Here is a 72,089-nt window from a genome sequence, read left to right as displayed (position 1 = left end):
TTTGAGAAACATTACGTCTTACTACAGAAAGATATAATGAAAGATATGTTTTAGTGAAGGTGTAAGAAAGTGAATGAAGAAATATAATACCATAGAAGGAACAGTTACCAAAATTAAAACCAGTAATTAAGGGAAGAAGGGAACTGAAAGTGATGGTGGCAACAGCTAAAACAGGTCAACACAGAGACTAAAAACTCTGTCTAGATTCAGGTCAACATGGAGACTCAGGGTCACATGCACAGAGCTCATCCTTAGTCAATGACGTGGTATGAATGTAGTGATTTATAGTATGTGGCAGTACTATTGCCACATACACGTATACACCTGTGACACATTTCTTTTCCATATACCTACATACCTACCTACATAAACATGCATGCATACATACATACACACGAACCACCAAGCAGTAATAGTGTCAACTAGAGCTCTCTAGGCTACCGAATAAGATGAAAATTCTCAATAGTGCAGGGAAAGGAGGCCTGGGTTGTACAGAGTCGGAGGGGGAGCACTTGTGGTTGCCCAAAATTATCTAGAAGAGTGTTAGTAGTGTCTATCGAGAGAAAATGCAAGGGAACCAAGGCGGATCAAAAGAAAATGCCAATGAGTTTGAGTCTGCTTTCCTCAGTTCAGTCTGCTTCGTGCCTTCAGCTAGAGAACTCGTTTTCTGCAGAGACACCAGCTAGCAAATACCTGTGAAGTTTATATCTCGGAATAGTGACAAGTGATTGTGTTGTGTTTTAGTAATTGTATATGTATAGCGCTACAGTTACAGGTATAAGATAAAGCGTAGTGTTCTATAAATTTAGAATCAAAACAGTATTATGTTACTGTACTCCAAAGGTAGGAGTAATAGTATAAGGTAAGCAGAGTAAGCTTCGTGTATTTAGTTTATTTAGAGACCGCTTTTGTTTTTGTTGATTTATATTTTCTCTTTGCCATTTGTATTGCTGAAGGAGTGAAATGGCTTGTGAAAATTGTGTGAACCTGGAGGACTGTCTCAGGATGTGTGAGGAGGAAATTCGTCTTCTCAGGAGTGACCTCTGTGAGAAGAGTGAATCCTCCCCACAACCCAAAGAGCATTCCACTTCTCCTTCTGCCACTGCCGTGAGCGAGTGGCACTCTGTGGGTTCCCGTTTGTCGAGCCCATGTTCGGTAAGTGGGTGCCCTGTGGAGCAACCGCTGGCTCTAGCCAATTATTTTGCTCTGCTGAAGGATGAGGTGGCTGAAAATCAGGAGTTCTTGGTGGTGGGGTACTCCATGGTGCGAGGCTATGACAACATCCTGCAGCGGAGGAATAAATGATGCTGCAAGCTTGGATGTCAACAGGGCCGTGGGATCGCTGATTGTACCCAGACCATCAGGGAGCAAAGACGAACGAACACAGTTATGATTGTTCATATGGGAAGTAATGATGTTGGTAGGGTGAGATCAGAGGAACTTGTTCTGAATTACAAGGTCCTCCTTCAGGAGATGAAGGAATGTGGGAGCCGTCACGTAGTCTGTGGGACTCTTCTGAGGATCTACGCAGGCTCTTGTTGGAACAATAGAGCCATAGGGATCAATGAGAGGATATCACGATTATGCATGCAACTGGGATACCACTTTCTTGATCCTTGGTATATCTTTTCCAGGCGTCATGACCTTTACGCTTCTGATGGGATCCACCTTACCTGCAGAGGCAAAGATGTTCTTACAAACCTCATTGTGGAAATTTGTAATTAACTAGTTCCTTTTTTGGGGTAGAAACTCAAAGGGAAGGAGAAATAGAGTGTACTGGGGAAAACAGAGTAGAGTATAGCAATAATGTAGAACAATATGCCAGTGTAGGACAAAATATGATTTTGGGATATAATGTCGGTAGAGGACAAAATATTAAATTAGGATGTAATGTCAAAGGACAAAATATTATGATGGGATGTAATGACAGTGGAGGACAAAAAATCACGATGGGATATAATGATAGTGGACGACAAAAGATCATGATGGGATGTAATGATAGTGGAGGACAAAATATCATGGTAGGATATAATGTGACTGGAGGACAAAATATAATTTTAGGAAGGGATGTCAATGAACGATGGGAGGCCGGTGTGGAATGTGGTGACGTTGGGGAGCAAAGTGACATTAGAGATCGGATGACCGTGAGCGACCATATGTCCGTGATGGGGGGAAATGTTAATGAGGCATTGAATGTTAATGAAGGACCAAATATCAATATAGAGCAAGGTGTCAATAAAGAAGAAAATTATAATGTAAGGCATGATATTGAAACTCAAAACGTGTCAAAAAGAAATAATCAAAAGTTTCTTAAAAGTATGTACTTTAATGCTCGTAGTATTAGGAACAAATTCCAAGAAATCCAGGCATATGTCAAAAGCGAAAATCTCGATATGATAGGAATAACTGAGACATGGTTAAATGGTGGAGAGTTTGAAGCTGAATTTAATATTGCAGGATTTAAACACTTTCATCAGGATAGAAACCACAAGAAAGGTAGGGGTGTTCTGTTGTACGTTAAAAGCAATGTCCATGCCTGTGTTTTTGAGAAAGTGAAACAGGATGCATATGATAGTTTGTGGGTAGAATTAACCCAAACATATGGACAAAAAATGAAAGTAGGTTTAATATATAGGCCAAAGACATTATCATTAGCCGACAACAAACTGTTGTTTCTAGGACTGTCTAGTTTCTGCAACCGCGATTCATTGATGATGGGTGATTTCAATTTTATTGACATTGATTGGATGACCCTACAACCCATATAGGTTGTCGCTTGATAAATTTTCTCTATGACAATTACTTAATTCAGCATGTAAAAGAGCCCACAAGACATGGAAACTTACTCGATCTATTGATCACTAGCCGCAAAAGCATGATAACCGATGTAGAAGTTGGTGAAACTATTGCAAATAGCGATCACAACCTAGTTAGATTTAAACTACTAAAAAAAATACCCAATTTCAGTAAAGCTCACTTCATAGGACTACGTCAGGATCTTCAGCTTACAGATTGGGAGGCAAAACTAAGCGAAAGATCTGTAGATCAGATGTGGGAAATATTTCAAAATACACTTACTAAGATGATTCATACTTACATTCCATTTAAGGACAGACGTCCCCCAAATCAGGTTCGCCCTAAATGGCTTGATAAAGAAACTGGAAAAAGTATTGCTAAAAAGAGACAGGCTTATAAGAAATAAAAGTGCTCAGGTGCATCTAATGACTATCAAAGTTATGTAATACAGAGAGATTTAAAAAAGACAATAAAAAAACGAAAATGACAACATGAAATGAATATTGCTGATAAATCCAAAGAGAATCCCAGAGAATTCTATAGTTACATTAGAGACAAAGAGGTTATTAGGAACCACAATGGTCCACTATTATCTGCTGATTGTCAACTTGAATATTCAAACGAAGGAATGTGTGATATTCTAAACAATTATTTTAGCTCAGTATTCGTAAATGAAACACCTCAAAGTGAACTCCAAACTGAAACCTGAGAAAAGTCTAGGGTGAACTTACTACGGTAAATATAACAAAAGAATAAATTAAAAGGTGTGTAGAAAACTCAAAGTTAATAAAACACCAGGGCCTGATGGTTGGCATCCAAGAATCTTAAAGGAAATGAAAAATGAGATTGTTGTTCCATTAGAAATGATTTTCAAGAAATCCATCATATCCGAAGATGTCCCAAGAGAATGGAAGCTAGCTAACATTACTCCCATAGTAAAAAAAAAGGTGAAAAAAATAATAACTACAGGCCTATAAGTTTGACTTCAACCATAGGAAAAATAATGGAAACTATCATCAAAGATGCTATCGAACAAAATTTAGAAAGTAGCTGTTTAATAAATGATAGCCAGCATGGTTTCAGATGGAAACGTTCTTGCGTGACTTACTCGAATTTTACAACACAGTCATCTCAAATTATGACAAAAGAAACAATATAGATTTAATATATCTAGACTTTGCAAAAGCTTTTGATACCGTCCCCCACGAAAGACTACTTACTAAATTAGCTTCACATGGAAGTGGTAGCCTATTAAGTTGGACTAGTAATTGGTCGAATGATTGAAAACAGAGTTGTTTTAAATGGAAAACTTCTAGGTGGAAGATGTTACGAGTGGAGTTCCTCAAGGTTCCGTTCTTGGGCCACTTCTATTCATAGCATATATGAATGATATAGACTACGGACTAAAATCTATTGTTTCTAAATTTGCTGATGATTTGTGATGGAAAAAAAATATATATATCTTTTACACTGCCAAAGTTGCTCAGATATTAATATTGAGTATACAAAAACAGGTGTAAATACTTGATTCATCCCTCCACATATGTGTAACTATCTTCAGACACTATAAAAATAAGCATAAGTAATTGACTTTTTTGTCAGATGCTGCAACAAGTGTAGATGCTGTATATGGGCCAATATGGCAACCTTACAAAATTTAAATAAGCATGAAGCTATTGGCCAATATATTGTGTTTGCATACACCAGCAATGTCATCATCCTGAAAACAAACAAGCCTTTATACAATATAGCCATGTGCTGTACGTGTGTTTGATGGACTGCTATAAATAGTTTCCTCCATGTATATCCATCATAGTCCTCTAAAATCCACTCTAGTCTTAGCACAATCTTCAGGGATTGAACACGACAAATTTTCCTTACTACATCACTCCATGTCATGTGGCTCCTGCCGCTCCTCCTCATGCTCTTCTATATCAGATGAAATCATGACTCCAGGGCCGGGGCTGGGCAGATCATCAACTGAGTCCTCAGAATCTGCTTCAGAATGGTCCGAGTTATCCGACTCAAGCTGGAAAGTGGGGATGCTGCTTGAAGCAGTAGAATCCCTGCTGGTTGATGGCTGTGGTGGTGGTGGATTACTGGCATGAGCTGCATGGTGAGGATATTCATGGGCATCGTCCATATTGCCCAATAAACACCAACTTGGCAGCTCTGTCGGTGGTCAAATAATTCCTTCTTGCAGAATGTACCAATGCATGTCTGCTAAAGGATCGCTCGACAGATGCACTGGATGGGAGCAATTGCAGGATGTTTGAGGCAACACGGGACAGCTGAGTTGAGCAACAGATCCCATTCCACCAACTAGATGCTGATGTCTTATCAACAGCACTCCAAACAAATGGCTTTGAAAAAAAAGGTTGATTTGGACATGTAATCCGCCAACTCAGCTATTACTTGGGTCTCATCGACATTTGGCCTGCATTATATCCACCTGAAAATCAACAATATTTTTAGTATAAGTATATGATACCACAACTTGTATATTTTTAAAGAGATACTACTAGTAATTTAGGTCAGGTGAATTCAGGTCAAGTAAGACTTGGAGGCATATGTAGTGGCATACAGGCAAGACTGGATTTTGGGGGTAATAAGAACATATTATTACAAAACAAAAATAAAAAACTACTTACCGCTTCTTCACCCGAAAGGTGACATCCACAGTAACAAGGATCCACCAAGTTGGCTGCAAGGTGAATACTTTTCACCAGGAATTTCTTCCTTTCAAAAATTATTCCCTTGAAGGCATCTTATTCACCCTTGAGGATTTGGGATGAGGAGAGATACTCCATCTATGGCAGTGATGGCATCTGCCATTGGCTTCAGGAGCTTGAGAATACCCTCAGTCCAATCCCAAAATACTTCTGAAAGTAGGAGCTTCCTAATGGACAAATCCAAAGATGGCTTGGCATCATCAATGATTGCAAGAGCCTGAAGTGCATGTTTGTTAATGAATATACTCTTCAGACACTGGATAATGGATCCCCATCTGAAACAAAGGAGCACAACAATATTGGTACCAGTATGAATTCTCAATTCAAAACAGCTCAGCCATGAGAAACGTTAGATTAAATGTACATACATATATCAAAGGGTTTTTCCCCCTTACAAGAGAGGTAGCCAAAAAGCAAAAGGCATAAAAACCACTCCCACCCATTCCATCCCTAATACACTCCCTTCCCCTTCCTCTTATCTTGACACCTCCTGGATGACAGGTCATCCCTGTATCGTGTCCACTGCCCTGGGTCAGAGGCAGTGTCGCAAGACACAGCACGTCCACAGCAAGGCCGCTTCATTAAATTGGTGACCCACCCCTCTCCATCCCCTCATGCAGAAAAGGAGAAGACGGGGAGAAATCCCTTCAGGCTGCATCAATTTTTTCTCATCCCCCATCCCTTCACCCATTCCACCTCAAGCACCACAACATCATCATTATACAACCATTCTCCATTCACCCCTGTCTTCTGTCCTCTCCCATCCTTCCTCAACAGACATTCCCCTCTTCCCCAAAGCTCCTTTCACCCCATCCATCCATCTCATCCTAGGTCGCCCCCTCATGTTCACTCCCTCCACATCTGCCTTCCATACCTCTTTTACTAGTCTTTCTTTACTCATTCTTTCCATGTGTCCAAACCATCCTAATACTCTTTCATTAACCCTATCTCCTAACTCCCTTACCACCCCCGTTCTCCTCCTCACCTCCTCATTTCTCACTCTATCCAGCCTAGTAACCCCCATCATACTTCTCAGACACCTCATCTCAAACACACTCAAACTCCTTCTCTCTTTCTCTCTATGTTCCATGTTTCTGCCCCATACAGTGCTGTTGGCACAATCACTCCTTCATACAATCTCCTCTTAGCCTCCATCCTCAAATGTCTATTCCTCATTACACTTTTTAATCCACCAAGGCATTTACTCGCTTCCCTCAATCTACAATCTACCTCCACCTCCACTCCACCCTTTCCTGCCACATTCACACCCACGTATCTAAAACTATCCACTTCCTCCAGTCGTTCTCCCTTAATGCTCACTTCCAGTCTACTGCCACTTTCACCCCTTGTACATCTCATCACCTTACTTTTACCCACATTTACAACTTTCTTCTTTCACACACTCTCCCAAACTCTGTCACCAACTTCCTCAACCCCTCCTCTGATCCAGCTACAAGTGCAGTGTCGTCCGCAAACAGCAGCTGGCTCACCTCCCACTTTTCTCCATTTTCTTTAACCATCTCCAATGCCTGACCCACCACCCTTGAATTTACCTCTCGCACCACCCCATGTATAATTTGAACAGCCAGAGCGACATAACACATCCCTGACGATGTCCCACCTTTACCTCGAACCACTCACTCTCTCCATTTCTAATCCTGACACATGCTCTACTACTCTAATAAAATTCTTGACAGCTCCTAGAAGCTTTCCTCCTATCCTGTATATCTGCAAAACCTCCCACACTGCCTCCCTGTCTACCCTGTCATAAGCCTTTTCTAGATCCATGAAAGCCCAAAAAAATATCCTTACCTCTTACTATAGCTTTCTCACATATCTGTTTTACCACGAAAATCTGATCTACGCAACCTCTACCTGTCCTAAATCCACACTGTTACTCGGCAATTACTCCCTCTGTTCCTCTCCTAATCCTCTCAATCAAGATCCTCCCATAAGCCTTCCCAACTACACTTAACAAGCTAATCCCTCTGAAACTACTACACTGACACTTGTCCCCTTTTCCGTTGTAAAGTGGAACTATACAGGCAGCCCTCTAGCACTCTACCCTCTCTCCAGCAAACATTAAATAACCTCACCAGCCAGTCCACCATCACTCTACCTCCTTCTTTTTTAGACATTCTGCATGGTATCCATCCAAACCAGGTGTCTTACCTGGTCTCATCATCTTAACAACAGTCTTCACTTCATCCTTCCTTATTTCTCCTCCATTTTCCTCACTCATCACGGTCATTTTCTTAGCACTTCCCACTGCAACTATCTTTCCCTCCCTATCCTCCTTCATATTTAGCAACTCCCTAAAATACTCTGTCCATCTTCCCCTTACTGCCTTCTCTTCCATTATCATCTCTCCATCTGCACCTTTTACCTTTTCTTCTCTACTTGATTTGCCTCCTCTTCCTCTCTTAATTTCTATCCTAAACATCTTTTTATTATTTTCAAAATGTTCTGTCATACTCTTACCCCATTTCACATCTGCTTTCCTCTTTGCCTCCTTTACCTTCTGCTTTACTTCCCTTCTCTTTTCTTTGTACCTCTCATTTGACTCCCTTGTCCTCTTTTGTAACCAATCTGTGAAAGTTCGCTTCTTCTCTTCTACAACCTTCTTTGTTTCCTCATTCCACCACTATTTCCTCCCATCCTTCTTGTTCCACACACCATCTTTGCACACTTTGTAACTCCCTCCTTGAACCATCCCCATTCCTCCTCCACTCCTTCACTCCCTCCCACTCCTCTCTCAGCTTCTTGTACTCCTTCTCTTCCTCTTTATTTAAAGAGTTCATTCTAAGCACCTCCCTACCTATTGTCCTTTTCCTCTTTCTCCATCTATCCTCCACTCTCACCTTACAGCAAGTTTACTGGCATAAGAATGAGATTTCAAATGTTATTTTGCAATTTGTGATGTTTAGCAATGAGTAATGTACTAATAATTCTTACCTTGTTTTAACAGGTAGTTTTAGTGTCTGTTGTTGCCTCTGTGGTGACTGCTGTTGATGTTGAGTAGAGCAGTGAGCTTTTGAGACTGTTTGACTGCTTCGCAAATTTTTATGCAGTCAGACTGAATATTTTCTGCAGACTTGATCTTTTTTAGGTCTGTAAATATTAACTGCAGTGTGAGCCATGCAACCATATGGTTTTATGTGGGGATACTCCAACTGAAGCAGTTTCCAAGCCTTTTTCACATTAGAGGCATTATGTGTGCAGACCCCCAACACTTTCAATGGCCCAATGTCATCCACTACTTTCTTCAGGAGATCTGCTATGTACTGCCCTGTGTGGCTTTCTGCACCAAATAATAAAACAGAAGTTATACTCAGATATTGCAGCATATTCCAAAAGTACAAAAATAATGAAAACTGGAATACAGAGAATTGACTATTAATATTAATCTCTTCTTAAGATAGGTTTATGTGAAATACTTATTTTATTGTCTAAGTTAATTTTGTAATTGAGTTGTAATTGACTGCTATTTTAACTGAAACGAACCTGTTGAAATGCTGCTCCAAAATATGGGCCTTGGCACTGTCACAATAAAGTTTATGATCCCCTCATTCCTGTAATTATCCAGTATTTTAGGATTAATTAGGGCAATAATTATTTACAACAATTTATTAGGAATAATAAGTGACATAATGATGTTACATATTCCTACAGTTCTTACCTGACATTAGTCCAACTATCACACATTACTGTAACACTAGCAGATACGTTCCTTAACAGTTACAGAACATTCCTGGTAGACCCTCTCAAGATTGTTTGAGATTGAGTCCCGGCTCGGAATCTTGAAAGATGGCCTCAGAGTCTTGAAGAACTTTGCCCACAACTTATTACCCACCATGCACAGTGGACAGCCACTTGCATAGATAGCCCGGGCTAACTGCAACTGAGCTTTTTCCTGTAATGCATTTGATTTCCATTAATCATGATAATGATAAACAGATTACTAAATGTTGACATTGGAGACACATTTGTATATACAATATATAACTATAACATAGTATATACTTACTGTTTGTGTTTCTGTCATTTTGTCAACGTATGTGTATGAAGCAATCTTCTGCTGTGTTAACGTTTTGGCTTTGGCACGAGTGGAAGTCACTGGAGTGATTCCAGAACTGACAGAGGCAGATGATCCAGGTCTACTTGTTGTACCTGTGGCTGTGTCAGGCCTGGGCAGAGCCATTGGAATCGGACTTGTGAAAAATCAATCATCTAATGTCCTTTGCATTGTATGAGTGCTTGTACTTGTTGCACTTGTATCATGCAAGAGCAACTGTAGTTCCATGTCTGAGTCACTGTCTATGCCTTGTGATCTTCCCTCAGTAGTTTCAGCATCAGTAAGAACTGTTTTTTGGCCTCTACCACATGTCAAATACTTCTTGATTTTTTCACCATATTTCTTGCACTGAACTACATGGTTTCCAACTTCTCTTTTTTGACAGTACTGTCAAGCAAAGTAAGCATTTCACTTTTGCCACTTTCCCATCACTTGGGACATCTTTGAATAATTTGGCAACTGGAGTCTTCTTCCTGCCTGGCATTGTAGGTTTTACTCACACTACCCACACAACAACAGAGTACAGGACTGATAACAAACACGAACAACTTACAATGTTGCCAAATCTCAGTCACAGTGGTGCTATACCTCTTATGAGACAAAATTCCAGAAACACCAAATTGGCAGAAAACACTTATATATCACCACCATCAAAGGCATATTATTAACACACATGTGTTTGAGAGTTAAAGATGCAACAGGTTCATTGTAAAATCAATAAAATACATCAAAATATGACAAAAAGAAAATGGAAAATGACCTAAAATCATAAAAAAAACTGTTTGAGGGGTATACTGTTTTATTTGGTAATCTAGAAACAATTGTCATGTTTTTTTTTTCTTGCAGAGATATTTAAGACAGAATATTAAAAAAAGTCACTTTTTGTATAAAAAAAATCAACAACATTGCTTTTTTGAGTTGCATCTCTACTGATGATACAAAACTGTGCGGGATGGCAAATGATCACTTAAACTAATTAGATATTCAAGAAGATTTAGATCAATTACAGCAATGGTCTGAAAAGTGGCTAATGAAATTTAACACAAGTAAATGCAAGGTAATGCACATAGGTAAAGATAACAGTAAGTACGATTACAAGTTATTAGGAAATTTGTTAACAAAAGTGGATAGTGAAAAGGATTTCGGCGTAATTATCAGTAACAATCTCAAATCATCTAAGCAGTGTATTTCAGCCTCTGAGAAAGCAAGTAACATTCTCAGACTGATTGCGCAAACTTTTGACTTCAAAAGTCCATCAATCAACATGCTATATACAGTACTATCTCTCATTAGCGGACGTTAATTAGCTGTGTTTGCGGTGTTTTCGATGTGCTTTCAGTGTTTTTGGTGGTTGTTTAGTGCTGTGCAATCACTATGCCACCCAAAAACCACTCTAAATCAATTCATTATTCACATCAACGGATACTGTTAGCCCCCTTATAGTCCGTTAATGAGAGGTAGTACTGTAAATCGTTAGTTCGTCCACATTTAGAATATGCAGTTTCCGTATGGTCACTTGGAAAAAGTACTACGGCGAGCTACAAAACTGATTCCAAATATCAAAAATAAAACATACGAAAATCGACTATAACATATGAATCTATTTTCCCTAAAAAACGTAGACTCAGAGGTGACTTGATACAGGTCTTTAAGATTCTAAAGGGAATTGATAACATCAAAAGTGAAAAAAATTTCACACTGAGAATCCGACAATAAACAATGGTCTCAAACTGTCAGGGAATATGTTTAGATTTGGAAATGGGCAGAAACAACTTAGCCAACTGTGTAATTAATGAATTGAATAAACTTCCTTCAGAGGCAGTGCAATGTAGTTCAGTTCAAAACTTTAAGAATCATTTAGATAAGCACCTAAGCAAGATGCTGTAATGACTGTCATTTATTTTATATAATTTATTTTATTATCATTTGTTTGTTTATTATTATTTGCTTGATTCTCATTTATTATCAGTTATATATGAATTTATTATTATTTACTGTTTACCTGTTTGTTTATTATTCAACTATATCTATGCATTTATTTTATTTATTATTATTTACTTTATTATAGTTTTTATTTATTAATTTATCTATTTGTCATTTTTTTCACATCCGACCTTGATATGGATCGAAAGGTCTCCTGTCGGCATGCTCCACCTTGGTAATCATTTGTAAATGAACACAGAGCCCTCTGGAGACGCTATACTGAAACTTAATGTAAACAGAGGCTTCGAAACACCCAGGGGGCTGCTAAGAATAAGTAATTAGGATTTTTTCTGGATTTGGTAGGTACAAAAGAAGAATTTTGAGTCCAATCATAGACATGGAAAGGGAGCTGAGTTTCAATAGAAACTCATGGGAGAAAGAATTCATTAAATTAAAGAGATTATGAATTTAAGGAGAGACTAGTTCGAAGTAAACAAAGAGGTGTGCGTTCTAAAGAAAAAGAATGCTGAAATAAATAATGAACATAGTTGGAAAAAAAAGAACTGAGATTAAATGTGAAAATGAAAAGATGAAAAACAAAGATACCACCAATAGTGAGACTTAAAAAAAGAAAGAAAAAATGTAAATTACAAAATACAGGCAATATTTGAAAGAAAAGAAGAAAATTTAGGTGAGGAAATTTTGCAGATTAAGAAATGGAATGAAAACAGAGAAAACGAAGTGATAGCTTTTAAAGAAATAGTAAAACAAATGCAGAAGTATGCAAAGGACACAATTATTCAAGTAATCAAAGAAAAGGCAAAATTGGTTAGAGATACTGTGGATAGAAAAAAGTGCATTATAGTATATGGACTAAAGGAAAAGCATGGCCTGGTTAGGTACTTGAGAGAAAAAACAGAGAAAGAAATAGAAAAAAAAGTAAGATGGAGGCAAAGAGGTAGAAAAAGAAATAGAAGTATATAGAATGGGACAATATTCAAAAGAAAGAAATCGACCTCTCAAAATAAAACTAAGATTACAAATGGTAGCAGAAGACATAATAGCAAAATCAGGAGAATTAGCAGAGTAAACACTACAACAACATATGGATAAAAATGGAAATTAATCTTGAGGAAAGACAGAGAAGACACTAAGATGTGAAGCCAAAGATAAAAGCGCGAAGAGAATGGAGACCGAAAACAAGGACATTTACTGGAGAGTCTTAGACATGAGGCTGAGAAAATGGTATACCAAGGTAAGCAAAACAAAAGGAACAGAAAATGAGATGAAGGAAAAAAAATTAAAAGTGGCTTATACTAACATAGATTGATCTTATGATTAAGTGAACTAAATGATTACCTGTCAGAAGAAAAACCAGATATAATGGGAATTGTAGACGAAATTAAGGGGTCCACTACCACCAAATAGTATTGGACATGGATTACATAATCATTGGATTAAAAATAAACAAGAAACAGGGCAGAGCAATCATGTTTTTGGCCAAGAAAAACTTAAATGTGATGAAGGTTAGAGGGTAAAAAGTGTGGAAATTATCATTATAAAAGTTGAAGATAGCAATATGAAAAGTAGAAAGTTTATGGTGATTTATGTGCCCCCAAAAATGGGCTCTTAGAAAGAAGGCAAGCATTCAAAAATGTTAGAAGATACAAGGAACATTAAACGAGATGCTAATGGATGGAGGTAACCTGGTACTTATGGGAGATTTTAACTGCAAAGAAATATGTTGGAAAGAGATGACAGTGAAAGGTGGAGAGGATCTATGGGGAAATGTATTACTTAACATGACTATACAATAAACGATAACACAAAGGGTAAAATAAAATACCAGATATAGAAGTAATGAAGAACGGTTGAGACTAGATTTAATATTTACAACAGAACCTGAAATTGTGGATAAAATTGAATACTGTACAAGACACCATTTGTGAAGAGTGATCACATATTAATAGAGTTTGAACTAAAGAAGGAAATATATATAGAAATGAGAAATGCAAATTGGGAAAAAATTCTACAATGAAGAGACACAAGTGGAAGAGAAATGGATATTTTTGATGGAAATTTATAACAAAGGACCACAATGGAAATGAGCTGAGGACCACAATGGAAATAAGCTTACATGCTTTTTTGTGTTATCCTCAGCAATTGTAATGGCTATTTCGAACTGTGTGTTATTTTCATTATCTGCACTTCATGTATACTGATTTATTGCCAAATGAAATTATTATTATTATTACTATTATTATTATTATTATTAATTATTATTATTATTATTATTATTATTATTATTATTATTATTGTTATTGTTGTTGTTGTTGTTGTTGTTGTTGTTATTATTATTATTATTATTATTATTATTATTATTATTATTATTATTATTATTATTATTATTATTATTATTATTATTATTATTATTATTATTATTATTATTATTATTATTATTATTATTATTAAGGAATGGATAAATACATACCAAGACAGAAACAGGAAAATGTGTATATTAAGTGTTGGTTCAACAAAAGATGCAGTAAGGTGAAAGATGGAACAGATAAAGCTTAGAAAAGATGAAAGAAAAGGAGAGGAGAAAAAAAAGTCAAATATATATTAACCAAAGAAATGAACATGTAAAAATGCACAGAGTGGAAAAAAGAAAATACGAAAAAGACATAGTAAAATGTAAAGATCAACCCAAACTATTCTATAGATATGTGAATGGTAAACTTAAAAATAAATAGGAAATGGTGAAACTACATCATGGAAATATATAGTACACAGAAGATTTAGAAATGGCTGAAGTTATGAACAATCACTTCAAGTCGGTTTTCACTAGAGAAAAAGTACAGCATTGGGATGAAGAAAATAAAGTGAAATCCCCCCCCCCCCCGATGAGGGAGATAATAACACAAAAAGAAATAATGAATCAATTAATGAACCTTGATGTCAGGAAATCACATGGCCCAGACGTAATTGCAAATTGGACACTAAAAGAATATAAGGAAGAATTAATGGACAAAATATATGACATAATAAGTTGACCATGGATGAAGTAGTGTTATATGAATTTCTTTGCAGACGAGGCAAAAATACTAAAGAAAGTAAGAACGGAGGAGGATTGCAACTCATTACATGACTTGGACAAGATCTGGAAATAGACTCAAAAGTGGGAAGTAAAATTCAATATCAAGAAATGTAGTATAATGGAATTTGGAAAAAGTAAAAACAGAATATCAAGAGATTATAAAATTGGTGAAGAAGAGGTCAAAAAAGTAAACTTGGAACAAGACCTTGGAGTGATTATTAGCAAAGACATGACACCGGACAAACGTATTCATAAAATTGTCGGAGAAACCTACAATTTATTTAGGTCAATAAAAGTGGCATTTGTCTATTTGGATGAGGAAATTATCAAAAGTTTTGTAACTACACTAATAAGACCAAAACTTGAGTACGCAGCAACACTATGGACACCCAGTACTAAAAAAAAAAAAAAAAAAAAAAAAAAAAATAGAATACAAAGAGCAAAAACAAAACTGGCACCTCTTTCCAAAATTACTGTACATATGAACAAAGACTGTCCAAATTAGAATTACCAACTCTGGAACAAATGGGAAGGAGACCTACTAACTATCTATAGAATTATGAAAGGAATGGAAATATTAGATAAGAATGATTGATTGAAATGGGACAATGGAAAAACAAGAGGACGTGAAAAGAAACTCAAAAAAGATAATTACAAAAGAGATCTGAAAAAGAATAGCTTCCCACACAGAGTGCTAGATACCTGGAACAAATAAGACAAAGAAACAGTGTGTGCAAACACTATTCAAGATTTAAAAAAAAAACTTGATGTTGAAAGATACGAAAACGGGTCACCACGAGCATAGCTCCCATCCCGTATAATACAACTACAGGTAGGTAAATACAACTAGGTAAATACTCAAAAAAAAAAAAGTACCAAAAGACTAGAAAAATGCCAACATTGTACCCATATATAAAAGAAACGAGGGCCAACAAATTACAGACCAATCTCCCTTACAAGCACTGTAGCCATTTTTTTTTTTTTTTTTGAGAAAGATATTAAGAATAGATGGATAAAACACCTGGAAGAAAGCAATATAATAAACCTGAGACAATTTGGATTCAGGCTGGGAAGATCATGTGCCACAAATTTAATCTGTTTCTACTGAAGACTAACAGATATAATACATGAAAGGGATGGATGGCCTGATTGTGCTTTCCTAGATTTACAAAAAGACTTCAACAAAGTACCACATAAAAAAACTGAAAAACATAGGAGGGATACACAGTAAACTATTAAACTGGATGGAGGATTTCTAGTATGGCAGAAAAATGAGGGTAGCACTCAGAGAAAAGAGTTCAGCTTGGGAGGAAGTGATTAGTAGAGTTCTACAGGGATCAGTATTGGCTCCAATAATGGTTGCTATTTATGTGAATGACATAGATGAAGATGTGGAATGTTACATGAGCTTCTTTGCAAATGATGCTAAATTGCTGAGGAAAGTGTATACTGAAACAGATTATGAATCACTGCAGAGAGACCTGAGCAAGGTTTGGAAATGGAGCCAGAAGTGGGAAATGGACTTCAACATAAAGATATGTAGCATAATGGAATTCAGAAAAAGTAAAAAAAGAATACCAGGAGAATATAAAATCGGAACAAAGGAAGTAAAGAAAGTGTGATCTGAGAAAGACCTGGGAGTAAACATTATAAATGACATGTCTCCTGATAAAAAGATAAACAAAATTGTTGGAGATTTCTACAACTTGCTAATTCAATAAAGGTGGCTTTTACCTATTTGAACAAAGAAATGGTAAAAAAAAAAAAAAAAAAAAAAAAAAAAAATACTAGTCACACTAATAAAACCTAAACTGGAGTATGGTGCAACACTATGGTCACCCAGTACCAAAAGAATATAAAGGAAATTGAAAGAATCCAGAGAGCAACCATGAAGATAGCCCCAACACTCTCAAACCTGTCGTATGAGGAGGCTATCAAAATTGAAACTACAAACTCTGGAACAAAGAAGAGAAAAAGGTGACCTGCTGACCATCTACAGAATCATGAAAGGCATGGAAGTCCTTGACAGAGAGGACTTACTAAATTGGAATAAGAGAAATACAAGGGGACATGAAAACAAACTCAAAAAGGGCGGTTATAGAAGAGACCTGAAGAGAGAGAGAAAAAAACAGTTTTCCACACAGAGCAGTTGATGTCTGGAACAAACTGGATGAAACAATAGTGTGTGCAAAAACTATACACAAATTAAACAGCAAACTAGACACTGCAAAATACAAAGATGGGACACCACGAGCATAGCTCCCCTTCCTGTAAGATACTGTACAACTAGGTAAATACTCATACGTATGCACACACACAACTTGAACTACAGACATTAGAGCAAAGAAGAGAGAGAGTAGATTTGATAACTATTTATAGAATCATGAAAGGCATAGAAACTATTAATAGAGAGGATCTAATAAAATGGGATAGTAGAAATACAAGAGGACACGGAAAGAGAATCAAGAAAGACAGTTATAGAAGAGATCTGAAAAAGAACAGCTTTCCCCATAGAGTAATAGACATTTGGAACAAGTCAGATGAGAAAGTGGTGTCGCAAAAACAATACACAAATTTAAAAAAGTCTAGATAAAATGAGATATGAAGACGGGACACTACGAGCATAGCTCCCCTTCCCGTAAAATACAACTAGGTAAATACACGTCGGTCGAAGTGACAGCGAAGTTTGGAACTCCAGGAAAAATTCAAGTTTCATCGATCTCAACAATGAGGGAGTACCTTTGTTGTATTAATAGGGAAGGAGAAAACTTGTGGTGTAGTGGGAAGGTGAAGAAAAAAGGTGAGAGGGATTACTGAGGAAAATGGAAGGAAACGAGGAAGGGGACAAACGGGCCCCGGAAGGGGTGTAAACTAAAGGGGTGCAGAACACACAGATGAGGAAGAACAAGGAAGCAGAGGTGTCAAAAGCAGAAATATAGATAATAGCAGCTCAATGGAAAGAGAAGATAACTGGTTTTATGGATTTAATGAGGGAGGTGACAACCTCTCCCGACTAGTAAATTTAGAGGAGAAACTAAAAAAAATGAACGAAGCATGGGAGTTTAGGTTTAACCAATTAACACTAGTTACCCAAAGAGTTGATAAACTTGAAGAACTAAAGAAGGAGAATCAAAAACTAACTAAAGAAATAGAATTAAAAAAAAAAGTTAAAAGAAGTAAAATATGAGAATGAGGAATTAAAAAAAGAATAATAAGGAGAATAAAGAGTCCATAGCAAAAGAAGCACAGGATTGGAGAAAAGTCCAAGAGAACAACAAAATTTTATTTAGATATAGTGACACAACAGATGAAAGAACAAACTAAGGACACAGTTATCAAAGTGATGAGAGAGGAGAAGAGACTTAGCGGACAAAAAGAAATGTATAATTATATTAGTGATGGAAGAGAAGCATAATCCAAAGATGACCACAAGAGTAAAAGAGAAGGAAAAGGTAAACAAGATATTAGAAGTAGTTCAAGAGGATGGACAAGAAACAGGGAAAGAAATTGAAGAAATATATAGACTAGGGAAATACAATACAGATAAGACCAGACCAATTAAGATCAAATTCAGGTCACAAACGACAGCAGAGAATATCTTAGCAAAAACAGGGAAACTAGCAGACAGTGGTCAATATAAACAGGTACGGATAAAAAGATAAACGAATAAAGCGGAAAGAGAGGATGAGAAAACAAAAAGACTAGAAGCTAAGGAAAAAAGAGATATTCTATTGGAGAGTGGTGAATATGAAAGTGAGGAAATGGTTCATAGCAGAGAAAAATGGAAAGGAAACAGACAGTGATCCATATAAACAGGTATGGATAAAAAGAGAAATGAATAATGAGGAAAGAGAGGATGAGAAAACAAAAAGACTAGAAGCTAAGGAAAAAAGATATATTCTATTGGAGAGTAGTGGATATGAAAATGAGGAAACGGTTCATAGCAGAGATAAACGGCAAGTATGGGAATGGAGTAGGAAGTAGGAGATGGAATTCAATATTAAGAAGTGTAGTATAATGGAATTTGGAAGAAGCAAAAAAAGAATAGTGGGATCATATAAACTGGGAGAGGAAGAAATCAAAAAAGTAGAAAATGAGAAGGACCTGGGAGTCATTATTATGAATAATATGTCCCCTGTGAAACATATAAACAAAATTTTTGGAGAAACTTATAGTTTAATAAGAACAATCAAAATAGCATTTACATACTTGGACGAAGAAATGGTGAAGAAAATACTATTTACTTTGATAACACCAAGATTGGAATATGCAGCGACAATGTGGTCACCAAGTACAAAAAAATGTATAACAAAACTTGAAAGAATACAAAGAGCAATTACAAAATTAGCACCAACACTCTCAGAACTATCATATGAAGAGAGACTAACAAAACTTGAACTACAGACATTAGAGCAAAGAAGAGAGGAGACTTGATAACTATCTATAGAATCATGAAAGGCATAGAAACTATTGATAGAGAGGATCTAATAAAATGGGATAGTAGACATACAAGAGGACACAGAAAGAAAATCAAGAAAGACAATTATAGAAGGGACCTGAAAAAGAACAGCTTTCCCCACAAGCGTAATAGACATCTGGAACAAGTTAGACGAAAAAGTAGTGTGTGCAAAAATGATTCATGAATTTAAAAACAGTCTAGATAAAATGAGATATGAAGACGGGACACCACGAGCATAGCTCCCCTTCCCATAAAATACAACTAGGTACAACTAAGTAAATACACACATACATAGACATATATATTACCTAAATATATGTATGCATACGTACAAGTATATATATATGTGTATGTACATGGATGCATACACATGCACACATCTACAAAAAGCTTTTGATAAAGTCCCTCACAAAAAAAAAATATTAAGAAAACTGGAAACCATAGGAGGGATACAAGGTAAACTATTGAAATGGATGGAGGACTTTTTGCATAGAACAAAAAATAAGGGTAGTGCTCAGAGATGAGCTCTACTTGGGAAGAGGTAGGTAATTAGTGGAGTTCCACAAGGATCAGTATTGGCTCCAATAATGTTTGCTATTTATGTGAATGACATGGATGAGGGTGTGGAATGTTCCATGAGCTTCTTTGCAGATGATGCAAAAACTGTTAAAGAAAGCGAGTACTGAAATGGACTGTGACTCACTACAGAGAGATCTGAACAGGGTTTGGGAATGGAGTCAGAAGTGGGAAGTGGACTTCAGCATTAAGAAATATAGCATAATGGAATTTGGAAAAAGTAAAAAAAAAAAAAAAAAAAAAAAAAAAAAAAAAAAAAAAAAAAAAAAAAAAAAAAAAAAAAAAAAAAAAAAAAGGAAGTAAAGAAAGTGGGATCTGAAAAAGACCTGGGGGTGATTATCAAAGGATATGTCCCCTGACAAACATATAAACAAAACTGTTGGTGAAACCTATAACTTGCTAAGATCAATAAAAGTGGCTTTTACTTACCTGGATGAAGAAATGGTAAAGAAAATACAAGTCACACTGATAAGGCCTAAATTGGGGTATGGAGCAACACTATGGTCACCCAGTACTAAAAAGAATGAGAAAGATTGAGAGAATCCAGAAAGCAATTACAAAGATGGCCCCAACACTATCCCCCTCCGCCCTGTGAGCAGGTTGCTGTCCTGGAGGGGCTTGTGCATAGTGATGAAGATATGGGCTATGGCAGCGGGGAAAGTTTTCCTCCTTGGCAGATTCAATCATGCTGCACAGACCATACTGGAGCTGTCAGACCAAGACTCACAGACTGGAGTGTAAGTAACTGATAAACGACCCCCACCCCTCTTTCATTTGATGGCTCGTTTATCCCTACCCTTCTTAGTTACTGCACTCTTTCTTCTCTTTCTGAACAGGCTATTATCTCGGGGTAGGTTCTCTGGAAAACTCCAGATTGCCTTCCCTGAGAAGCACCCTCGACTTTCTCTTGCACCTTCTTAAGGTAGTTTTAAGTTCCCGGTTACTCTCTGACCTGTGTGCTGGTAGCTGACCGAGTTGGTGGGGGCTCACCTGGCGACAGGTGCCACCGGCGAGGGCTCGCAAGGTTCGGTGGTCAGTGGATGTGCATGGGAAGGAGAACTCCTGAGCTTGATACCGTTCTCCCTTCCAGTACAGGTAAAAGGGTGGCTACGCCGGCCTCATACTGTATGAGACAAAACTACAGAGGACAAACGGGTTTTCAAAGCCAAAAAACTCGACGCCAAGGCCCTTTACCTGTAAATAGCCATTTGTGGACCCTTTTCTGGCTCTGCAGGGACTTTCCTTAAGTGACTGGGGCGCCAGGCACCTGCAGTATCTCTTTCCACGCACTTCAAACCTCATGTTGCTTATGGTGTGGCCCTACAACTTACCGAAAGCGCTCTTTAAGTAGTAGGCTATACCATAAAACTTTGATTCCATCCAATTATGGATGAATCATCCTCCCAGGTCTTGGAGGTCCCTCCTCCTCCAAAACCCATTGACCAGGAGGGAACCGATGCTGACCCTTCCGCCGTTTCAAATCCCGATTTGGATAATTCTCACTCCTTGTGTCCTTCAAAGGAGACTATAACTCCTAATGAAGGACAGCATTATGATTCCACTAGTAAAAATAATGTGGTAAAAGTTACTACTGAGTTGGGTTCTCCCTCCTCCAGAGCTTTGGAAATCAAGAATGTGAAAAAACTTGTCTGTGGTCCATATCCTCCAGCTTCCTAAGTCCTGTAACTATGAGACTCTTACGAAGTACTTTGGTTGCTATGGTCAAATTACAGAAATCCGTATGTGTTATGCTGAACCTGGAAATCCTTGGGAAGCCTGGCTGTCATATACTAGCCACAATGCTGCTCTGAAAGCTAGTAGCAATATTCCAAATTTGAAGGTTTGTGGAGCAGGCGTCACTGGGGCTTTATGTGCCAGTGCCCCTAATGCCCTAGATGTTTATGTACCTTCCTTGTATGCTCCTTCTGAGAAGGAAAACGGCTTAAACACTTCCCACAAGGAGAGACTACCAAGTCCTCCAATGTGGTTGGTGGCCACTAGTGGTGGGCAGCTACCGGTGAAATTACTTGTTTTATCGGCAACAAACTTAATGATAGCTTACCGACAAAAATTCTGCTACCGGTAAAGCTTCGTTAACCGATAACTCGATAAGCTATACCATAACACTCAGAGAGCGGTAAGCACGTCTCGGCTTGGTGGTACTGAGTGACGGTGGTGACAGGCCCAGTCCCCCGCTAATTTTACCGGTTAAACTTTTATCATTAAACATGTACCGCTAAGGTCTCGGTAAGTTTTTACCATTAAAACCGTTTTTTTTCGGCACTCTTTTTAATTTCTCAATAGAATTAGTTATTTCTGTGATCAGCATACGAAACTGTATTAGTTGTGAAAGTTTCATAAAAAAAAAATTCCGCGTGTCGCCAAACGAAGACCCATATATTATAGGGGTCTTCGTTTGGCAACACGCGGATTTTTTTCATGAAACTTTCACAATTAATACAGTTTCGTATGCTGATCACAGAAATAGCATTAATTCTATTGAGAAATTAAAAAGTGCCGAAAAAACGGTTTTAATGGTAAAAAAAATGACCGAGACCTTGGCGGTACATACTTGCTTAATGGTAAACGTTTAACCGGTGAAATTAGCGGGTCACTGGGCCCGTCACTACCGTCACTCAGTACCACCAAGCCGAGACGTGCTTACCGCTCTCTGAATGTTATGGTATAGCTTATCGAGTTATCGGTTAACGAAGCTTTAACGGTAACAGAATGTTTGCCGGTAAGCTATCGTTAAGGTTGTTGGATAAAACCTGTAACTTTACCGGTAGCTGCCTACCACTACCACCTCCAAACATGAACCCATGCATGCAGACACGCGAACGAAAATGTATACACCACACCCACCCTCAGCGGTAGATAGCAGACTATAGTAGCACCAATTAAAGTATGACCTTTTCCCTTTACAATGACATAACAATAAAAACAATATGTAAAATAGAACCAGATATATAGCTTATTAAAGGACAAAAACATTGATTTTTCGAACTCGACTCGAACTTGTGACGTCACTACTACCTCACGAGTCTTTTACCGGTAAACTGTCGGTAATTTCGGTAACTGTATTGTTGTTCACCAATAATTTCGATATTGAAATTAGCGATATTTGCCCAGCACTAGTGGCCACTGCCCGGGAAGAAAACTATGATTACTATAAGTTCTGTAAATATCTGCAGAGGAAAGTTGGTGAAATTTGTAGTGGTGATATCACCAGATTTGGCAAGAACAAAGTTCTAATACATGCAAAGTCCAAAACTCAGTCTTATATGCTGAGTCACTTAAAAGCTGAAAGTGGTGAGATGCTGAAGGAAATCAAGCCACACATAGACTTCAGCTACGGTAGAGGTGTCATATATGACAAAGACCTATATGATTTTGAAGAGGAAGAAATACTGGACATGTGCCCTCATGACATCTTCCATATCCGGAAACTACGGGGCACCAAAATGATTGTACTAACCTTTACTAGCCCTGACCTGCCTACGCATATCATAATTGAAAACGAAAGGATTGCTGTGCGCCCTTTTAAGCGAAAGCCATTACAATGTTTCAAATGTTTTAAATTTGGCCATACGTCGACTGCTTGCAGTGGAGAGCAACTGTGTGCTATATGCTCCTACCCCATTCATGGTGAATGCACAACACCACCCAAGTGTGTGAATTGCGGCCAGGATCACCAGGCCCGTGACAGAACTTGTCAGTCCTATAAGGATGAAGAAGCAGCACTTCAAAAATCCAAAGCAGAGCATATCAGTATCCGATATGCAAAGAAGCTTCTAGGCCAAACTAGAACATATGCCAAGGTTACAAAGAAACGAGCTACTGTCTCTAAGGCGCCTCAGCCTACCGCTTCACACGGTAGAACCCCTGAGGTAACAGATACCCGCCTGAAACAGGCTTCGACCGTTGCTGAGGTAGCACCTCCTATCTCCCCCACCCCTCCTTCTCAGGAGTTAACTCAGGCATCATCTGTGCCCGTTATTGAGGGCTCAGAGGACACTCCCTCACTAGCGAATGTACATTCGCAAGATGATGCGCGGCCAGCAAAGGATGTTACGGCGGAGAGATCCCCAACACGTGGTAAGAAAAGGGGAGGAACATCCCCTGCCCCTCGCTCTCCTACCCTGAGCATCCCTACCTCAAACAAATATAAGGTGCTTTCATCGGATGCTACTGGTCCTCCAAAAGCTAATACATCGACACCAAACGTATCAAAGAAGATCAATATTGAGAGCCACAAACCTGGCCGTATTAACTCCTCTCAGGGCAATTCAAAGGATGAGAGATCTAGAGGTGGAAAGCCTCCAGCCGGAATTGCTGGCAGCCCTACTATCTCTAGACAAAACGCTGATCAGCCAGAAAATAAAAAGTCTCATAGAGTCGGAAGTGGAAAGCTCCCTAAATAAAAATGTCCATCATACAATGGAACTGCCGAGGTCTCAATAGTAGCTCTGAACACATCCGAACACTGTTTAGAGACTACAACACCATGATTTTGTGCCTTCAAGAAACAAAACTAGGAGATACAAGTTATAATCCTGGACTCAATTATAACTTTCATAGATCACCCCCTATTATTGATGAGAGGGCACAGGGTGGCACTGCCTTCATAATTCACAAGTCTATTAGATTTTCTACAATCCAGCTCAATACAGACCTTCAAGCCTGTGCTGTACAGGTTCAGCTCGAGAGAAAGATCACTTTGTGCTCCCTTTATTTAGACCCTAAACTTGAAGACCACCTTTTCGACGGCCTTATGCGAAATAGACAGCTGGATGTCTCAGATATCCAAGACTTAGTGAACCAGCTCCCTCCACCATTTATTTTAATGGGTGACTTCAATGCCAAACACACCTTATGGGGTGACGTACACTGTGATAGATGGGGTTACATCATTGAGCAGCTACTTGATACCAATAATGATTTAGTGCTGCTGAACGATGGCTCTCCCACTCGATATGATATTTTTCATAACACCATCTCAGCCATCGACTTAACTATAAGCACAGCATGCCCTCCGGTTGGAGTACAATTGGGCTGTTGATAGAGATCTGCATGGCAGTGACCACTGGCCAATACTACTTCAATATGTTAAAAGTATCCCATCACCCTGCCTGCCAAAATGGAAGATCAAGGAGGCTGATTGGAAAGAGTTCACTAAATCATCAGCTATCAATGAATCGCACACCAATTTTTTATCCCCTGTTGCTGCTTATGTGCACCTTTCACAGACCATCATAGATTCTGCGCAACAAACCATCCCCAAAACTGCTGGCCTACCCAGGCGTCCTGTAGTCCCTTGGTGGAATAAACAGTGTGAGGTTGCTAGGAAAATAACCAGGACATGCCTTCGTAGATTGCTCAGGTCACCGTGTGAGGCAAACCAACTTGCTTATTCTAGAGCCCGTGCGAGACAGAAGAAAATATTTAAAGAAGTCAAGCGTGAATCCTGGAAGAAATATGTTTCGGAATTAACCATCGCTACCCCTACGAGTCAGATTTGGAATAAAATCCCTAAATTACAAGGTAAATTTGTACCGACTGCCTTGCCCGTTTTAGAATCTAACGGTACTCAAGTTTGTGACCCGAAGAGGGTTGCTGACATCTTGGGTGCCCACTTCGCTAGTGTTTCAAGTGCGGCTAATTATGCTCCTGAATTTCAAATACATCGTGACTCGGCACCAGTTCTCCCTCCGCCTTCAAACAACACAGAGTCCTTTAATCTACCTTTCACCTTCGATGAAATGAAACATGCTTTATCAAGCTCAGCCCTCACTTCCCCTGGCGATGATGACATCAGATATGAGATGATTGCCAACCTTCCCCAGTGTTCACAGCTGTTCCTGCTTACGGTATATAACGGTCTATGGACCACACACTCTTCACCTGATACCTGGGATCTGTCGATACTAATCCCCTGTCATAAGCCAGGGAAAAACCCAGAACTTCCAGGAAGCTATAGACCTATTGCCCTCACTAGCTGTCTTTGTAAACTCTTTGAGAGAATGGTTAATAACAGACTTGTCTGGTATCTAGAATCCAGAGAGTTGCTGTCAAACAGGCAGTTTGGATTCCGGAAGAATCGCAGCACATTTGACCCTTTGCTAATACTCTCAAGAGAAATCCAAAATGCCTTAGCTAGAAGACATCAAACCATTGGTGTGTTCTTTGATTTAGAGAAGGCCTATGATACAACCTGGCGGGGTGGCATCTTGAAACAGCTAGCATCATGGGGCATTGGAGGCCACATGTTTGCATTTGTACAGAACTTCTTATCAAACCGACGACTAAAAGTCCGAGTTGGATCTGTATTTTCATCATCTTATCTGCAGGAAGAGGGGGTCCCCCAGGGTAGCGTGTTAAGTGTTACGCTATTTGCAGTGGCCATTAATAGCCTCATGGACCAAATACCACCGACAGTTCAGAGTACCCTATTTGTTGATAACCATGCTACTGTCGTGCCCCAACAACACTTGAAGCTGGTAGAAAAATACAAGCTGCGATAAATGTAATCACTAAATGGGCTGACAGGAGAGGTTTCAAATTCTCACCTCAAAAAACTAAGGCCATCAGATTTACAAGGTGTAGGAAACGAGAAGAGATACCAACTCTGTTTTTGAAGGGAGTTATCCTCCCATATGAGAGTGAGGTGAAGTTCCTTGGTGTGATTTTTGACAAGGGCCTCACATTCGTTTCCTATGTTAACGACTTATGTGTTAGAGTACGACAGTCCACCAACATTCTGAAAGTTGTCTCACATTATGATTGGGGAGCTGATCGTACTATTTTATTAAGGCTCTATAAAACTCTCTGCCTCAGCAAAATTTATTATGCTTTACCAGATATATGGCTCTGCTGCTATTAACCACCCTTGAAAAATTAGATGTGCACAATCTGGGTTTGAGAATCTGCACGGGTGCCTATCGTGCCTCCCCTGTGGACAGCCTATTTGTGGACTCAGGTGTACCACCTCTTTCCTTACGCAGAAAGGAGCTGGGACTACGATATTTGGCCAAATGTTTGACATGAAAGGATAACTCCAACTTTAAATTTATTATGAACCCTTACGACGTCTCTCCAAATAGGCCCCGTATCCCTAAGTCACTGGAGGTTCGATTGGAGAAAGAATCTAGAGAGATCGGTCTCTATTACTCTACTATAGCCAAATTAGGCCCAACAAAGTATCCTCTGCTACTAGCAACGAGAACAGACCTACTCATATCAGCATACTATTATACTGTACTACCAGCCTATCATCATGGCCCCAAAATGTCCTTCATCGTCTTCTGCAAGCACCAGCGGCCCTGCGGGGAAGAAGGGAAAGCGCACATCACTGACACTGGAGCAGAAAATAGAAATTACAGAGGTGGAAGAAGAGGACGTTGACCAGCTCCTACAGTCACACACGAAAGAACTAACCAACGAAGACCTGCTGAAAATGGAAGCTGAAAGCAAACAGGAAAGAGAAGAGGCGGAAGCGGCAGCAGAAATAGCAGCAGCAGACGACACTCAAGGACGGGGATTGACAGCCAAGGGACTTAGTGAAGCGCTGGCACAACTTCAGGACTCTATTGACAAATTTGAAAATATGGACCAAGATGTGGAACGTAGCAGCACCGTTAGAAGAAAAGTCATGGATGCAGTGTTCTGCTACACACAGATGCACACAGAATTTCAAAAGAAACAATGCCAGACCTCCATGTTGCGATTCTTCAAAAAAGCACTAGTGCAAAAAGACATGACAGAAGAGGATGTGGATGACCCTGCAGCTGTGGAAGTGCAGGTGGATGTGGATGTGCCAGAACAATTGGACAGTGAGGGTAGGGAGTGACTGTTGTGGTGTAAGTGATGAGTGGTAGAACTACGTAAGTAGTACAGTGTACAATTGTTTTTCTCTTTTATAGATACATTAGAAGGTTTAGAATTAGATATTATTAATATCTTACAGTATGTACTGTACGTTTATTAGCCAAATAAAATGTGTTTTTTGTACAAACATTGCAACTTTTATGGACCAAATCCATATGGCAAAAATTAATTTGATTTACGCGATTTTGATATACGCGACGTCTCTAGGAACCTATATCTCGCGTAAATCGAGAGTTACCTGTATTACATAAAGATCATGAAAGGTGCCAAATTGTTGATAGCATACGGACTCATATTTCGAAATGCTCCTGGGTGACCAGGATAGACCATGGGCCCTTCATGTTATATGATATGTGGAAGTTGTCCATCTACTCTAGGAGGGTTAAAAGGTACAGGAGTAATGTCTTTTGCCATTCCCAGAGTATGGAGAGAGCCCAAGAACCATCACAAAGACTTTCACTTTTGCAGGATTGATGCGACAAAGTACAGAAAAGCAAAAGGAAGACAATCTCTTCAGTATCCAGACACACCATCATCTAGAGCACCTGTCCCACATGATGACAGCTTACCAGTACAACAACCACCAGAAAATGTAAATATACTTGTTATCATACTCTCCAAAAGCCTTACTTTTAATTAACTTGAATGTTAAGTATTCACTATGCATTCATTTTCCTAAAGATATATGGAATACTAATGTTATTCAAGTCTTTGTTGAAATTGCTATATGTAGTTATTGCTTTCTTTTCAGACAGAAAATAGAATGGATATTTCATCTGAGGACTCAGCAAGTAGTTGCAGCCAAGAAATGTAGGAAGCTTCCATACCAAGAATGACTTCGAAGTCTCACTTTCCAAATCAGGGTGAGCTAGATGATTTGATTCTGTGCCAGGGCTATTCTGTCTTGGCACTGTCTTAGAGCTAGAAAGGGATTCTTCTGTGGAACTGATATCGAGGCCTTGGTGAAGTACTGAGTTTGGTGGTCTGTCTTGAAGAACCCAAGATGCAACTACCACACAGATGACACACAAGACCTCATTCTACAACGCCCCACGTTAACTATCCCTAGACAACAACAGATTTCTTTCCCGAGTGACTTATGGGCCCATCTGGTGACTGTAGCTGGTTAAGACCTAGCACAAAAGATTGACTGATCTTGAAGAACTTGTTTAGTGATTTGGATATTGTATCAAAACTTTGTCTATAAAAACACTGTATAGTTCCATACCAGTGAAAAATATTTTTACCCTTGTGGTTTTATTGCATTCAACCATGTTTATTTTATACAAAATATTCAAGACAAATACACTAATATTCTCAGTAAAAATTTCATACTATAGCCTTTGACACACAGGACTCTTTATAACACCTGTTGAACTCATCATAAAAACACATAAAACATAAGGTCTAAATATCCATGACATTATTTTCAGAAACTAACTTTTTGCACAGTACAATATAATGCAGACTCTCCTAGATGAGGCATTATATCAATATAATTAAATCTCATTATTTTATTTTTATAGACAAGGCACTGGCTACGCCGTGGGTGCCTTGGCCTGCGGCGCTAGATCCCTGCCCTTCGCTCGCGACCAACCAATCGTCTCCGTTGCTGTGACGTCAGTGTTCTCGTCCAATCAGTCGTCTCCGTTGCCGTGACGTCACCACTCTCGGCCAATCAGTTGTCTCCTCGGCCGATCAGATTCCTTACACAATGGAATATTTTTGCCGGATTTCGGAAGGTGGTCATAAAAACGCAAGGAAATTTTAAAAACTGGAAAACTTTATTTTTTTATATACAAGGTGTGCTTGGCCTACGGCGTAGCTTCGCGCCCTGCCCTACGATTTTGTACATGAAAAATACATTAAACACATAAGTGGAATTTCTAAACAGAAATGTAGTAGCACATTTGTAAATTACACACAGGAACCCACAGTCGGAGAAAGAATAAACTTTTCCTGAAGAGGGCTACAGTTGATAGCCGAAATATAGGATTTTTCTTTATTCGAAGTTTATTCTTTCTCCGACTGTGGGTTCCTGTGTGTAACATAAGTGGAAATTCAAATCTTCCTTCTCTATCTAACGATGTCCCTCAGAATAATCCACTGTGTAAATTTCTTCGGGCATAATCATGGCTACGGCTTCTTCTTCTGTCTTACTGAAAATTGATCTTGGAATGCACACGATGGATTGATCAGGTTCTTCTTCCCCTATTTGCGAAGGAGTCTTCAAAATCTCCCGAAGGAGTCTTCAGTCTCCAAAAGGAGTCGTCAAAGTCTACTGACGTTGGCGTCAAATTCTCCCCTCGTCTCTCTCTCTGTTTCTCTTTCTCGTTAGGTCAATCATAAAGGCAATAAAATTTCGGAAGGTGGTCATAAAAACGCCAGGAAATTTTCAAAACTGACAAACTTTATTTATGTATATAGATTCTCCTGGCAATATTTCGTAAAGATTCTCTTAACAATATTTCGTAAAGATTCTCTTGGTAATATTTCGTAAAGATTCTCTTGTTAACATTTGGTAAAGATTCTCTTGGCAATATTTCGTAAATATTTTCTCATTAATATTTCGTAAAGATTCTTTTGTCAGAATTCCGTAAAGATTCTCTTTTTCTTGTTAGCACCACTTTCTTTTTCCATGGTAATTTTAGTGTTTCCGGTGATGACTCATTTCCGGGTTGGGCCTTGCGTAGGAGGTTGGAAGGTTTAGAGAGAAATATTTTTTTATGTTAGTGGAGTGGAGATTCTCTTGGCAATATTTCGTAAAGATTCTCTTAGCAATAATTCGTAAAGATTCTCTTGGTAATATTTCGTAAAGATTCTCTTGTTAACCATTGGTAAAGATTCTCTTGGCAATATTTCGTAAATATTTTCTCATTAATATTTCGTAAAGATTCTTTTGTCAGAATTCCGTAAAGATTCTCTTTTTCTTGTTAACACCACTTTCTTTTTCCATGGTAATATTATTAACGTATTAGATTAACACACGGAGAGCAGCTTAAAGACACGTCTACCCTCTATGAATGCTTACAGGCGTCTGAGTCAGATGTGTCCCCGGGAGTTAGTGTTTCCGGTGATGACTCATTTCCGGAGTAAGAGGTTGAAAGGTTTAGAGAGAAATATTTTTTTTTATGTATATAGACATAGAGGCACCGGCTACGCCGTGGGTGCCTTGGCCTGCGGCGCTTTCTCGCTTCGCTCTCAGTCGCTCGCTTCGCTCGCTCCAGGACCTCCGGTCTCTTTTATTTATTTTTTTTTTCGATGGTGCATTCTCGATGTACTCATCGGCATCCCGTTTTGAAATATTCCTTATGATCTCGAGGAGTTGAGATATTTCTTGTTTCCGTTCTTCTTTTTCTTAGAAAGTCCTTTCCCAAACCTTAAGGGGGACAGATGTGTCTGATTCTGATTCGTCAACGGCATAGTCTTAATCAGGCAGGATCATTGCCGTTGCGGCTTCTTCACTAATATTATAAGCTGAAGCGGGAATCTCAACGGTTCCCAATTCAGGTTCCTCTTCTGGAATTACCTGTTCGCTGTCGTTACCTTTCACTAAAGACTCTCCCTCCCTAATGGCATGTCCGAAAATTTTTCTTTATATACCACGTTTGCCGGATTTTTCACCACACATTCACCATTAACTTTATGGTAACGTCGGAAGATAATTAATGAGTCCCAGTTTGCAACCCTTGAACATGCCACATAGAGCTGTCCATGGGCAAAACAATCGGACGAATCCAACAATAACCCACATTTGTCAAAAGTTTGCCCTTGCGACTTATTAATTGTCATAGCAAAACTTAATTTGACGGGGAATTGTCTTCGGGAGAAGTTGACGTGTATCGTTGGATGCTAGAGAAATCCTTGGAATAATGACCTGAACACCGTTAATTAAACACCCCACCTAAAATCTTCCCGACAATTATGTTCTTTGCCAGATTCGTAACATAGGACATAGGTTTCGCATTATCATGATAACGCATCCTACCTTTAGTTTCAACTCATGTAACAGAACAGAAGGAGAATTCATTTTGTTATATACCGAAGTTTGAATTTCAATTTCATCGTTTCCCATCGGTTTATCCTCACTCCTGTATATATGTTCATCACCTTTGATTCTTTCATAGATCACCTCATTTATGTAATCCACGTCTTCGTTTCTAGGTCATATTATGGCTCTTTTTTGGAAATATAGATAGCTGTTGGCGTTAGCTTCGAGCTCTTCGTAGACCTTTTCGATTACATCATCCCTTGTTCTGACCAAAATACCAAATTGCTTTGGAAACCTGAATCTACATGTTTCATCCATGCCAATCCATAACAAATTTTCTGCGAATGTCCTGCGAATGTCCTTCAATCTAACATTTAGTCCTAATTTGAACTTACGTAAATCCTCCCAGAAAAACGCGTTCTTGATGTTATATTTCCAACTCTTCATTCTTATCTCCGCCTCTGATGACGGGCAAAATCTGTCGAAAATCACCCGCACACACGAACGGAATGCCACCCATAAAACAATGTTTGTTACCCGTTATGTCTTTAGCAGTGCAATCCAATGCAGTTATTGTATTTTTGTTAGTCATCACCACTTCATCCCAAACTATAAGTGAAGTCATCTTAATCAGCCTTGCAAGCTCCGAATTTAGCTTAATGCTACACGGTTTCACTTCATTGTGTTCCGTTATTGGAATTTTCAACATATCATGGGCCGTTCGGCCTCCGTGTAAAACTGTAGCAGCAATACCCAAGGAAGCAACAGCTAATGCTATTTCACTATTTGCACGCACAGTATCCAATAACAGGTTCAACACAAACGATTTCCCCGTCCCGCCAGGGGCATTCAGGAAAAAAACACCAGAACGCCTGTTTTTACACACTCCATTACGGCATCGTAAATAGCACGCTGTTCCTTGTTAAGTAATACAATCTTTTCTGAAACCTCTTCTTTCAATCTATCGGTATTATAAGCTTTTTCGCGTCTAATTACACTTGAGGTTTTCTCTTTCCCCCTTGAAGGAGGCAATCCATAAGCGCTTATCTCACCACCACCACAGTTCCAAACCTGTTGTTGTATGTCATCGAGCGCATCCAAGTAGATTTCGTCATTGTATTCGTCTAAACCCGAACTTCTTAAGAAATCGCTCGCAAATAAGTCCCTCGTTTCTTTCCAGATATCCGATTGGTCTTCCAAATCAGAGAACACCAACATACTTGCATATGTAGCACGCAATTGCGATCGATCATTGGTGTGGTTTATAATTTCAATTATAGTTTTCTTCCACGTTTCCTCGTCATTCAACAAACCCATCGCTTTTACGGCTTCCCGAAGTGTATCGTAAAGGACCCCGTCTACTGTACGCAGATCTGTGTAACCCGTAGGACCTTTCTTGTGTGTCAGGAGCATTCTGAGGTAGAATAATTCAACCATCTTGGTGTCGACGGCTCGCATACGCCCCAAAGATGAAGTTTTTGTCATCCTCTCATGCCACGTGTGCTTGTCTTTATCGTACACAAAGTGACTTGGAACTTCGGGGTAATACAGGGTTCTAGCAAACTCGTTCGTTTCGCAAAGCTTGAAAAATGCTGTTAATTGGGTATCTTGATTTGCTTGTTCGCTAATCTTGTGCTCCAAATCAGTTTCCCTGTAATAAATTTCATTCTCATTTTCCAAGCGCAAATCGAGCGAAGTAATCGGTGGGAAGCTCCTATGGATTGGGAACTTGAAGATCTTCCAAGTAGCTTCGTTTGCGTTTATGTACTGTACCTTGTCTCGAGGTAGTTAAGCACTTCGTTTACCGGCTCGCCTTCCTTAGGTTTGGTGTATAGAATCTTATCACACCCCTTGTTTACGTACTTTGTGACGTACGCTATGCATCTGATGGAGTTCGAACACTCCACGTTGATGTGAGTGTTGTATTTTAGGCATAAATAAGGATTATAGGGTACGACCCAGGAATTATCCACAGTAATGTTCTTTCTTTTGATCTTACGTTCGAACGTAAAGCCTCCCTCTCCTGGAGCACGACGCCTGTATTGGGGATAACCGTTATTTCCAAATAATATATCATTCCGACATGGTTTTGGAAAGTTTTTACCACAAACACCATTCTTCTTTAACCTTTCCTTACAACAAACGTTAGTTTCATCAAAGCCGATGCAAGGCCCATGAATCATGCAAGTTGTTACGATCTCGTACAATCTGGGTTCCTTTTCTTTATCGGGAATTTGGGCACATGATTTCATCGACAAATTCCGCTGTTACCCTATATTCCATCCATAAAAGAATGTGAACGTGAGGCAGACCTCGTTTTTGCCATTCAATGCTGTATAGAAATGCTTTAACTCTGCCAAAAATGTGATTTTTAGTAAAATCATCTATTAAAGCCTCTACTTTTAACTTAAACACCCGACTAACCAAATCGGGTCTATCGCAGCAGCCGGTATTTGGATTCCCTTTCATTTCTACGACAGCTGCCCGCAGCTCTTCCCATTTTGGGTTCATCGTAAACGTAATAAAGAAATCGGGACTCCCGTAGTGTGTTACAAACGCCAATGCATCCTGCTGGCGCTGTTTCATGTAACGCGGACCGCCCACAAAAGTTGGTGGGATTATAATTCTTTGGCCCCTTTCTTTGGCCGACGCAACGTCCGCCTTTAATATGTCACACCTTTCTCTGCGTATAGATGCCTGGTTGTCAACTATAAAGCATAGTCTGTGTGATTCTACTTTAACGTAATTATCTACGACAAATTGCTGAAAAAGCATGCGTCCTTTAGTCAAATAATTGAAGACATCCTTTCTTTCCATGTAAAGGTTTGCGTAATACATACATGGTGATAATCTTTTACCATCCTTTGGTACATCAATCTTAGCTGAACTCAGTGCGTTTACCTTCTTTTGCCTTTTCAAATTGTGCGTATAACCCTTATCTCCGTGAGGTATTAGTAGTGGATATTGGAATGTATCGTAAAAGTAGTTTGTGCGACTTAGAATGAAGGTATCATATTTCGTATCTACTTTGGGAGAACGTATGGTAACCCGTAGGTTTGCAGGGACAGACGGGTCCAAATCCACTATAGCCCCTACTTGAGCTTTCGCTGTAGGCAAGTTGTAAACACCTTTGTGTTCCTTAGTATTCACCCCCTCAGCTGATTTTAATGTTATTGCGACCTCAGGTATAACTTCCTGTTGTTTCATATAAGTCTCCATTAGTTCCTTAGCACTCTCAAATTCCGCTAAGAGAGCTCCAATTGTCTTATTATTTGCCAAAAGGAATCTTTGTAAAACTTCTACGATATTTTTGTTATCCTCTATTTCCCTTAACTCTCTTTCACGTCTAGCTTGCGTTTTCTTTGACCATTCTACGGTTTTATTTTTATAGTTTATATTCTTTGTAACTTGTTGGGTGCGCAATTTTATTTGTTGTTCTTGATCATAATAGAAATACAAATCCAGGAACTCTTGTTTTTGCCAGTAATTACTTTGGCCAACACGAAAACTTGTCTTCGCTTGCCCACAATCCTTTATTTCCATGTCACCGATACCGTTTTCTGATTTTTTTTAAGTTTTCTATTTTCATCCCTTCCGTCATATAACGCGGCTTTATATAACCCATTCTTTGATAGATATTACCCCTAATTTTATAAACAAACTATTTTTCAGAGGGATCTTGTAATATGGTGGGTGTCACAAAGGAAGTAAAGCAAAAAAGGCGGTTAAACGCAATGATATTTGAAAGAAACTTCCGAAAGGGGAGTCTGGCTACTAAATAAAGTTCTAATAATTCTCCGGTCAAAGGAGCTAACTTCTCGAAAATGGCTTGTCCAAAAGAACAACACAACATCCTGTTTTCCTTCGGCCAAAGCAACGCGTCGCACAGTTTACATCGAAAAGCACCGAATTTACCAACGCTATGACAAATAACTCTATCTTCACGTAACTTACCGGTCAAATCCTTGGTAGTTTGAGCAATTTCACTAATGATATGCTTTTCTTTCCTCTCCTGCATTCTTCTAACGTGGCTTGTTCATCATCGGTTAACTTCACTGTTAATCCCTGTTTTTTTAACTCCCTAATCCGTTTCCGAATTTGCACTTCCTTGGCCCTTTTCAACTTTTTTGCTTTATTTTGCTCCTTTCTTTTTGCTTTTTCATTTTTTACGGGCTCTATCGGCTTCCCTTTGCCTATTTCTGCGTTCCTAGTCTTCTTTTTTACAGGCTCTATCGGCTTCACTTTCCCCTTTCTTGCGTTCCTTGTCTTCTTTATTACGGGCTTCCCGTTCCTTTTCCATATGTTCCTTTTTTCTCCTCTCTTCACATTTTCTCACTTATGTAGCCCTTTTAAAAAACTGTTTTTCCTTGAGTTTGCGGTTTTTTATATAATCATAGTATTTCTGATCGATGTAATACTTTTGGTATTCCTCGTGACAACTTTTGCCACCACTCATAGTAAAATTCTTGTATCCTGCAAAATAATGTTTCATAATTTTTTTTCGATTCTTCCTCTTTAATTTCTCTGTCGAAATCTATTATGAGATCGTACTCTTCATCAGAGTACACGTAATTTTTGTTATTTCGTAACATATTGTTGAGCCCCAATATTTTCCTATAGAATCTCTTAATTGTAGCTGTTACTAAGTTTTTTTGTTTTGTTTTTTAGTGAGGCGTAAAGTTGGGAAAACTCATTCTTGTGCTCCCTGGTCAATTCTTTACGAAGAGCATAGTTTTTCTGCACACTTTCTTTTGGGTACTTCTTCGTCTTCGTAACCCAGGCCCAAAAGTGGTTAAACCTCCTCTTTCTCTGTACTCTACTCTTTGAACCACGTTCATCCATTGCAGCAACGCTTGATATGGTATATGGTAGCTATAAAAATATCCTAACACAATGGGACGTTTATGCCCATTTTAGTATGTGTGAAATGTTTTCACGACCGCGCGACATGACGTCACACGGGAATATGTTAGATAACTAAAAATCATAGCAGACTGACAAAAATCATGCTTAATCTTTTATTCTTCATAATAAATTAGATTTTTATTTATTCATTAAAATAACCCAATGTCATGAGTGAATTATGCCCATTTTAGTGTACATACATACATATACCAAGGCTTTTTCCCCCTTTCAAGGGAGGTAGCCAAAAAGGGAAAGGCATAAAATCACTCCCACCCATTTCATCCCTAAATACATTCCACACCCCTCCCACCCTCCCTCTCATCTGAGCACCTCCTGGATGACGGGTCATCCCTGCAACTTGCCCACCGCCCTGGGTCAGAAGCATTGTCGCAAGACAAAGCACATCCACAGCAAGGCCGCTTCATTTAATCGGCGACCCCCCCTCTCCGTCCCCCCTTGCATATAAGGAGAGGACGGGGAGAAATCCCTTCGGGCTTCGTCAAAATTTGCTCACACATACTACCTCACCCCCACCCCCCCGCCCATTCCTCCTCATGCAATCACAACATCATCCATATACAACCATTCTCCACTCACCTCTGTCTTCCGTCCTCTCCGATCCTTCCTCAACAGACATTCCCCTCTTCCCCAAAGCCCCCTTCACCCCATCCATCCACCTCATCCTAGGACGTCCCCTCATGTTCACTCCCTCCACATCTGCCTTCCATACCTCTTTTACTAGTCTTTCTTCACTCATTCTTTCCATGTGTCCAAACCATCTTAATATTCTTTCATCACCCCTATCTCCCAGCTCCTTTTCCACCCCTGTTCTCCTCCTCACCTCATTTCTCACTCTATCTAGCCTAGTAACCCCCACCATACTTCTCAGACACCTCATCTCAAACACATTCAAACTCCTTCTCTCTTCTTCTCTTATGTTCCACGTTTCTGCCCCATACAGTGCTGTTGGCACAATCACTCCTTCATACAGTCTCCTCTTCGCATCCATTCCTAAATGTCTATTCCTCATTACACTCTTTAATCCACCAAGGCATTTACTCGCTTCTCTCAATCTATATTCTACCTCCACCTTCACTCCACCTTTTCCTGCTACATTTGCACCCAAGTATCTAAAACTATCCACTTCCTCCAGTCGCTCTCCCTTAATGTTCACTTCCAGTCTACTGCCACTTTCACCCCTTGTACATCTCATCACCTTACTTTTACCCACATTTATCTTTAGCTTTCTTCTATCACATACTCTCCCAAACTCTGCCACCAACTTCCTCAATCCCTCCTCCGATCCTGCCACAAGCGCAGTGTCGTCCGCAAACAACAGCTGGCTCACCTCCCACTTTTCTCCATTTTCTTTAACCATCTCCAATCCCTGACCCACTACCCTTGCATTCACCTCTCGCACCACCCCATCCATGTATAAGTTGAACAGCCAGGGTGACATAACGCATCCTTGACGAAGTCCCACCTTTACCTCGAACCACTCACTCTCTACATTTCCAATCCTGACACAAGCTCCACTACTCTCATAAAAACTCTTGACAGCTCCCAAAAGCTTTCCTCCTATCCCATAAATCTGCATAACATCCCACAGTGCCTTTCTGTCTACCCTATCATAAGCCTTTTCCAAATCCATAAAAGCCCAAAAAACATCCTTACCCTTTCCTACAGCTTTCTCACATATCTGTCTTACCACAAAGATCTGATCTACACAACCTCTACCTGTCCTAAATCCACATTGTTCCTCACCAATTACTCCTTCTGTTCCTCTCCTAATCCTCTCAATCAAGATCCTCCCATAAGCCTTCCCAACTACACTTAACAAGCTAATCCCTCTGAAACTACTACATTCATACTTGTCCCCTTTTCCCTTGTAAAGAGGAACTATACAGGCACTCCTCCAGTCCTCCGGTACTCTACCCTCTCTCCAGCAAACATTAAATAACCTCACCAGCCAGTCCACCATCACTTGACCTCCCCTTTTCAGACATTCTGCATGGCATCCATCCAGTCCAGGTGCCTTACCTGCTTTCATCATCTTAACAACTGCCTTCACCTCATCCTTCCTTGTTTCTCCTCCATTCTCCTCACTCATCACTCTCATTTTCTTCGCATTTCCCACTGCAGCTATCTTTCCTTCCCTATCCTCCTTCACATTTAACAACTCCCTAAAATATTCTGCCCATCTTCCCCTTACTGCCTTCTCTTCCATTATCATCTCTCCATCTGCACCTTTTACCTTTCCTTCCCTACTTGATTCGCCTCCTCTTCCTCTCTTAATTTCTTTCCAAAACATCTTTTTATTACTTTCAAAAATTTCTGTCATACTCTTACCCCATTTCACATCTGCTCTCCTTTTTGCAACCTTTACCTTTTGCTTTACTTCTCTTTTCTTTTCTTTGTACCTCTCATATGACTCCCTCGTCCTCTTTTGTAACCAATCTGTGAATGCTCGCTTCTTCTCTTCTACAACCTTCTTTGTTTCCTCATCCCACCATTCACTACCCTTTCTTCTATTTCCCCCTGTCCTTCTTGTTCCACACACCATCCTTGCACACTTTATGACTCCCTCCTTGAACCATCCCCATTCCTCCTCCACACCCATCTCCACTCTATCCATTACTCCCTCCCACTTCTCCTTCAGCTTTTTCCGTACTCCTTCTCCTTTTCCTTTTCATTCAAGGAGTTCACTCTAAGAACCTCCCTACCTTTTGTCCCTTTCCTCTTTCTCCATCTATCCTCCACTCTCAACTTACCTTCCACCAAAAAATGATCTGATATTCCCCCACCCTCTCCTCTTAGCACATGTACATCCTTAACTCTTCCTATCATAATCCTATTTACCACTACATAATCCATTAGCGCTCTATCTACCACCCTTCCATCCACCACCCTCTCCCATGTGTACTTATGCTTGACTTTCTTCCGAAACACTGTATTTGCTATCATCAACTCTCTTTCCAAACACATTTCCACCATCAACTCTCCACTACGATTCTTTCCTGGAACTCCACACTTCCCAACCACTCCATCGATTGGACTATTTCCCACCCTAGCATTAAGGTCTCCCAGTACTATTACATTGACATTTCTTCCTAAACCCTCTATGCACTCATTTAAATCTATCCAAAAGGCCTCCCTTTCTTCTACGCTCTTCTCACTGCCAGGCCCATATGCACTTACAAAGACCCACATCTCCTTTCCCAGTTTCACCTTCATCCACATTATCCTTGAGGAAACCTCCTTCCACTCCACTACCTGTTTACCTATCTCCTCACTTACTAGAATAGCCACCCCTTCCCTCCCTCGCCCTCTCTTCACTCCTGATAACCTCCCACTTACACTCACCCTTCCCTTTCAACTTAGTTTCACTCAAAGCCAACACATCCATCTTTCTTCTCTGACAAAAACCATGCTTAATCTTTTATTCTTCATAATAAATTAGATTTTTATTTATTCATAAAATAACCCAATGTCATGAGTGAATTATGCCCATTTTAGTGTAATTATGTGAAATGTTTTCAGGACCGTGCGACGTGACGTCACGCGGGAATATGCTAGTGAACAACTAAAACTTATGTTATACTGGCAAAACTAACGCTTAATATTTTTCCTCACAATAAATTAGGTTTCTATAACATTTTCCCATTAAAATAGCCAAATTTCATGGGTGAATTAGTGTAACCATGTGAAATGTTTTCACGACTGCGCGACATGTCACACGGGAATATGTTAGACAACTAAAAATTATGATAGACTGACAAAAATCATGCTTAATCTTTCACTTCTTCATAAATTAGGTTTTTATAATATTTTTCATTAAAATAACCCAATGTCATGGGTGAATTATGCCCATTTTAGTATAATTATGTGAAATGTTTTCAGGACCGTGCGACGTGACGTCACGCGGGAATATGCTAGAGAAAAAATAAACATGTGTTATACTGGCAAAAATAACGTTTTTTTTTCCGACTGTATGGGCTTCTCTAACCCTTTTAAAAAACTGTTTTTCCTTGAGTTTGCGGTTTTTTATATAATCATTGTATTACCGATCGATGTAATACTTTTGGTATTCCTCGAGACGGCTTTTACCACCACTCATAGTAAAATTCTTGTATCCTGCAAAATAATGTTTCATAAACTTTTCCGATTCTTCCTCTTTAATTTCTCCGTCGAAATATATTATGAGATCGTACTCTTCATCAGAGTACATGTAATTTTTGCTATTTCGTAACATATTACGAAGGAGTCTTCAAAATCTCCCGAAGGAGTCTCCAGTCTCCAAAAGGAGTCGTCAAATTCTCCCGTCGTCTCTCTCTCTCTTTCTCGTTATGTCAATCATAAAGGCAATACATTTTTTAATCGTTTATGTTATGTCACATAGGACCCGCGGGAATTCAACTTTGAAGTATTACGAAGGAATCTCAGTCTCCAAAAGGAGTCGTCAAAGTCTCCCGACGTTGTCGTCAAATTCTCTCGCTCTTTTTCGTTAGGTCAATCATAAAGGCAATAAAAAAAATTGAATCGTTTGTCATGTCACAATAAACATTTATAGACGTTTGATTATCTCCATGTAACCTATGATTAAACTTGTATAAACGTTTGAATAGTTTTAATTATTTGTGTATTTATTTATTTATCTACTTATTTTCGTGAAGTTTTGTTAGCTCAGAAAGCAACGCGACATGACGTCACACGTTAAGCTTTGAATAAATGGAAATTCCACGGGATTTACGAAGGAGTCTTCAGTCTCCAAAAGGAGTCGTCAAAGTCTACTGACGTTGTCGTCAAATTTTCCCCTCGTCTCTCTCTCTCTTTCTCCTTCTCGTTAGGTCAATCATAAAGGCAATAAAAAAAATTGAATCTTTTGTCATGTCACATAGGACCCGCGGAAATATTACGAAGGATCTTCAAAATCTCCCGAAGGAGTCTTCAGTCTCCAAAAGAAGTCGTCAAAGTCTCCCGACGTTGTCGTCAAATTCTCCCGTCGTCTCTCTCTAGCAGGCCCGTGGAAATTCCGCGGGATTTACGAAGGAGTATTCAAAATCTCCCGAAGGAGTCTTCAGTCTCCAAAAGGTGTCGTCAAAGTCTCCCGACGTTGTCGTCAAATTCTCCCGTCGTCTCTCTCTTTCTCGTTAGGTTAATCATAAAGGCAATAAAAATTACTCATAAATATTGTTGAACCCCAATATTTTCCTATGGAATCTTTTAATTGTGGCTGTTGCAGAGTTTTTTTGAGTGAGGCGTAAAGTTGGGGAAACTTATTCTTGTGTTTCCTGCCCTTCGCTCGCGGCCAATCAATCGTCTCCGTTGCCGTGACGTCAGTGTTCTCGTCCAATCAGTCGTCTCCATTACCGTGACGTCACCACTCTCGACCAATCAGTTGTCTCCGTTGCCGTGACGTCACCACTCTCTCAGCCAATCAGAATCCTTACACAATGGGACATTTTTGCCGGATTTCGGAAGGTGGTCATAAAAACGCCAGGAAATTTTCAAAACTGGAAACCTTTATTTTTATATATATATTCCCCCCCTATTGAACAATACTCCCTGATTTCTTTTCTTTATTCCTGCATCTTACTCTCTCTTCCAACACTGTAACATTGAAAGACCCACATGTCCTACAGCCAAACTTCTCTATCTATTCTTCTTGTACTTTTTTTTCTTTACACTTATGTTGACTTACTAGATTAGTTACCTGCATCAATTGTCACAAAACCTTCAAAGTGGGAGCCTTAGAAAATGAGGCTCAATACATTTATAAGTTTTCTAAATTGTATGAGTTCTCACATGAATTATCAAGCCTGCTGACTGAGAAAATGATTCATCACATAAGCTACAATTGTAAGGTTTCTCAACAGTGTGACTTTTAATATGAGCATTCAGACGTGATAAGTGAGCAAATGAAGTCTCACACATGCTACATCTATATGGCTTCTCAACAGTGTGAACCCTAATATGATTATTCAGAGTACTTGAATGAGCAAAAGAAGCATCACAAAGTCTACAATGATATGGTTTCTCACCTGTATGAGTTCTCATGTGAACTTTCAATTGGGATGGCCTACCAAATGAAGCCTTACATAGACTGCAGTTGTGAGGCTTATCACCAGCATGAATCCTTAAATGATCATTTAGATTGGATGATTTTGTAAATGAAGCTTCACAAAGTCTGCATTTATAAGGTTTCTCACCTGTGTGGGTCCTCATGTGATAATTAAGAGTGGAGGACTCCGCAAATGAAGACTCACAAACTCGACACTTGTATGGTTTTTCACCTGTGTGAATCCTCATATGCTTATTCAAAGATGACGACTGAATAAAGGAAGCCTCGCAAATTCTACAATTATGAGGTTTCTCACCCGTGTGTGTCATTATATGAACTTTTCTATCTGAAGAACGAGAAAACGAAGCACCACACATATTGCACTTGTATGGCCTTTCACCTTTATGAACATGAACGTGAGCATTCCAATCAGATGATGAAAAGGAATCCTCACAAAATCTACACCAATGAAGCTTCTCTTCAGCATTTTCCCCATTGCCAGATTCCCTTGAATGAACACTATCATCACTTTCTGTAAAATATTCATGGCTTTTCATTTCTGGTTTTTCATCAATTTTCTTTTCAGTATTTTCAATCAAGTTTTCTTCTTCCTTGTAATATAAATCTGACATTTTTGTGTCTTGCTGCACCTTTGAAAATAAAAAGTAAGTTTTTACTCAACCAGGTAAATATCTTACACCCTAATAACACTAAAAAGCTGCAAATTTTCTCAATCAAATCAAAGAAATATATTTAGGAAATAACCTTTATGTTATACAATTATGGGCTTACAAATATTACAATTTTTTCTTTATATATCAACTAATTTGTTACCCTAGATCTCTCTTGCCAAAGACCCACAGCTCCCAGGTAACTAGCAACAGCCACTGGATTGGCTCACAAGTCACTCAAGGGAGTATACTGTCTGGGTATGTCAAGGGAGGAGCACTGTAAGATGAAGTGTTTAGTATCTTTTATGTGATGGCTGCTCCTATCGAAACCATCAAACCAGATGTGAATGTTGCAGGGATGTTGCAAATGAAGCACAAATATATCAAGCCAGGCCCAGAGTGAACCTCCAGTGGAATTTCTGTGAGAACCTGAGCATTATTTCCTTCACCCAAGAGTAGTTGTAGGCATATTAGCCCACTAGAACTTACCATTATAGAGGTTACTCTGGTTGATTAACACATGATGTTGGTGAGGTTGAAGCACACCTTGGGCTTCATCTCTCTTAGTATATGTTCCTGCTGAGGTGTATAAACTTGAGAAAGAGATTTTCTATGTCAAGTGGACCACTACCCACCATGACACACTTATTTTGAGCAACTTCAGTGTGGTTACTGGAACTGATAGAGCTGGCTATGAAGCATATATTCACCCCCATGGATCTAGAACCAGGAGCACTAATAGTTCTCTCCTTCTGAATTTTGCTAAATCCACAAAGCTGAGGATTGCAGGTTCCTGGTTCCAGAGATGAAAACCACAGCAATGGACTTGGTATAACAATACATATATGGCAAATGAGATCAATCAGTCCTACCAAACTGCAGGATTTACCAGTGTTGAATTCTTTGGGACTGATCATGGACTTGAAATCACAACACTCAGATTATGTATAAAGTCTAAGAGAATCCCAAGATGTAATCCACCTGGAGAAACTCAAGAGTATGCAGTAGCGATCTTTACTTGGTTCAAAGTGCTTGGCCCCCTTGAGGATCCTGAAGAACTGTGAGACATCTTCAAACATGAAACTGTAAGCTGCCAAGGAGTGCACTGGAGAGCATCCAAGGATGAAAAGTGGTGAGGCATCTTGTGAGACATTGTATAGAGATTGGCCATGTTTCTAGAATGGCTGGAGATCTGGACTGATACAGTATTCAGAAATGGCAGACTAGAATTACATTGTATAGAGATTGGCCATGTTTCTAGAATGGCTGGAGATCTGGACTGATACAGTATTCAGAAATGGCAGACTAGAATTTTCATGAAGATGGATTAAAAGTATGTCAGCCCTCAAGAAACTCAGCTCCAAATGTGTGACCCAGGGGAACAGTTTGAATAATTGATGGGCAGCTAGTGACTGGTAAGGAGGGGTGTAGTCCCTTTATTGAGTACTTTGAACAGTTGTTCATAGATGACTCTCTGAGTGGCTTGCCTCCCCTTGCTGGTGTTCAGGTGGTAGTTGTTGATCCACCACCACCAAATGAAACTCTGCCCTCTTTGACAGAGGTCAAAAAGGCTGTAAGTTGAAGGGTGGAAATATGGCTAGTGCCTGCAACATCAATGTAAAGTTGCTGAAAACCAGAGGTAAAGCCTTAATCCATAAGTTGTATGCAGTGTTGTCTGCTGTTAAGCAGTCCAGTGCTAGCTGGACAAAGGGTATGATCATTCATCCCTGTCTGGAAGAGAAAAGGGGACTGGCAGTAATGGAACAATTACCACAGTATTGTTCTGTATACCAGGTGAGGTGCTCACCCATCTATTGCTGGCACATGTTCACTGCCATCTGTGAAAGTTTCAGAGGCCTGAACTGTCTAAGTTCTGCCCAGTAAGTCAATAGCTAATCGGACCCAAGCACTTTTTGTTCTTCTGGACCACTGATGTGTTTCAACAGGGGTTTCTTGAAACCTTTGTTGATCTCCAAAAAGGCATTTGACTCAGTACATTGCAGGATGTTTTGGGATCTTCTACAAATCTGTGAAATTCCTGTAAAGATTATTGAGTAGTCTGGGTTGTGCTCTGGGACAGTGGTTCCCAAACTGGGGTCCCTGAGAAGGTCCTAGGGGGTCCGCGACGCAATGGAAAAAAATTAATTCCAGAAAAAACTATATAATTATAAAAAATATACAACACTGATTCTCTGTCATTATAGTGTCGGTGATATCAATATTTTGTTGTGCAATCAGCCAGCACTTCTCTATTACTTTTTTATATCTGTCATAATGTTTCATTTGTTTCTTTTTAATTACTATTTATATTCATTCAAGCTTTATTCTATGCTTACAGAAAGTGTGAACTGAAGATGGAAAAGTTTTTCAAACGAAAATCGACAAAATTTTGAAAATATTTTAAGTGCTTATTTTTATACTTTCTTTGTGTAGGAATATGCAAATAGTAAATTTACTGCATTATAATCATGTAATGGGTATCTTGGTATGGTAATAATAACTTTTGATTGGCTGGGGGTCCTCGGATGGGACTTAAATATCTGGGGGGTTCTTGGCATGGTAAAGTTTGGGAACCTATGCTCTGGGATAGACTGCTTTAAAGTATGGAGGAGGTATATCTGGCCTTTCCTGTTAATTCAGAAATGATGCAAGGGTGCATCCTCAGTGAGTGCTATGATTATGGGTAAGCTTCTGAAGGCTGGTATCTGGTGGTTGTGGAGGAAGAGAAGAGAGTATTTGTGTATGGTATAAATATTTGTTACTGGCCATATCACCAGAGTAATTACATGTATTTTATTTCTAGAAGTTTGACACACAACTTCACATTGTTCAACAGCTTGTTATATTAAATATTAAAAATCCCTGACTTGATGGAAATATATACAGTAATCTAAGTAACATACATGTATTGGTAGGCTGAAGTAGGGTTCAAAGAATGTAGTCACCTCTTAACTTCTGAACAATCCATGTCTAATTGAAAAGTCTATGGCAAACACCACTACAATACAATGCCTAAATTCATTCTGCACATACAAAGTTACATGTAATATGTTCACAAAAAGCCTAAGTCATAATTCAGACTAACCAGGAAGTTCTTTGGTCTTCTGTTCAATTTCAGACAGGCTTTTTAAGGTAGCCTTTCTTTCTTCTGCTGTGAACTGCACTGCATTAGACTTTACAATCAATGGATGACTGGTTGCCCCATGGGCTTTCTCTGCCTCATCAGCAAATTTGACAGCAGATCGTTCAAGAGCAGTGATGTCAAGGAGGACAAGGACTTCCTCATGGCACAACGGGGTTCCATGGCGGGGCATGACAAGAAGTTGGAAGCTGGGGTTCGTCGACGAGAGAGAATTGCTGCACGTGGTGGACGCAAATGGTCCCTCCTTGACCTTCTCATCTGGTGACGAATGAGCCTCACCACCCAAGCAAGTGAGAATGTGGGGAACCAAGACGGTCATGTCCCCTGATCTAGTCAGCACGCTGGATTGGACAGGGGTCAGCAGCCGTCAGGCTCTTCGAATCATAGCCACAACGGCAAGTAGCTTGGGCCATGATCCCCAGGAACTCGTCCTCAACCCGGAGTCCAACCGAAAGGCAAGAGCCAAGTACCGGGTGTCGCTGGCAGGAGAAATCAAGGAGGCATTCAGTCCGCAGACGGTAAAATCATCTCTCAGGACGATGGATCTCAGGCCAGCCGACTCACCATTATTGTCACCAGTAAAGGTGTGGAGAAACTATTGGGTGTTCCAAAGCTGAGTGCTGGGACAGGCGAGGCTGCTGCCACAGCTGTCTTTGAGTGTCTGGAAGACTGGGGAATCAGTGATCGCATCATAGGGATGTGCTTCAACACCATCAGTGCAAACACTGACAATGTCAATGGAGCCTGCACCTTACTGCAGGAAAAGATGGAGTGGCTCCTATTCTCGTTTGCCTGCTGTCACCACATGCACAAACTTCTAGTTGAAAAGGCTTTTGCCTCATGCTTGGGACCCTCCTCTGGCCCTGAGATCAACCTCTTTTCGCAATTCAAGGAGTACTGGCAGTTCATCGATTGTTCGGGAATCCAGCCTCTTTCCGACCTCCCCAAGACCTTGGCTGCCGAGAGGGAAGCCATCATCGAATCCCTGAATGCCATCATGATCCAGAAGCAGCCCCAAGATGACTACAGGGAACTGGCAGAGCTCACCATCACCTTCCTTGGAGGTGCTCTTCCTAAGATGACGATCCAGCGCCCTGGTGCTCTCCACCGAGTGCGGTGTATGGCACGCATAATCTACTCCCTGAAGATGTTGCTGTTCAGAGAGCAGATCACCAGCTTGGTCATGCCAGGGGAGATCGCAGGCCTCAAGCACTTCTCCTTCTTCATCTCTGAGGTCTACGTCATCTGCTGGTTCGAGTCCACGCTCCTCACCTACGCCCTGGCCAATGATCTCCAACTCGGAAAAGACCTCCTGGAATACCATGATTCTCCTCTTGGAAAGGCATGCTTCAAGGTACTAAACCATTTCTAGTATCTGAGTGAACACCTGATCAGCCTGTCCCTCTTCGACCCACGGCTCTCTCCCTCTACCAAGCAAGCCATTGCCCAAGCCATCCTGCACCAAGAAGGAGCAGAGAAAGCCCCCAAATGAATCAACATTCCAAAAGAGAGTGTAACAACAGCAACACTGTCTTCGTTTGCCTCTAAGAGGTCTCGATGCCTCCTGGATATTCTCGGTATCTTGCCAGACTTCCTTTCCACAAATCCGTGGAAGTGGGAAGAGGAGAAGATGTTCAATGATGCCTGCCACCTCATACAAGGAATGCGTGTGGCCAACGACACAATGGAGCAAGGGGTGGTGCTGATGCAAGCATTCAATCTTCGCCTGACAAAAGACGAGGAACAGTACCAGTTCCTCCTCCAGCTCATTGAAGACCACCACCACCGCCAGCCCAGCACCTCCTTGGACCTCCCCCGGCCAGCATGGCGACAATGAGTGGGGTGGTCTCCCATGATACCCCCCCCCCCCCACTGAGGGGCTAATACTGCATGTGCACAATTTGGATCTTTAATTGGCCACCAAGTTGTTTGACAAATCCACCTTTAAGAGATCACATGCACTTTTTGCTGCTTGTAACATATCATCTTTAAGGAACCTACCCATAAAGTTTCTCATTAAATGTTCAAGGTTATTGGCAAGTAATAGTATCACAACTGCCCATTTGGTGCTGGGAAAGAAATGGTTCAATTTCTCTGCTAAGGGAATTGAAAAATGAAATTTTTGCAATAATAAATGGGTACTTTGTGACATCTCTCACAACTGTGTATGAATTATTACCAGGATAAAGCCCTTTTTTCAACAGCTGTTACATAGGTTACAATGTTCCACATAGTAACTGCACTACTAGAAATGGGGCCATTCTTTAACCGTCTGTGCCTACAAAACTTTAGAGGGAAATCTGCACTATCTGTTACAGTTATGTAATCCTCCCTACGAGTAGGGAATTTTTTGAACAAGTGGTACAAACTTGACAAAACATCATTAGCCTTCCAACCTGTAGCATTAATGCCCATCTATGAGCCTCCATGTACACCACAACTTCCAATGTTTATTAATTCTTCATCCTGATGTTCTTTCAACTGTTTTGACACTTTATCAAAGAAAGACCAGTTTGCATTTAAGCTTTCCACTGAAACCTCCAGGAGGCCATGATGATTTAGGCCCCTTGTTTCAGAAGTGAAATGTTCAAGAATATCATCTTCTAATGCATGTCTAATAAGTTTGGAGGCATAGTACCTGGACTTTACTCAATCATGGTTCCATAGTCTTATGAAGATGTCCATCTATTTATTCTTAGTTTTCATATTCAGTGATTCATCATAGAGGAGTACGCAATCACCATCTGACTTGGCAGTCTCTTTTATGAGATCAGAGAACTATGGCACAATGCCAAATTGGCACATGTAGTAGCAATTAGTCTCACCCCTTGAAATGTTTCTGCAACAGGGTCTCTAGGGAAGATTTCATTGGAAATTTTTTATATTCCTTTGCAGGAGTGAAAGGAATAGAGGTTTTCCACACATCTCAGTGTCCATAAAATTTCTCCTTTCAAGGTCTGATTTCCTCCAACAAGAGGTCTTAAGGTTGGAATTGCATATTTGATGGATGTCTGGCTGCACCAACAGTAGTAGGGCTGGTGAAAAAAATATATGGTTTTTCACTTGGCTTCCATTGCTGGAAAGATAAAAATAACAGTTTTCAAATAGAGACATGCAAAATTTAGCATGCATGTGGTTTGTAAAACAAAATGATAACGGTCCTGGAGCCGCAGCGTCTACGTCATGGGACCACCCCTCAACCCCAAGAGTTGGGGGCCAAACGGCAGCAACCAGCCCTGGCCACTGGCTCTACGCAGGTGGCACCGATCCCCAAGAGGAGCTACGACTGCCTTGGGGAGTACCACAATCCTTTTTCTCAACATGCAATGTTACGTTTTTTCTGCACCGAGGGGTGATTTTCCGGCGATCACCCCTCTTCTACTTTTAGCCGGAGATGTAGAGAGCAATCCTGGGCCTACCACAAAATACACATGCCCAACATGCTCTAAACCCATTACCTCAAGCAGACAAAGGGCTCAGTTCAGTGCAATATGTGCAAAAACTGGGCCCACCTCACTTGTACACTTGCTGACACAAACTAATACACAAACACTTGGACATGTTCTACCTGCCCTCCAGTAACCCCACTCTCACCTCCCCAACCACAGCCAGCACCCTTACCCACTCCCAATTTCCCTTTGCCCTTATCCCCAATCAGTACTCCCCTTCCTTTGTCCCCAATCTCTCCTTTTCCCCCCTCTAACCCAGATCCTATACCTTCCCCATTAACACCCCAACCTTAACCCCAAACGGCAACATACAACACATACAGAACACACAACAACATATTACAACACAACATTGACGGCATTAACACGAAAAAACATGAACTCGAACACTTTCTTAAACAACACAACATACACATTGCAATTATACAAGAAACAAAACTAAGACACTCACACAAAACACCATCATTTCATAATTACACCACAATCAGACACGACCGGACCGACGGCAATGGCGGTGGACTCATCACCCTGATCCACCACTCCATCTGTTTTGTGGACACAAGTGCCACAACCAAAATTCTCCTCCCTACCACAGATAACACTACAGAAATCCAATCCATTCAAATCCGCACAGGCAACAAATCAACACTGACAATAGTTAACATGTACATTCCCCCCCCAATCATCCCCCACAGTTCCAAACACCTTCAGGCCTCAATTTAGCCAACTAGCCTCAATCCCCAACCTGATCATAGGTGGTGACTTCAACGCCAAGTCGTCTGCCTGGTATGTTGACAACCCTGACACAGACAGAGGGCTTGATATACAGACTCAGTTTGACTCATTGACTATCATGAACAACACACATAATCATACACATATCCCACACCAAGCCCTCTATACTCCCTCCTCTCCTGATATCACCTTCTGCTCCCCCTGCCTAACCCCAACAACATCATGGAGAGTGGTCAGAACCCTTGGTTCTGACCACCTTCCAATCATCATCACCACCAAAACAAGATGCACCCCAGTTGGCCACAGACACACATACACCAATTACAAGAGAGCTAACTGGGAAGCTTTTACTGAAGAGACAGAACAACATTTTGAAACACAGAAAATCACACAACCCCAACTTCACACCAGAAATCCAAGGCCTCATCAGATGAGACACATTTAAACACAATACCCCCACACCTATCCCTCAAAACATAGCAGACCAAATACAAACACTAAACACTGTGATTGCCAATAAAATACACGAACAAAAAACACAAAATTGGCAAAATTTATCAATACAATTGATCACAAAACAAACACCAGCAAATTGTACAAAACACTCAACAGCATTACACTATCCAACAGTAACACAACACACTTTCACGCAGCAATAATCACAACAACAATCTACCCTTGAACAGACAACAAGTAAACACACTCCTAAATCATTTTGCACAGACAAGCCATCTCACTTCTCACCCTGACGACTGACGCACTATTCGACGTCAGAAAGACTTTCCCACAGACTCAGACTATACACCCTTCATAGTCAGACAAAACACATAATACATAATCTCAAGCACTCATCTGCCTGTGGCCCTGATAACATAAGTAACATCCACCTAAAACACATTGGACCACAAGTTATACACGCACTCACAAACATTGCAAACTACAGCTATTCACACAACACTATACCCGACATCTGGAAGCATGGTAAAATAATCACCATTCCAAAACCGAACAAACACCCAACAATCCCAACATTGCACCGCCCAATCACACTTCTCTGCAACCCCTCTAAAGTCATTGAATGCCTAATACTTCAACTTGTCACACCACATATTCCCCTTGCTGACTCACAACACGGTTTTAGACCACTACACTCCACAAACACTCTTCTGATAAACCTCACACAAAGAATTTTAGATGGCATCAATTCAGATAGGCCCCACCACAGAACACTTCTTATAACATTAGACATTAGTAAAGCTTTTGATGCTATCCCCCGCCACAACCTAACAAATAAAATATATAACACAGACATGCACAATAACACCAAAAGATGGCTGGCTAATTATCTGGCAGGTAGGAATGCTTACGTGTCATATAATGGCCAATCATCGCACATCAGAAACATTAAGAATGGAGTACCACAGGGCTCTGTTCTATCCCCCACGCTCTTTAATCTATACATGCATGACTTACCCACACCAGACACCTCAGAAATACAAATCTCTTCCTACACAGATGACATAACAATCACATGCACACATTGTAACACAGACAAAGCTGCAGAAAAAATCCAGCCATACCTTGATACACTCAACACATGGTTCATCACAAACACTCAAAATAGCTCCAACCAAATCTACAGCAACACTTCTCACCAACTGGACAAAAGAACACAAATACATACCTCATCTCTACATCAACAACACTCTAATACCACACACAAACACACTGAAAATTCTTGGTGTAACATACGATACATCCATGTCTTTCAAACAACACATCACAAACATAAAAAACAAATGCACACCTAGACTTAACGCACTTAAGTCAATCACTGGAACAACATTTGGACAAAACAAAAAAATTAATACAACAATATACAAACAATGCATACGCTCAGTGATGAATTATGCGAGTCCTGCATGGGCTCCTAATCTCAGTGAGACACACCACAACACCCTTCAAATCATACAAAACAAAGCCCTAAAAACAATTACAGGCTGCACAAATACAACACCTACAGACCATTTACACCATGAAACAAAAGTCCTCAAAGTCAAGGACCACCTCGACATGAGAGGCACACAAACACTTGCCGCAGCCACCACAAACACATCACACTCGCTACACTACATAGCAGAACACACACACACACCAAGAAACATTAAAACAACACCCAAAGACCTGTATCACACACAGATACTCTCTTCTCTTCCTCCACAACCACCAAATACCAGCCTCTGGAAACATATTCATAATCATATCACTCACCGCTCCATTAACACACTGAAAGACAACACACTGCTGCATGCCAGACCCCCTGATATCCACCCTTCTGAATCCTCTCTCCTACGAAAGGACAGAGTCCACCTGGCCAGACTGCGGTGCGTCCACCACCCAGCACTTCTAAGCTACCAGAAGAGGCTGGATGACCGCATTGTGAACAGCTGCCCATGATGTAACTTCACCCCATACCATACGACACATAATGGAAGACTGCATTATACACAATCATGCACGCAAACAACACAACATACACTCTATAAAGGATTTGTGGGAAAACCCAGTTTCGGCTGTGGCATTCCTTGGGGAGACGGGACTGCTCGGACAGACAGTCTAGGGAACAACAACAACAATAACAAAATGATAACTGTCAAATGGCATGGCAGTATGCACACTAAGAATGGTGAACCCCAACATCACACATCAGTCTTCACAAAAGAGTGCAACTTTTTGGAGATAAGTGAGGGGAGCAAAAACCAAGTTTAGCAAATATAAATGTTGAAGTGAGGGAAGTGTTCAATCTCCTGGGATCATTGGATGTGACAAGTCTCAGGACCTGATGGGATCTTGAACTGGATACTTAAAGAACATAGAGAACAACTAAAGAACAATATCCATGATCTTATTACATATTCATTGTAAGAAGGCATTGTGCCACTTGATTGGAAATGGGCAAATGTAGTGCCAATTTACAAAGGTGGAAACAAGGAAATACCACTAAATAATAGACCAGTATCACTAACCAGTACAATATTGAAATTATGTGAAAGAATTGCGAAACAGCAATGGACCAAATATCTTGAAAAGATGAACATTCTGGCAGTCAATTTGGCTTCAGATCAGGAAGATCATGTGTGTCAAACCTTTTAAGCTTTTACTTGAGAGTGATTGATGTGATACAAGAGAGAGAGGGGTGGGTGGACTGCATGTAACTGGGCCTAGAGAAGGCATTTGATTAAGTGCCTCACAGTTGACTTATGTATTTACCTAGTTGTATTTTGCGGGAGAAGAGCTATGCTCGTAGAGACCCGTAGTTGTATATTTCCGCATCCAGTTCTTTCTTAAAGTCATGTATAGTTTTAGCACTCACTGTTTTCTCTTTCAATTTATTTCATGTATCTATTACTCTGTGAGGAAAGTTGTTCTTTTTTGGATCTCTTCTATAACTGTCCTTCTTAAGTTTTTTCTTGTGTCCTCTTGTATTTCTTCTGTCCCATTTAAGTAGATCATCCCTATCAAGGATTTCCATCCCTTTCATAATTCTATAGATGGTTATCAAATCGCCTTTCTCTTCTTTGCTCCAGAGTTAATAAGTTTAGTTTGTCCAATCTTTGTTCGTATGTCAATTTACTAAGTGTTGGTGCCATCTTTGTTAATGCTCTTTGAATTCTTTCTAGTTTCATTGTTTTTTATTGTACTGGGTGTCCATAGTGATGCTGCATACTCCAATTTTGGTCTTATCAGTGTAACTAGTATTCTCTTTACCATTTCCTCGTCCATGTAGTCAAAGGCCACTTTCATTGATCTTATTAACCTCTTCACTCCGGGGGACATCGCACGTCTGGCAGCATTAGCTACCCGACGTGCGATGTTGCGTCATAATAATCGCATTATAAAAAATAAAGTCAGTGCTCAATCGTTTGTTCTCTTTCACCCGTGAATTTTGATAACCATAGAAAATATGATGAAGCCAGTTTAGAGAGAATGGAGGTTACGTAGGTACGACTACAATACATATAATCAAGACACCGACGTCGGCATCATCGCGTACCCACTTGCTCCTCATGACGCCTCCATAGGCGTCACCGTACGGAAGTGGTTAAGTTGCAGGTTTCTCCAACTATTTTGTTAACATGTTTGTCTGGTGTCATGTCATTTGAAATAATTACTCCTAGGTCTCTTTCTGAGTTTACTTTTGTAGCTTCCTTTGTTCCAATTTTGTATTGACCGGATATTCTATTTTTACTTTTTCCAAATTCCATTATACTACGTTTTTTAATGTTGAAATTCACTTCGTTCTTTTTACTCCAATTCCAGACTTTATCCTGGTCTTCCTGAAAAGACTTGCAATCTTCTTCGTTACTCACTCTCTTCAACAGTTTTGCATCATCTGCAAAAAAGTTTATATAACATTCAATTCATTCATTCATGTCGTTTATATAAATAGGAAAACTTTATCAGAGCCAACACAGAGCCTTGGGGGACTCCACTTATCATGTTTACCCAATTTGAGTTCTTTTCTCTAAGTATCACTCTCATTTCTCTTCCTTCAAAGAAGTCTTTCATCCATTCCAAATAATGTGGAAACTGGAGCATGTTGGAATCATGCAAACACAGAGATTTAATATGAAACTTACATTGCCCAATAGCTCCTAATGTAATATAACCTAACATAATCATTCCATTTGGAGGGAAAAAAAAAAAAAAAAAAAAAAAAAAAGGGAGGAGAAAAATATGTTACTGGAATAGAACTGTAAAGACAACCAGTCATATTTAATCCAGCAGTTCTGGCATACAGTGGTCTTGTCTGTCAACACCAATTGTTCCTAAACCCCAAAACATGACAAAATATATCACTAGCAATCTATCACCAAAAGCTGGATTATTGCTAGTTCATTTTCCTGTGTATAGCACAGGAGTTTTTGGTAAGTTAACCTGATATCCTTCCACCCTAACAAATGTAAACACATGAAAATCTTTGGTAAAAATAAGATTCCTGAAGACACAAAGTACTACTTAGGAATGAGTAGTACCAAGAAAAAAGAAATTGGGATTGTTAACTGAGAAAAAGATTTGAGGGTTTTGAGTGACAGTAACCTAACTTTAAGTTAACAAGGCAGATTGGACCATGGGAATGATAAGAATATTAGTGTTGTCATGATACCCTAGCCAGATAACATGATACCCCATCCGGGTGTCAAGATACCCATTCACCTAAATGACACCCTTCCAACTACCTTTATCCTTCTATTTTGCCATTTGTTCAAATGAACAAGGAGTCAGCCTTCTCCCCCTTCCCCCACTTGGGTCATTCCTCAGAAAAGCAATAGTTTGGCAGTTCAGCCTAAGTAACCATCATCAGCCAATCACTGGCCAAGATGTGACAAAAGCTTCAAGACCTGACAGGATCTCAAACTGGATACTTAAAGAATGGAGGGATCGACTATATAAGCCAGGCATTCCCAAAACTCAGCAGACTTGCCTCTAGCTAAGCTGCCAGCCCTTGCCTCCTCTGAGTTGTAAGCATTATCACTTGGGCCAGGTTTCAGTCTTACCCATTCTATATCTACTACATGTCTCACCTCTTTCCCCATTAATTTTGTATGTATTAGGATTAATATTATACTTTGTTAGGTTATTGTCTCTGATTATATTTTACACTAAAATATTAAATGGTTAACACTGTCCTCCATCTTTCAGCATACCAATGGAAATAAGCGTACATGCTTTTTGTGTTATCCTTGGCAATTTGCATTTATTATTCCGAACTATGTGTTCTTGTCATTATTTGCACTTCATGTACATTGATTCATTGCCAAATAAAGTCTATCTATCTATCTAATAGTCTGATGTGCTTTCATAACCCCATTCTAACTCTGTTATGGCTTGGGCACTCGGTATGCCCTTACAGTTAACAAGTATCTTCCCAGCCTGAGTCATAATAGTGTGCTTGGACATCCTGTGTGTAGTAGGTAATGTTCCTGCCTTGGAATGCAGAAGGCCCAGATTCAATCCCCAGCAAGTGCAAAAGTACTTTCATGCTTTTCCAACCCCTCTTCACAATGGCAGACATCAGGAGTGCAATAGATCAATGTCACATATATATGCTAACACTTAATCCATATAAACTGATTTCACTGACTTCTGACTTCATTTACAACCACAGCCATTACAACATATCAAAAAACTTCACATACACTTCTCACCATAGGGCTTGGGATGAAATTGAATACAACTCTTTTCCTAAAGAAAAATATCTAACAAATTAGTAACATTGTCCTTATTGGATATTTTAATTGTGGTGACATCAACTGAGAGGAATGGGAACCAAGTGGCAAAGCAGATTCCTGGGAAAATACACTGTTGAGTATAGCAATGAAGAACACAATGACCGAGTGGGTAAAGGAAGTGACTCAGGTAAGAGATGATACTCCCATAAGATTCTGTTACTAACCAAGGAACCAGACATCATCAGCTCCTTGAACTACCTTTGCCCAATAGGAAAAAGTGACCATGTTACAACTTAATTTCAGCTGGAGGATGAGGAAATAGAGCCAAGGAATGAATCACACAGACAAGGGAGACTTAATTTTAAGAAAAAACAGATTACTTAGGGTTGAAAAAACTCTTTGAAGAAACAAATTGGGAGGAATTCATGAATACCAAAGGAATAAGAAATAAATGGGAAATCTTTGACATTTACAACCTAGGAGTGAACAAACATGTGCTAGAGAATCAAAGCAGGTTTGGTTTAACCATTTCCATACGGTGACGCCTACATAGGCGGCATGAGGAGCAAGTGGGTACGCGATGATGTCGACGTCGGCATCTTGATTATATTTATTGTGGTCGTACCTACATAACCTCCATTCTCTCTAAACTGGCTTCATCATATTTTCTATGGTTATCAAAATTCACGGGTGAAAGAAAACGAACGATTGAGCACTGACTTTATTTTTTATAATGCGATTATTATGACGCAACATCGCACGTCGGGCAGCTAATGCTGCCAGACGTGCAATGTGCCCCGGAGTGAAGAGGTTAACAAAAAGTGTGAGATTGCAAAAAAATGTCAGGGATGTGGTTTGGGGAAGATGGAGGCAGAAAAGAAACAATAAAATAAAAGAAGTTTACAAACTAGGAATGACTACACCAGAATTCACAGGAAGAAAGCAATTTTGAAAGAGGCACCATAGAAAAATGCAAATATGAACCAAAACTGTTTTACCGATTCATAAATGGTAAATTGAGACACAAGGAAGAAACTGTTATGTTAATAGTGGATGGTGAGGTCTTTGAAGAGGCCTCAGCTCGGGCAGAATAAATGAATGAAGGTTTCCAATCAGTCTTCACAAATGAGCACAACTTTTTGGAGAAAAGTGAGGGGAGCAAAAAACCAGGTTTAGCAGATATAAATGTAGAAGTGAGGGAAGTGCTCAATCTCCTGGGATCATTGGATGTGACAAAAGCTTCAAGACCTGACAGGATCTCAAACTGGATACTTAAAGAATGTAGGGAACGACTAGAGAACAAGATCCAGTCTTATATCATATTCATTGAAAGACGGCATTGTGCCACTTGATTAGAAAAGGGCAAACATGGTGCCAATTCACAAAGGTGGAAACAAGGAAACACCACTAAATACAAGGATCATTCCAAAAATAATGCCTCCTATTTTTTTTATTCCGCCCAAAGGGCTCCAAGGGGATTGCAAATTGCATTGTTATGATGACTGAACTTATGCACTCATGACCTGAACATTTTGTCTCTCTGTTGCAGGTATTGATGGTGTGACACTCTAAGAAAGCAATCCCTGTCATGGATGTGCTTCAGAAGCAGAGATGCGTCACTGAATTCCTCCATGCAGAAAAAATCGAACCAATCAACATTCACCGGCGCCTGGTTAACATTTACAAAGCCAATGCAATTGATGTCAGCACAGTTAGGAGATGGGTTCATCGCTTTAAGAGTGGCGACAGAGATGTGAGTGACAAAGTGCACTCCGAACGCCCATGCACAGCCACCACTCTGGAAAACAAAGTGTGCCTTAATCAACTCATCCACGCTCATTGGCAGATAATGTTGAATGAAATGCGTGTAGAGTTGGATGTGGGTATCAGTGCACTGGAAACAATGTTGTCATCCCTAGGATATAGCAAAGTGTGTGCTAGGTGGGTTCCACGAATGCTCACGCAGGACCAAAAGGACCACCAACAGGATGTCTGTCAGAACTTGTTGGATCGGTATGAAGTCGAAGGTGACGGATTCTTGGACCGCATCATCACTGGTGACGAGACATGGTGTCACCATTACAAGCCAGAGTCCAAATGGCAGTTGATGGAATGGCACCACTCACACTCCCCAGCAAAGAAGAAGTGCAAGATGCAGACATCTACAGGCAAAGTGATGTGTACCATCTTCTGGGACAGGAAGGGCGTCATCCTCCTGGATTTCTTGGAACCAGGGGCGACTGTCAACTCTGACCGTTACGTTGAAATGTTGACCAAGCTGAAGGCCCGGATTGCCCATGTAAGGCCAGAGAAAAGGGAAATATTCCATTTGTAACATGGCAACGCCAGACCACACACGTTTTAAGACCACAGAATGTGTGACAAAGTTCGGCTGGATGGTGCTGTCTCACCCACTGTATAGTCCCGACCTGGCACCATCAGATTTCACTTGTTCGGACCTCTGAAGGACGCATTACGTGGGCAGCATTTCCCCGACAATAATGCTGTAATCGCAGCTGTGAAAAAATGGACCACCTTGGCAGGCACTGACTTTTACAACCGCGGCATCAAGTTCATCACTGGGAAAAGTGCATTGAGAATGGTGGTGACTACATAGAAAAATAAATTCTGGAGCACAGGTCACTCGTTTTAATGGTGCCACTACCATTTTCGTAGCTCTTCAACTTTTTGAGTTAAAAAATAGGAGGCATCACTTTTGGAACAACCCTCATAATAGGCCAGTATCACTAACCAGCACAATATTGAAATTATGTGAAAGGATTGTGAAAGATCAATAGACCAAATATCTTGAAAAGATGAACATTCTGACAGTTTGGCTTCTGATCTGGAAGGTCATGTGTATCAAACATTTTAAGCTTTTATTCAAGTGATTGATGTGCTGCAAGAGAGAGAGGGGTGGGTGGACTGCATGTTAGTGGACCTAGAGAAAGCATTTGATAAAGTACTTCACAGTCGACTTATGTGGAAATTGGAGCATGTTGGAGGAATGAGAGGCAAACTATTAGAATGGATTAGACTTTTTGAAGGAAAGATACATGAGGACAGAAGTAAAAGACAATTTGTCAAGCTGGACATCAGTAACAAGCGTAGTTCCACAAAGTTCACACATCATTGAATAATTGTACATACTGCCCACGAGAATTTGACTCATATTGAAAAGATTAAGTTGAAACCATACATGAATTTGAAACTAGGTATGTTAGAAAATTAGATAACTGGAGACAGGACTCAATGAGTGTTGCTCCTTTCCTGCAAACTACAATTAGGTAAATACATACTTAACAAGCAGGCTTAAGCCACCATGGTGAGGTACAGAACCTGCATTGTCCGTCAGGGGGCCTCAGTGGACATCCCTTTCAGCTGCATCAATAATGGAGAGAATAACTTTGAACATTCAAACATTCATCCCTACTTTCAAGTATCTGTTCAAGGTTATGGTCAGACCACAAGTGGAGTATGCTCAGTCAATATGGGCCCATTTATCATATTAATGGCTTGATTGGTCAAGAATATCCTCAGATGGTCTTCAAAATTTATCCCTAGTCTAAGAAATCTAAATTACCCAGAACTTTTGCAAGTCTTGGAAATGCCTACAATGATATATCAATGAATAAGGGGTGACATGATTGAAGTACATAAAATAATGCACAATAAATATGACACAGAGGTCAACCTCCATCTGAAAAGAAACAAAGGCCCAACAAAAGGAAATAACTTGAAAATGGCCAAGCTTGGATGTAGCACCATCTGAAGAAGAAGAAAAAAAGAAGTTCCGACAATAGCAAATAACATTAAACTGGCCAGCCAACCTATGATGTAACACCAAGAGGCAACAGATGCAATTCACATACACTCGGACCACAGAACTGCCAACACCATTGTTTGTGCCTCAAAGAAGAGGAAAATTCTGGGATATACAACAACAGGAAACCTGGTTTGTATTGAATGGGAGGGGAGAAATCATGGGTGTCTGAAATGAAATCTCTGCAGTGCTAGTTAAACGGAATAAGACGTAATAAGAAAAAAAGGAAAAAAAAAAAAAAAAAAAAGTCTGACTCAAACGACAACTTGACAGCAGTCATCTAGCGGTGCCACACCGAAATACAATATAAACAAACATTGGGAAACACCTGCAGCCATGCGATTATACCACGATGATTCTTTCTCAGGATTTGGTAAGTACAAAAGGAGTTTAAGTCGCATCCTAGATATAAAGAGGGAAATGAGCAAAAATAGAAAATGGTGGGAGAATGATATTATGGACTTAAGGAAGGAAATTGTTGTATTAATGGATTGCTTAGCACAAGCTAACATTGAAATTTCTGACCTAAGGAAAACTAACTTGGAACTAAGAAACGAGATTAAGGAAATGAAAAATATGATATAAGACAGGTGAAGAGTGAAAATGAAAAGAAGAAAATTAATGACACTACCAGTAGCGACAACTTAAAAAAAGAGTTAAAACAACAAAATACAAGAAATGACTGTAAAAAATTAAAGAGAACTTAGGTGAGGAAAGTATCCAACAGATTAAGAAATGGAAGGAAAACATAGAAAATAAATTGCCTTCAAAGAAAGTCCAACAACAAATGCAGGAAAATGTAAAAGACACAATTATCCAAGTAATTAATGAAAAGGCAAATTGGGGCAGAGATGCAGTGGATAGGAAAAAATGTATTGTGGTATATGGACTAAGAGAAAAACATGGTCTGGCAAGGTACATGAGAGAAAAAGAAAAAGAAACAGCAATAGCAATCCCAAAAGAAATTCAGGATGGAGCCCAGAATATAGAGGACATCAACGATGTGTATAGAATTGGTCAGTATTCTAAGGAAAAAAATCAACCCCTAAAGATAAAACTAAGATCACAAATGGTAGAAGACATATTTGAAAAAGTAGGTAATTTGGCAAGGAGTGAACATTACAATAAGATATGGATAAAAAGAGAAATGAGTATTGAGGAATTAGAAAAAGGGAAGACATTAAGAGATGAAGCTAAGGAAAAAAACGTGAAGAGAATGGAGACTGAAAGCAAGAAATTCTATTGGAGAGTAATTGACATGAGACTGAGAAAATGGTACATCAGAATGGGCAAACTAAAGCCAGAAAAAAAAAGATGGAGAAAGGAAAAAATTAAAATTGGCCTATACCAACATCGATGAATTAATTTCAGGACTGAAGGAACTTAATGATTACCTGCTAGAAGAAAAACCAGATATAATGGGAATTGTGGAGACTAAACTAAGGGGTGCAATACCACCCATCAATGTTGGACATGGACTATACAATTACTGGATTGAAAAGAGACAAGAAACAGGGAGGATGATTCATGTTTTTGGCCAAGAAAAACTTGAATGTGAAAAAAATTGCAGAGGGCAAAGGTAATGTAGAACTGATCATGATAAAAGTCGAAGTCAAGGACATGAAAAGTGAAAGTTTGTGGTGATTTATGTGCACTCAAAAACGAATGCTTGGAAAGAGAATGAGCATATGAAAATGCTTGAAGATACAAGGTATTCATTAAATGAGATACTAATGGGCAGAGATAACCTGGTAATTATGGGGGACTTTAACTGCAGAGAGGGACTTTAACTGCAGAGAAATATGTTGGGAGGACATGACAGCAAAAGATGGAGAAGACTTGTGGGGTAATGTATTACTGGACATGACCATGGAATATATAATGACACAGTGGGTCAGTGAAAACACCAGATACAGAAATAATGAGGAGCCGTCAAGACTAGATTTAATATTTACAACAGAACCTGAAATTGTGGATAAAATCCAATATAAGACACCAATTGGAAAGAGTGACCATGTACTTACTGAGACTGAACTAAAAGAAGAAATATACATGGAGAAAAATGAAAAGCATAGGAAAGGAAGATTGATGTACAGCAAAATGGACTTTGTAAAACTAAAGATATTCCTTCAGAATGCAATTTGGCAAAAATTTTACATGGAAGAGAAATGGGATATCTTGATGGAAAATTACAATGAAGGGGTGAATAGGCATGTACCAAGACAGAAGCTAGAGTGTACATTAAATGCTGGTTCAATAGAAGATGCAGTGAGGAAAAAGATAGAAGGGACAGAGCTTGGAAAAGATGGAGAAAAGATTAAAAAAGGAAAATGGCAAGTATATATAAACTATAGAAATGAGTATGTAAAAGTGTGAGGAGCGGAAAAAAGAATCTATGAAAAAGACATTATTGATAAATGCAAAGAACGCAAGGATCTGTATTGGCTCCAATAATGTTTGCTATTTATGTGAATGACATGGATGATGATGTGCAATGTTACATGAACTTCTTTGCAGATGATGCTAAATTGTTAAGGAAAGTAAAAATTGAAACGGATTGTGAATCACTACAGGAAGACCTAAATTAGGTATGGAACTGGAGTCAGAAATAGGAAGTGGACTTCAATATTAACAAGTGTAGCATAATGGAGTTTAGAAAAAGTAAAAATAGAATATCAGGACAATATAAAATTGGAACTAAGGAAGTAAAGAAAGTAGGATCTGAAAAAGATTTGGGTGTAATTATCTCAAACGACTTGTCCTATGATAAACAGATAAACAAAATTGTCGGAGAATCCTATAACTTGCTAAAATCAATAAAAGTGGCATTTACATATTTGGATGAAGAAATTATTAAAAAAAATATTGGTTACACTGATAAGGCCTAGACTAGAATATGCAGCGACATTGTGGTCACCCAGTACTAAAAAGAATATAAAGAAAATAGAAAGACTCCAGAGAGCAGCCACATAAATGGCACCTGCACTTGCAAACTTGTCATATGAGGAGAGACTGGCTAAACTGGAGTTACTGACTCTGGAGCAAAGAAGAGAGGCAACATACTGATCACCTACATAATCATGAGGGGCACAGAAATACTCGATAGAGAGGACTTGTTAAACTTGGACAAGAGAAACACAAGAGGACATGAAAAAAACAAAAACAAAAAAAAACATAGTTATAGAAGAGATTTGAGGAAAAACAGTTTTCCAGAGTGGTGGACACTTGGAATAAACTGGATGAAAAAATAATGTGCGCAAAAACCATTCATGAATTTAAGAGCAAACTAGACACTGCAAGATACAAAGGCAGGACACCACGAGCGTAGCTTGCCTTCCTATAAAATACAACTACGTAAATACATCGAGAATCATGGAAGTGTGGAATAGCCTACCCAATGATATCATTGATGCACCAAGCATCCTGTCTTTTGAAAAATTTCTCACCAGATGCAAGGTAGGCTATACCTATCATTGTCCAGCCTCTACAAATCTTCACCAAAGGTCTCTGTCTCACAAGTCCTCATCTCGGTAAATTTTTAGTTTTGCACACCTGTTATATAGCAATAGAAAATGAATTATTTTGTAAATTATAATACATTAACATAATGTGATTTTCTTGGCAGAAATCAATAACAAAAAAATTTGTTAAAACCCACTTACTAACGAATGAAGTTGTGGTGGTTGAATGATACGCCATGTGTTTTGATGTAGGGGTCGAAGAAATGAGAGGATGATAAATTTGTCTATTCTAACCTAACCTATATTTAGTAATTTGGTACCTCAAATTCTAAAGATCATCCAGGTCGTCGTCATCATCACAGATGCTGATGGCCTTATTATTATTGTATCTTGGTCTATTAACAGATTACAGCAGAAACCCATGTTCTCTCATGCAATCTTTGTAACAGCGCTTGTTAATGTCACCTGGAGCTGGAGAACATCCAGTTCACAACGTGAAAGCCATAGTCTAACTGACAGTGACTGGACTGGATAGACAACAGCATGGCATCTATACTGTATCCTAGCAGCTTCGTTTGTTAGTAGATTTGCTTGTAGCAAGGTCTTTTTATTTCCACCAAGAAAATCACATAGTACATTCATGTACTATAATTTACAAAATTAATATTTAATTTTCTAATGCTATATAGCATAGGTGTGCACAACTAAAATAATACCCTCATCTCTAATTACTTCTAGCAATTTTCTTCCTCTTCGTTCTGCAGCTTCTTCCACTCCCTGTGTCCATAGTTTCCTAGGGCATCCCACTGGCCTCCTACCAGGAGGAATCTGCTCCAAGAATTTCTTTGTGTCTTGTGCCTTCCATTTTCTTAACATGCCCATACCATCTCAATTTGTTCTTTTCAATTATCTTCAGCACAGATGTTATTCTTAATCACTCCCTAATTTCTTTTGAAAAATGACTAGAAATTTTTTGAAAATCAATGTATAACATCATTTAGAAAGTAACCGTTTGATAAATGATAGCCAGCATGGTTTCAGACGGAAACGTTCTTGCGTGACTAACTTACTAGAATTCTACAACACAGTTATCTCCAATTATGACAAAAGAAACAATATAGATTTAATATATCTAGACTTTGCAAAAGCTTTTGATACCGTCCCACACGAAAGACTACTTACTAAATTAGCTTTGCATGGAATAAGTGGTGGCCTATTAGGTTGGACTAGTAATTGGTTGAATGGTCGAAAACAGAGAGTTGTTTTAAATGGAAATACTTCTGGATGGAAAAGTGTTGCAAGTGGAGTTCCTCAGGGTTCCGTTCTTGGGCCACTTCTATTCATAGTATATATAAATGATATAGACCATGGACTAAAATCTACTGTTTCCAAATTTGCTGATGATACAAAACTGTGCGGAGTGGCAAATGATCACTCAAACCAATTAGATATTCAAGAAGATTTAGATCAATTACAGCAATGGCCTGAAAAGTGGCTAATGAAATTTAACACAAGTAAATGCAAGGTAATGCACATAGGTAAAAATAACAGTAAGTACGATTACAAGTTATTTGGTAATTCGTTAACAAAAGTGGATAGTGAAAAAGATCTCGGCGTAATTATCAGTAACGACCTCAAATCATCCAAGCAGTGTATTTCAGCCTCTGAGAAAGCAAATAAGATTCTGGGACTGATTGCGCGATCTTTTGATTTCAAAAGTCCATCACTCATTAACAAGCTATATAAATCGTTAGTTCGTCCACATTTGGAATATACTGTTTCTGTATGGTCACCGAATCTCATTAAAGACATTGACAGACTGGAAAAAGTACAACGGCGAGCCACAAAACTGATTCCAAATATCAAAAATAAATCATACGAAAATCGACTAAAACACATGAATCTGTTTTCCCTAAAAAAGCGTAGACTCAGAGGTGACTTGATACAGGTCTTTAAGATTTTAAAGGGAATTGACAACATCAAAAGTGACAACATTTTCACATTGAATGAGAATCAGACAAGAAACAATGGTCTCAAACTGTCCGGAAATAGATTCAATTTGGAAGTAGGTAGAAACAACTTTGCCAACCGTGTAGTAAATGAATGGAATAAACTTCCTGCACGGGTAGTGCAATGTAGTTCAGTTCGAAGCTTTAAGAATCAGTTAGATAAATACCTAAGTAAGATGCTGTAATGATTATAATTTATCTTATATTATTTGCTTTTGTTTTGTCATCATTTGTCTGTCTGATTTTCATTTATTATTAGTTATATATCAATTTATTATTATTTACTATTTACCTGTTTGTTTATTATTTAACTATACCTATGCATTTATTTATGTATTTTATTTGTTATATACATTATTATAGTTTTTATTTATTGTTTTATTATTAATATGATTTTTTTACGCATCCGACCTAGATATGGATCAAAAGGTCTCCTGTCGGCATGCTCCGCCTTTGTAATCCTTTGTAATTATCCTAATGAAAAACTAGTAATCACCCTGGCCCATCACATAAATCTAACTATTGGTGAGATTGAAGATCTGGACATACTGTAGAGGCCTGATAAGGCCTGCATCCAATACATCCATAAAGTTCCGTATGGTGCTTGCTGGCCAGCTTGGCCCATTGGCTGCTTGAGATGCCATATGTTTTGATAGATGGGTAGGTCAAAGAAATTAAAGTATGATAGATTAATCTACTTTAACATAACCTAACTGTGGTGGGTTGATTTGTCAAGTAGAGGAGCCAAGTTGGCATTGTGCCTAGTCCCTTCACCTGAATGGTACAGTTAACAGTATGGTTGAATGTTCAGTTATTCCATCCATTATTGATGCAGCTGATATGGATCTCCACAGAGGCCACCTGAGGGACATGCAGTATCTGTACCTCACCTCTGTGCCTCTCCAGATAGATTAAGTTGGAACCATACATAAATTTGAGTCTGGCTATGTTAGAAAATTGGAGAACAGGAGACTGGATCCAACATGCATTGCTCCTTTCCTGTATATCACAATTAGACAAATACAATTAGGTAAATACAGTGGCTAAATCCTACTTGAAAAGGTTGTATGATGAGAAGTGAATATGAATTTTTTTTCTTGTAAATTTTTAGTTGTGAACACCTATGCAATATTGAATATAGTAATGGAAAATTATTAATTATTATAGATCAACGTAATATGCTATTTTCTCGGCAGAAATCAATATCAAAAAAGTTGCTAAAACCTATTTATTAGCGAATGAAATTCCGGCGACTGAATGATACGCCGTGCATGTTACTAGATATAGGTTAGGTTAGACTAAACTAATTTATCATCCTTTAACTTCTTCGACCTTGGCATCTATCATGTTATGATAGATGCCAAGGTCGAAGAAATTAAAGGATGATAAATTAGTTTAGTCTAACCTAACCTATATCTAGTAATTCGGTACCTCAAATTCTAAAGATCACCCTGGTTGTTGTCATCACAGACGGTTTCACTAAATCGCTGGTCCTACTAAATAACGCCCGTCAACGCCCGGTAGCGACCGGCGATTTCCTATGGTGCCAAGGCGTTGTGTAAGCCTAATTTTTCTGTTTTAATGGTTCATATCATATGAATGATTCGTCTACTAATGAATTCACGAAAAATCGTTGAATTTAGGAGAAACGACGCACAAAGCGGAAAATCCTTTGCTGAATTTAGCGCCCAGGCCGTGGCGGCAATGCCCAACAACGCCTGGCAATTTCCTATGGTGCCCGGTCGTTCTGTAAGCCTATTTTTTCAGTTGCAATGGTTTATATCATATGTATGATTCGTCTACTAGTGAATTCACGAAAAAAATAGTTGAATTTAGCAGGAGAAACAACACACAAAGCGGAAAATCCTTTGCTGAATTTAGCGCCCGGACCGTGGCGGCAATGCCCAACAACGCCCGGCGATTTCCTATGGTGCCCGGGCGTTGTGTAAGCCTGTTTTTTCAGTTTCAATGGTTCACATCATGTAAATTATTAGTCTACTAGTGAATTCACCAAAAATCGTTAAATTTAGCAGGAGAAACGACGCACAAAGCGGAAAATCTTTTGCTGAATTTAGCGCCTGGACCGTGGCGGCAAAGCCCAGCAACGTCCGTTGATTTCCTATGGTGCCCGGCCGTTGTGTAAACCTATTTTTTTAGTTCCAATGGTTCATACCATATGTATGATTCATCTACTAGTGAATTCACAAAAAAAACTGAAGATAGAAAAAAGTAGAAAAGATTGCATACCATATGTATGATTCATCTACTAGTGAATTCACAGAGAAAACTGAAGATAGAAAAAAGTAGAAAAGATTGCAAGCCACCCCACATGCATGCCCTCACCTAGATCAACTTAACGCCCGACCTTACAAACCGAATTCAGACGTGCCGCGACATTTGCTCACACGGCGGTTGCTCACACCAATGCAACAAATGCTCACAAATTAATTTAATTTTTTAGTTATTTATTGATATTAGCTAGCTGCACACGTATGGGCATTGGACTCCCTGTTCCCGCCTAAACAAATTTTTATCAATTTATCTTATTTGCTTATTTACTAATTGATATTAGCTAGCTGCACATGTATGGGTATTGGACCCCCGGTTTCCGCCTAAATAAAATTTATTCATTAATAAATTTATTTTATTTGTTTAAAATGTACAAAATATAAGTTTGCAGTTTCGTGGCCCAAAATTTAATTTAGACATTCCACATTTTCCAACGACCGTGCGTCGTTTCTCCTGCTAAATTCAATTTTTTTTTTTTTCGTGAATTCACAAGTACTGTAGACGAATCATTCATATGATATGAACCATTGGAACTTAAAAAATAGGCTTACGCAACGCCCGGGCACCATAGGAAGTCGCGGGGCGTTGCTGGGCATTGTCGCCACAGTCCGGGCGCTAAATTCAGCAAAGGATTTTCCGCTTAGTGCGTCATTTCTCTTGCTAATTTTTTTTTTTTGTGAATTCACTAGTAGACGAATCATTCATACGATATGAACCATTGGAACTGAAAAAATAGGCTTACACAACGCCCGGGCACCATAGGAAATCGCCGGGAGTTGCTGGGCATTGCCGCCACAGTCCGGGCGCTAAATCAAAGGATTTTCCGCTTAGTGCGTCGTCTCTCTTGCTAAATTCATCGATTTTTTTGGTGAATTCACTAGTAGACGAATCATTCATATGATATGAACCATTGGAACTGAAAAAATAGGCTTACACAACGCCCGGGCACCATAGGAAATCGCCGGGCGTTGCTGGCATTGCCGCCACGGTCTGGTCGCTAAATTCAGCAGAGGATTTTCCGTTTGTGTGTCGTTTCTCCTGCTAAATTCAACTATTTCTTTGTGAATTCACTAGTAGACGAATCATTCATATGATATGAACCTTTGGAACTGAAAAAAAACAGGCTTACACAACGCCCGGGTACCATAGGAAATCGCCGGGCGTTAATTAGTACGATCCCTAATCGCCGACCAAACAAAATAAATGACGGTTTTTTGCTCAAATACACAATTTTATATAACATTTAGCATAAGGTTGCATTATTTGACCTATTTTCTTTAAATGTGTGATTTCCATGTAATATGATCAAAGAGAAGTTACGTTTTTATCCTCTACAAAATTACCGACCACAGCTACGAATGCCGTCCGTCTCGCTAATCGCCGACCACACCGGAACAAGGACGGTTTTCGCTCAACCTGAACTTGTATAGCATTCATATCTACAGTCGAAAGTTCCATATTTCCTTACTTAGAACTCGTGTGGATGATCTGAGTACCCAGAAAAACAAAAATATTAGTTATCAATTCACTGAAATTAATATTATTTTTTCACCTTGCTATTCGTGATTCAAATTTATAGCATATATCAATGATTCTGTTGGCACCTTTAATTTCCACTATCAAATCGCAAAATCATATTACTAGTTCAATTTGAATAACCTGATATTGCTTGACAAACTACTATCACCGCGCTGTGAAAACGGATAATCTGTCTACATTTACTATCCAGTGAAAATACCAAGTGCCCTGGTACTACCTCCAAATATCGTCAGTTCGATCATTCTAAAAACAAGCACTTTCGATTTTCGAATGTTATACATGATTTAGTTGACAGGAATCTCCGCACTTCATACGGTATCACAAAACCGTATGAATTACTATTTAGATTAATTTATTTCAGTATAGTCATTTTACAACCAATTCATGCCTATGGCCAATATAAACGAATTAACCAATAAATATAAAGAATATAGACTGAATCACAGGTAAGAATATAATAATATGAACATAAGAATGGATAATCTATGCATCGCTCACAGATGCAGTGATTAGCTGAGGCAGTGGTAGTTACAACTAGTAAAACAAATTTGAAAGGAAGAATCTAAACGCCCGAGGCCCGAGCCTGTTTACAATTTGAACAAGGGTGGCAGTGTGGCAGTGTTTGAGGGTCATAAACCAACCTACCCCTCTTTCCCCCTCCCCTCAATCCCACCTCGCACGACGAGTAAACGGCTATGGACGGCTAGACCTCCTCCTCCTCCTCCTCATCCCTGCTCTCCCCTCGTCCAAGTCTCCTCCTCCCTGCTCTTCCCTCCTTCGTATTCTTCTCTTTCCGATTTCTTTTCCGAACTTTTAATCATCCTGACTTCACTACCCATCGTGGTAAGGGTGGAAAGGATTGATCTGGCACAGGGAAGTGATCTTAAATGATTTGTGTAAATCACCGAGTGGGGCCGAAGTTGCTGTTGCTGTTGTGAGTATGCGTGTGCAGTTCAAGAGTTCGCAATCGATGCTTCGTATCCTGCCGTAAATAGTGTATACTCGTGAAAATTTACGACAAGGCGTCAGGGATGACCGATATGCTTTTAGCCCTGCTGGGAGTGGTCTTGCTGGTCAACGTAGCTGCAAGTGGTCAACCTTCATACGTTGCAGTGTCCCGAAATCCCTGGACAGTGGAAAAGGGAGGTGGTAGTTGTGGGGGCGTGGGAACTCTCATATCTTGAGGAATGGGTGAAGGGGGATAGCTGCAGTGGGAGCCAAGGTCCAGGAGATTTGAGTCACCGGCCGGGACCACGAACGCGCCCTTCAATGCGAGCGTGTCTATATATCGAAAAGGTGTAGTAGAGGGCAACTCATGATGTAAATCACAATCCTAGGCTAATCAAATAAAACATGCTACAATGCATTTTATTGTCATAATTTCCACAATGTATCTGACATGCAATTTAAATCTTTAAGTGATCTTAATTAAATGTTCCAATTTTACTTATGATTTACGTATTCTACCTGGCTAGCCCTGCGCTCTTTAATTTCTAACTAATAATCACAAAAATACCTCGATTTACTCTGGGATTTCTCCGAGGACACTGCGCTCCTTTTACTCGTCTTGAAATGAAGGGCGGTCTTCATTCATGCAGGATGCGGCTGCTGGCGGTGGATACACGTGGCACTGAGGGTGGCGGGAATCATGACCGACCTCGTCGTTGGCGCCTCGTGGCGGGATCCGTTTCCGAAGACTTCCATTTACCGATCTCACCACCGAATAGAGTTGTGTTCTTGTTATTGAATCACTGGAGTCGGTTCGACATACACTGATCAAGAGTTATAGTCAGAAGGCTAAACTCGTCGCGACAGACCAAACACGTTCCTGGTCGAGATGCCACTGGTCGAGGTGACACTGGTCTCAATTCAATAGTTGCCCGGGACACTAATCACCAGAATCACTTTTGCATGGCTGACGGTGATTAAACGAGACGAATTAATGTGTAAAATCCTCGATAGCCACCCTATGGGAGAGTGGGACACGTCTGGTTCCTCCGAGAGTGCGTGTGACTTACTTCACCCTGTGTGAACCCGAGGCTAACTGTCAGGTGCCCGGCACTGTCCGCGGGCGTCGGGTCAACTGCCTATGCCCATATACTGTTGCCGGTGTTCCTAATTTCAAATCACTAGTTTCGAAGGAAATGTAGCGCAACGTTTATGTGGGAGTCAAATAATTTCTAGTAGTCTTGAGGTAGTCACCAGTCACGAGAGAGGACTATATGATCCTAACTAG

General features: G+C 39.6%; 1 protein-coding gene across 4 annotated transcripts; it reads right to left on the bottom strand.

Annotated features, from left to right (window-relative positions):
• Nucleotides 1-41,951: 41,951 nt before the first annotated feature.
• On the bottom strand, nt 41,952-70,174 carry LOC143027389 (uncharacterized). Of its 4 annotated transcripts, none has more exons than XM_076188684.1 (2): nt 70,071-70,174; nt 41,952-43,152 (listed from the first exon to the last, which is right to left on the bottom strand). In XM_076188684.1, exon 2 carries the CDS (start codon nt 43,132-43,134, stop codon nt 42,226-42,228), a length of 909 nt encoding a protein of 302 aa, XP_076044799.1. In that variant the 5' UTR covers nt 43,135-43,152; nt 70,071-70,174; the 3' UTR covers nt 41,952-42,225. The 4 variants fall into 4 exon arrangements, with proteins under 4 accessions (XP_076044799.1, XP_076044789.1, XP_076044804.1 ...); XM_076188674.1 differs by lacking the exon at nt 70,071-70,174 and adding an exon at nt 68,037-68,146; XM_076188689.1 differs by lacking the exon at nt 70,071-70,174 and adding an exon at nt 68,073-68,146.
• Nucleotides 70,175-72,089: the final 1,915 nt, after the last annotated feature.

The sequence above is a fragment of the Oratosquilla oratoria genome, chromosome 1 (assembly GCF_046742065.1).
Source record: "Oratosquilla oratoria isolate Oo_2021 chromosome 1, ASM4674206v1, whole genome shotgun sequence".
NCBI lineage: Eukaryota > Metazoa > Arthropoda > Malacostraca > Stomatopoda > Squillidae > Oratosquilla > Oratosquilla oratoria.
The sequence above is the reverse complement of the archived record's forward strand: the minus strand, read 5'-3'. Positions and strand labels throughout refer to the sequence as shown.

Excerpts from the sequence above, each read along its gene's own strand:
- LOC143027389 (XM_076188684.1), bottom strand. The coding sequence starts at position 43,134 with ATGTCAGATTTATATTACAAGGAAGAAGAAAACTTGATTGAAAATACT.